Here is a 72,089-nt window from a genome sequence, read left to right on the forward strand (position 1 = left end):
AATTAGTCATATGATAAATTAAACAATTCATTATAAATTAAACTATTGAATTATTTATACAATAAATTAAACTATTGAATTATTTATATAATAAATTAAACAATACATTTTCAAATAATCTCTTGAATTATTTTTATAATAAATTAAACAATTCATTATGAAAGAAACCATTGAATTATTTATAGAATGAATTAAACAATGCAATTATTTTATAATGAATTAAACAGTTCATTATAAATTAAACTATTGATTTATTTATATAATAAATTAATCTTCGACTTATTTTTAAAATAAATTAAAAAATTCATTTTATAATAACTACTTGAATTAGTCATATGATAAATTAAACAATTCATTATAAATTAAACGTTGAATTATTTACACAATAAATTAAACATTTCATTATAAATTAAAGTTTAAATTATTTTTATAATTAATTAAACTTTGAATTATTCATATAATAAATTAAACAATTCATTATAAATGAAACTATTGAATTATTCATATAATAAATTAAACAATTAAAATGTATTTATAATAAATTAAACAATTCATTTTAAAATAATGACTAGAATTATTTATATCATAAATTAAACAATTCATTATCAATTATACTATTTATTTATACAATAAATTAAAATTTGAATTATTTTTATAATCAATTAAACAATTCATTTTAAAATAATCACTTGAATCATTTATATCACAAATTAAACAATTCATTATAAATTAAAATATTGAATTATTTATATAATAAATTAAACAAGTTAATTATATTTATAATAAATTAAACAATTCATTTTTAAATAATCACTTGAATTATTTATATTTTAAATTAAACAATTCATTATAAATTAAACTGAAATATTTAGAAAATAAATTAAACAATTCATTATAATTGAAACTATTGAATTATTTATAGAACAAATTGAGCAATTTAATCATTTTACAATAAATTAAACAATTCATTTAAAAATAATTACTTGAATTAGTCATATGATGAATTAAACAATTCATTATAAATTAAACTATTGAATTATTTATATATTAAATTAAACTTTGAATCATTTTTATGATAAATTAAACAATTCATTTTAAAATAATCACTTGAATTATTTTTGTAATAAATTAAACAATTCATTATAAATTAAACTATTGAATTACTTACATCTCAAGTTAAACTTTGAATTATTTTTATAATCAATTAAACAATTCATTTTAAAATAATCACTTGAATTATTTATAGAATAAATTAAACAATATAATTAATTATAATAAATTAAACAAATCATTTTAAAATAATTACTTGAATTAGTCATATGATAAATTAAACAATTCATAATAAATTAAACTATTGAATTATATATATATATCAAATTAAACTTTGAATTATTTTTATAATCAATTAAACAATTCATTTTAAAATTATCACTTGAATTATTTATATCATAAATTAAACGTTGAATGATTTTTATAAAAAATTAAACATTTCATTTTAAAATAATCACTTCAATTATTTATATAATAAATTAAACAATTCATTATAAATTAAACTATTTAATTATTTACATGATAAATAAAACAATTCATTAAAAATTTAACATTTCATTTTAAAATAATCACTTGAATTATTTATATTATAAATTAAACAATTCATTATAAATAAAATATTGAATTAATTATATAATGAATTAAATTTTGAGTTATTTTTATAATAAATTAAACAATTCATTTTAAAATAATCACTTGAATTATTTGTGTAATAAATAAATATGTTCATTATAAATTAAACTTTGAATTATTTTCATAATAAATTAAACAATTCATTTAAAAATAATTACTTGAATTATTCACATGATAAATTAAACAATTCATTATAAATTAAACTATTGAATTATTTATATCATAAATTAAACTATTGAAATATTTATGGAGTAAATTAAAAAATTTAATTATTTTCATCATAAATTAAACTTTGAATTATTTTTATAATAAATTAGCAATTCATTTTAAAATAATCACTTGAATTATTGTTATAATAAATTAAACAATTCATTATAAATTAAACTATTGAAATATTTATGGAATAAATTTAAAAATTTAATTATTTTATAATAAATTGAACAATTCATTTTAAAATAATCACTTGAATTATTCACATGATAAATTAAACATTTCACTATCAATTAAACTATTGAATTTTTGACACAATAAATTAAACTTTGAATTATTTTTATAATAAAACATTTCATTTTAAAATAATCACTTCAATTATTTATATGATAAATTAAACAATTCATTATAAATTAAACTATTGAATTATTTATATAATAAATTAAAATTTGAATTACTTTTATAATAAATTTAACAATTCATTATAAATGATACTATTGAATTATTATTAGAATAAATTAAACAATTTAATTATTTTATAATAAATTGAACAATTCATTTTAAAATAATCACTTGAATTATTTATATGATAAATTAAACAATTCATTATAAGTTAAACTTTGAATTATTATCATAATAAATTAAAAAATTCATTTTAAAATAATCACTTGAATTATTTATATAATAAATTAAACAATACATTATAAATTAAACTTTGAATTATTTTTATAATAAATTAAATTTTGAATTATTTTTATAATAAATTAAACAGTTCATTTTAAAATAATCACTTGAATTATTGTTATAATAAATTAAACAATTCATTTTAAAATAATCACTTGAATCATTTGTATAATAAATTAAACAGTTCATTATAAATTAAACTATTGAATTTTTTACATAATAAATTAAACTTTGAATTATTTTTATAAGAAATAAAACATTTCATTTTAAAATAATCACTTTAATTATTTATATGATAAATTAAACAATTCATTATAAATTAAACTATTGAATTATTTATATAATACATTAAAATTTGAATTACTTTTATAATAAATTTAACAATTCATTATAAATGATACTATTGAATTATTATTAGAATAAATTAAACAATTTAATTATTTTATAATAAATTGAACAATTCATTTTAAAATAATCACTTGAATTATTTATATGATAAATTAAACAATTCATTATAAGTTAAACTTTGAATTATTATCATAATAAATTAAACAATTCATTTTAAAATAATCACTTGAATTATTTATATAATAAATTAAACAATACATTATAAATTAAACTTTGAATTATTTTATAATAAATTAACCTTTGAATTATTTTTATAATAAATTAAACAGTTCATTTTAAAATAATCACTTGAATTATTGTTATCATAAATTAAACAATTAATTTTAAAATAATCACTTGAATCATTTGTATAATAAATTAAACAGTTCATTATAAATTAAACTATTGATTTTTTTCATAATAAATTAAACAATTCATTATAAATTAAACTTTGAATTATTATTATAATAAATTAAACTTTGAATTATTTTTATAATAAATTAAACAATTCATTTCAAAATAATCGCTTGAATTATTTTCATAATAAATTAAACAATTGTTTTTAAAATAATCTCCTGAATTACTGATATAATAAATTAAACAATTCATTATAAATTAAACTTTGAATTATTTTTATAATAAATTAAACTTTGAATTATTCTTATAATAAATTAAACAGTTCATTATAAATTAAACTATTGAATTTTTTACATAATAAATTAAACTTTGAATTATTTTTATAATAAATTAAACAATTCATTTCAAAATAATCGCTTGAATTATTGTTATAATAAATTAAACAATTCATTTTAAAATAATCACTTCAATTAGATATATAATAAATTAAACAATTCATTATAAATTAAACTTTGAATTATTTTTATCATAAATTAAACAATTCATTTCAAAATAATCAATTGAATTATTAATATCATAAATTAAACAATTCATTATCAATGAAACTATTGAATTATTTATAGAATAAATCAAACATTTCATTATAAATTAAATTTTGAATTATTTTTATGATAAATTAAACTTTGAATTACTTTTATAATAAATTAAACAATTCATTATAAATTAAACTTTGAATTATTTTCATAATAAATTAAACAATTCATTGTAAAATAATTACATGAATTAGTCATATGATAAATTAAACAATTCATTATAAATTAAACTATTGAATTATTTATACAATAAATTAAACTATTGAATTATTTATATAATAAATTAAACAATACATTTTCAAATAATCTCTTGAATTATTTTTATAATAAATTAAACAATTCATTATGAAAGAAACCATTGAATTATTTATAGAATGAATTAAACAATGCAATTATTTTATAATGAATTAAACAGTTCATTATAAATTAAACTATTGATTTATTTATATAATAAATTAATCTTCGACTTATTTTTAAAATAAATTAAAAAATTCATTTTATAATAACTACTTGAATTAGTCATATGATAAATTAAACAATTCATTATAAATTAAACGTTGAATTATTTACACAATAAATTAAACATTTCATTATAAATTAAAGTTTAAATTATTTTTATAATTAATTAAACTTTGAATTATTCATATAATAAATTAAACAATTCATTATAAATGAAACTATTGAATTATTCATATAATAAATTAAACAATTAAAATGTATTTATAAGAAATTAAACAATTCATTTTAAAATAATGACTAGAATTATTTATATCATAAATTAAACAATTCATTATCAATTATACTATTTATTTATACAATAAATTAAAATTTGAATTATTTTTATAATCAATTAAACAATTCATTTTAAAATAATCACTTGAATCATTTATATCACAAATTAAACAATTCATTATAAATTAAAATATTGAATTATTTATATAATAAATTAAACAAGTTAATTATATTTATAATAAATTAAACAATTCATTTTTAAATAATCACTTGAATTATTTATATTTTAAATTAAACAATTCATTATAAATTAAACTGAAATATTTAGAAAATAAATTAAACAATTCATTATAATTGAAACTATTGAATTATTTATAGAACAAATTGAGCAATTTAATCATTTTACAATAAATTAAACAATTCATTTAAAAATAATTACTTGAATTAGTCATATGATGAATTAAACAATTCATTATAAATTAAACTATTGAATTATTTATATATTAAATTAAACTTTGAATCATTTTTATGATAAATTAAACAATTCATTTTAAAATAATCACTTGAATTATTTTTGTAATAAATTAAACAATTCATTATAAATTAAACTATTGAATTACTTACATCTCAAGTTAAACTTTGAATTATTTTTATAATCAATTAAACAATTCATTTTAAAATAATCACTTGAATTATTTATAGAATAAATTAAACAATATAATTAATTATAATAAATTAAACAAATCATTTTAAAATAATTACTTGAATTAGTCATATGATAAATTAAACAATTCATAATAAATTAAACTATTGAATTATATATATATATCAAATTAAACTTTGAATTATTTTTATAATCAATTAAACAATTCATTTTAAAATTATCACTTGAATTATTTATATCATAAATTAAACGTTGAATGATTTTTATAAAAAATTAAACATTTCATTTTAAAATAATCACTTCAATTATTTATATAATAAATTAAACAATTCATTATAAATTAAACTATTTAATTATTTACATGATAAATAAAACAATTCATTAAAAATTTAACATTTCATTTTAAAATAATCACTTGAATTATTTATATTATAAATTAAACAATTCATTATAAATAAAATATTGAATTAATTATATAATGAATTAAATTTTGAGTTATTTTTATAATAAATTAAACAATTCATTTTAAAATAATCACTTGAATTATTTGTGTAATAAATAAATATGTTCATTATAAATTAAACTTTGAATTATTTTCATAATAAATTAAACAATTCATTTAAAAATAATTACTTGAATTATTCACATGATAAATTAAACAATTCATTATAAATTAAACTATTGAATTATTTATATCATAAATTAAACTATTGAAATATTTATGGAGTAAATTAAAAAATTTAATTATTTTCATCATAAATTAAACTTTGAATTATTTTTATAATAAATTAGCAATTCATTTTAAAATAATCACTTGAATTATTGTTATAATAAATTAAACAATTCATTTTAAAATAATCACTTCAATTAGATATATAATAAATTAAACAATTCATAATAAATTAAACTATTGAATTATATATATATATCAAATTAAACTTTGAATTATTTTTATAATCAATTAAACAATTCATTTTAAAATTATCACTTGAATTATTTATATCATAAATTAAACGTTGAATGATTTTTATAAAAAATTAAACATTTCATTTTAAAATAATCACTTCAATTATTTATATAATAAATTAAACAATTCATTATAAATTAAACTATTTAATTATTTACATGATAAATAAAACAATTCATTAAAAATTTAACATTTCATTTTAAAATAATCACTTGAATTATTTATATTATAAATTAAACAATTCATTATAAATAAAATATTGAATTAATTATATAATGAATTAAATTTTGAATTATTTTTATAATAAATTAAACAATTCATTTTAAAATAATCACTTGAATTATTTGTGTAATAAATAAAAATGTTCATTATAAATTAAACTTTGAATTATTTTCATAATAAATTAAACAATTCATTTTAAAATAATTACTTGAATTATTCACATGATAAATTAAACAATTCATTATAAATTAAACTATTGAATTATTTATATCATAAATTAAACTATTGAAATATTTATGGAGTAAATTTAAAAATTTAATTATTTTCATAATAAATTAAACTTTGAATTATTTTTATAATAAATTAGCAATTCATTTTAAAATAATCACTTGAATTATTGTTATAATAAATTAAACAATTCATTTTAAAATAATCACTTCAATTAGATATATAATAAATTAAACAATTCATTATAAATTAAACTTTGAATTATTTTTATCATAAATTAAACAATTCATTTCAAAATAATCAATTGAATTATTAATATCATAAATTAAGCAATTCATTATAAATGAAACTATTGAATTATTTATAGAATAAATCAAACATTTCATTATAAATTAAATTTTGAATTATTTTTATGATAAATTAAACTTTGAATTACTTTTATAATAAATTAAACAATTCATTATAAATTAAACTTTGAATTATTTTCATAATAATTTAAACAATTCATTGTAAAATAATTACATGAATTAGTCATATGATAAATTAAACAATTCATTATAAATTAAACTATTGAATTATTTATACAATAAATTAAACTATTGAATTATTTATATAATAAATTAAACAATTCATTTTCAAATAATCTCTTGAATTATTTTTATAATAAATTAAACAATTCATTATGAAAGAAACCATTGAATTATTTATAGAATGAATTAAACAATGCAATTATTTTATAATGAATTAAACAGTTCATTATAAATTAAACTATTGATTTATTTATATAATAAATTAATCTTCGACTTATTTTTTAAATAAATTTTAAAATTCATTTTATAATAACTACTTGAATTAGTCATATGATAAATTAAACAATTCATTATAAATTAAACGTTGAATTATTTACACAATAAATTAAACATTTCATTATAAATTAAAGTTTAAATTATTTTTATAATTAATTAAACTTTGAATTATTCATATAATAAATTAAACAATTCATTATAAATGAAACTATTGAATTATTTATATAATAAATTAAACAATTAAAATGTATTTATAATAAATTAAACAATTCATTTTAAAATAATGACTTGAATTATTTATATCATAAATTAAACAATTCATTATCAATTATACTATTTATTTATACAATAAATTAAAATTTGAATTATTTTTATAATCAATTAAACAATTCATTTAAAAATAATCACTTGAATCATTTATATCACAAATTAAACAATTCATTATAAATTAAAATATTGAATTATTTATATAATAAATTAAACAAGTTAATTATATTTATAATAAATTAAACAATTCATTTTTAATTAATCACTTGAATTATTAATATTTTAAATTATACAATTCATTATAAATTAAACTGAAATATTTATATAATAAATTGAACAATTCATTATAATTGAAACTATTGAATTATTTATAGAACAAATTGAGCAATTTAATCATTTTATAATAAATTAAACAATTCATTTAAAAATAATTACTTGAATTAGTCATATGATGAATTAAACAATTCATTATAAATTAAACTATTGAATTATTTATATATTAAATTAAACTTTGAATTATTTTTATAATAAATTAAACAATTCATTTTAAAATAATCACTTGAATTGTTTTTGTAATAAATTAAACAATTCATTATAAATTAAACTATTGAATTACTTATATCTCAAGTTAAACTTTGAATTATTTTTATAATCAATTAAACAATTCATTTTAAAATAATCACTTGAATGATTTATATCACAAATTAAACAATTCATTATAAATTAAAATATTGAATTATTTATATAATAAATTAAACAAGTTAATTATATTTATAATAAATTAAACAATTCATTTTTAAATAATCACTTGAATTATTAATATTTTAAATTATACAATTCATTATAAATTAAACTGAAATATTTATATAATAAATTAAACAATTCATTATAATTGAACCTATTGAATTATTTATAGAACAAATTGAGCAATTTAATCATTTTATAATAAATTAAACAATTCATTTAAAAATAATTACTTGAATTAGTCATATGATGAATTAAACAATTCATTATAAATTAAACTATTGAATTATTTATATATTAAATTAAACTTTGAATTATTTTTATAATAAATTAAACAATTCATTTTAAAATAATCACTTGAATTGTTTTTGTAATAAATTAAACAATTCATTATAAATTAAACTATTGAATTACTTATATCTCAAGTTAAACTTTGAATTATTTTTATAATCAATTAAACAATTCATTTTAAAATAATCACTTGAATGATTTATATCACAAATTAAACAATTCATTATAAATTAAAATATTGAATTATTTATATAATAAATTAAACAAGTTAATTATATTTATAATAAATTAAACAATTCATTTTTAAATAATCACTTGAATTATTAATATTTTAAATTATACAATTCATTATAAATTAAACTGAAATATTTATATAATAAATTAAACAATTCATTATAATTGAACCTATTGAATTATTTATAGAACAAATTGAGCAATTTAATCATTTTATAATAAATTAAACAATTCATTTAAAAATAATCACTTGAATTGTTTTTGTAATAAATTAAACAATTCATTATAAATTAAACTATTGAATTATTTATACAATAAATTAAACTATTGAATTATTTATATAATAAATTAAACAATTCATTTTCTAATAATCTCTTGAATTATTTTTATAATCAATTAAACAATTCATTTTAAAATAATCACTTGAATTATTTATAGAATAAATTAAACAATTTAATTAATTACAATAAATTAAACAAATCATTTAAAAATAATTACTTGAATTAGTCATATGATAAATTAAACAATTCATAATAAATTAAACTATTGAATTATATATATATCAAATTAAACTTTGAATTATTTTTATAATCAATTAAACAATTCATTTTAAAATTATGACTTGAAATATTTATATCATAAATTAAACGTTGAATGATTTTTATAAAAAATTAAACATTTCATTTTAAAATAATCACTTCAATTATTTATATAATAAATTAAACAATTCATTATAAATTAAACTATTTAATTATTTACATGATAAATAAAACAATTCATTAAAAATTTAACATTTCATTTTAAAATAATCACTTTAATTATTTATATAATAAATTAAACAATTCATTATAAATTAAACTATTGAATTATTTATATCATAAATTAAACTATTGAAATATTTATGGAGTAAATTAAAAAATTTAATTATTTTCATAATAAATTAAACTTTGAATTATTGTTATAATAAATTAAACAATTCATTTTAAAAGAATCACTTCAATTAGATATATAATAAATTAAACAATTCATTATAAATTAAACTTTGAATTATTTTTATCATAAATTAAACAATTCATTTCAAAATAATCAATTGAATTATTAATATCATAAATTAAACAATTCATTATCAATGAAACTATTGAATTATTTATAGAATAAATCAAACATTTCATTATAAATTAAATTTTGAATTATTTTTATGATAAATTAAACTTTGAATTACTTTTATAATAAATTAAACAATTCATTATAAATTAAACTTTGAATTATTTTCATAATAAATTAAACAATTCATTGTAAAATAATTACATGAATTAGTCATATGATAAATTAAACAATTCATTATAAATTAAACTATTGAATTATTTATACAATAAATTAAACTATTGAATTATTTATATAATAAATTAAACAATACATTTTCAAATAATCTCTTGAATTATTTTTATAATAAATTAAACAATTCATTATGAAAGAAACCATTGAATTATTTATAGAATGAATTAAACAATGCAATTATTTTATAATGAATTAGACAGTTCATTATAAATTAAACTATTGATTTATTTATATATAAATTAATCTTCGACTTATTTTTAAAATAAATTTAAAAATTCATTTTATAATAACTACTTGAATTAGTCATATGATAAATTAAACAATTCATTATAAATTAAACGTTGAATTATTTACACAATAAATTAAACATTTCATTATAAATTAAAGTTTTAATTATTTTTATAATTAATTAAACTTTGAATTATTCATATAATAAATTAAACAATTCATTATAAATGAAACTATTGAATTATTTATATAATAAATTAAACAATTAAAATGTATTTATAATAAATTAAACAATTCATTTTAAAATAATGACTTGAATTATTTATATCATAAATTAAACAATTCATTATCAATTATACTATTTATTTATACAATAAATTAAAATTTGAATTATTTTTATAATCAATTAAACAATTCATTTTAAAATTATCACTTGAATTATTTATATCATAAATTAAACGTTGAATGATTTTTATAAAAAATTAAACATTTCATTTTAAAATAATCACTTTAATTATTTATATAATAAATTAAACAATTCATTATAAATTAAACTATTGAATTATTTATATCATAAATTAAACTATTGAAATATTTATGGAGTAAATTAAAAAATTTAATTATTTTCATAATAAATTAAACTTTGAATTATTGTTATAATAAATTAAACAATTCATTTTAAAAGAATCACTTCAATTAGATATATAATAAATTAAACAATTCATTATAAATTAAACTTTGAATTATTGTTATAATAAATTAAACAATTCATTTTAAAAGAATCACTTCAATTAGATATATAATAAATTAAACAATTCATTATAAATTAAACTTTGAATTATTTATAGAATAAATCAAACATTTCATTATAAATTAAATTTTGAATTATTTTTATGATAAATTAAACTTTGAATTACTTTTATAATAAATTAAACAATTCATTATAAATTAAACTTTGAATTATTTTCATAATAAATTAAACAATTCATTGTAAAATAATTACATGAATTAGTCATATGATAAATTAAACAATTCATTATAAATTAAACTATTGAATTATTTATACAATAAATTAAACTATTGAATTATTTATATAATAAATTAAACAATACATTTTCAAATAATCTCTTGAATTATTTTTATAATAAATTAAACAATTCATTATGAAAGAAACCATTGAATTATTTATAGAATGAATTAAACAATGCAATTATTTTATAATGAATTAGACAGTTCATTATAAATTAAACTATTGATTTATTTATATAATAAATTAATCTTCGACTTATTTTTAAAATAAATTTAAAAATTCATTTTATAATAACTACTTGAATTAGTCATATGATAAATTAAACAATTCATTATAAATTAAACATTGAATTATTTACACAATAAATTAAACATTTCATTATAAATTAAAGTTTAAATTATTTTTATAATTAATTAAACTTTGAATTATTCATATAATAAATTAAACAATTCATTATAAATGAAACTATTGAATTATTTATATAATAAATTAAACAATTAAAATGTATTTATAATAAATTAAACAATTCATTTTAAAATAATGACTAGAATTATTTATATCATAAATTAAACAATTCATTATCAATTATACTATTTATTTATACAATAAATTAAAATTTGAATTATTTTTATAATCAATTAAACAATTCATTTTAAAATAATCTCCTGAATTATTCATAGAATAAATTAAACATTTCATTATAAATTAAAGTTTAAATTATTTTTATAATTAATTAAACTTTGAATTATTCATATAATAAATTAAACAATTCATTATAAATGAAACTATTGAATTATTTATATAATAAATTAAACAATTAAAATGTATTTATAATAAATTAAACAATTCATTTTAAAATAATGACTTGAATTATTTATATCATAAATTAAACAATTCATTATCAATTATACTATTTATTTATACAATAAATTAAAATTTGAATTATTTTTATAATCAATTAAACAATTCATTTTAAAATTATCACTTGAATTATTTATATCATAAATTAAACGTTGAATGATTTTTATAAAAAATTAAACATTTCATTTTAAAATAATCACTTTAATTATTTATATAATAAATTAAACAATTCATTATAAATTAAACTATTGAATTATTTATATCATAAATTAAACTATTGAAATATTTATGGAGTAAATTAAAAAATTTAATTATTTTCATAATAAATTAAACTTTGAATTATTGTTATAATAAATTAAACAATTCATTTTAAAAGAATCACTTCAATTAGATATATAATAAATTAAACAATTCATTATAAATTAAACTTTGAATTATTTTTATCATAAATTAAACAATTCATTTCAAAATAATCAATTGAATTATTAATATCATAAATTAAACAATTCATTATCAATGAAACTATTGAATTATTTATAGAATAAATCAAACATTTCATTATAAATTAAATTTTGAATTATTTTTATGATAAATTAAACTTTGAATTACTTTTATAATAAATTAAACAATTCATTATAAATTAAACTTTGAATTATTTTCATAATAAATTAAACAATTCATTGTAAAATAATTACATGAATTAGTCATATGATAAATTAAACAATTCATTATAAATTAAACTATTGAATTATTTATACAATAAATTAAACTATTGAATTATTTATATAATAAATTAAACAATACATTTTCAAATAATCTCTTGAATTATTTTTATAATAAATTAAACAATTCATTATGAAAGAAACCATTGAATTATTTATAGAATGAATTAAACAATGCAATTATTTTATAATGAATTAGACAGTTCATTATAAATTAAACTATTGATTTATTTATATAATAAATTAATCTTCGACTTATTTTTAAAATAAATTTAAAAATTCATTTTATAATAACTACTTGAATTAGTCATATGATAAATTAAACAATTCATTATAAATTAAACGTTGAATTATTTACACAATAAATTAAACATTTCATTATAAATTAAAGTTTAAATTATTTTTATAATTAATTAAACTTTGAATTATTCATATAATAAATTAAACAATTCATTATAAATGAAACTATTGAATTATTTATATAATAAATTAAACAATTAAAATGTATTTATAATAAATTAAACAATTCATTTTAAAATAATGACTTGAATTATTTATATCATAAATTAAACAATTCATTTTCAATTATACTATTTATTTATACAATAAATTAAAATTTGAATTATTTTTATAATCAATTAAACAATTCATTTTAAAATTATCACTTGAATTATTTATATCATAAATTAAACGTTGAATGATTTTTATAAAAAATTAAACATTTCATTTTAAAATAATCACTTTAATTATTTATATAATAAATTAAACAATTCATTATAAATTAAACTATTGAATTATTTATATCATAAATTAAACTATTGAAATATTTATGGAGTAAATTAAAAAATTTAATTATTTTCATAATAAATTAAACTTTGAATTATTGTTATAATAAATTAAACAATTCATTTTAAAAGAATCACTTCAATTAGATATATAATAAATTAAACAATTCATTATAAATTAAACTTTGAATTATTTTTATCATAAATTAAACAATTCATTATCAATTATACTATTTATTTATACAATAAATTAAAATTTGAATTATTTTTATAATCAATTAAACAATTAATTTAAAATAATCACTTGAATCATTTATATCACAAATTAAACAATTCATTATAAATTAAAATATTGAATTATTTATATAATAAATTAAACAAGTTAATTATATTTATATTAAATTAAACAATTCATTTTTAAATAATCACTTGAATTATTTATATTTTAAATTAAACAATTCATTATAAATTAAACTGAAATATTTATATAATAAATTAAACAATTCATTATAATTGAAACTATTGAATTATTTATAGAACAAATTGAGCAATTTAATCATTTTATAATAAATTAAACAATTCATTTTAAAATAATCACTTGAATTATTTTTGTAATAAATTAAACAATTCATTATAAATTAAACTATTGAATTACTTATATCTCAAATTAAACTTTGAATTATTTTTATAATCAATTAAACAATTCATTTTAAAATAATCACTTGAATTATTTATAGAATAAATTAAACAATTTAATTAATTATAATAAATTAAACAAATCATTTTAAAATAATTACTTGAATTAGTCATATGATAAATTAAACAATTCATAATAAATTAAACTATTGAATTATATATATATCAAATTAAACTTTGAATTATTTTTATAATCAATTAAACAATTCATTTTAAAATTATGACTTGAATTATTTATATCATAAATTAAAAGTTGAATGATTTTTATAAAAAATTAAACATTTCATTTTAAAATAATCACTTCAATTATTTATATAATAAATTAAACAATTCATTATAAATTAAACTATTTAATTATTTACATGATAAATAAAACAATTCATTAAAAATTAAACATTTCATTTTAAAATAATCACTTTAATTATTTATATAATAAATTAAACAATTCATTATAAATTAAACTTTGAATTATTTTCATAATAAATTAAACAATTCATTGTAAAATAATTACATGAATTAGTCATATGATAAATTAAACAATTCATTATAAATTAAACTATTGAATTATTTATACAATAAATTAAACTATTGAATTATTTATATAATAAATTAAACAATACATTTTCAAATAATCTCTTGAATTATTTTTATAATAAATTAAACAATTCATTATGAAAGAAACCATTGAATTATTTATAGAATGAATTAAACAATGCAATTATTTTATAATGAATTAAACAGTTCATTATAAATTAAACTATTGATTTATTTATATAATAAATTAATCTTCGACTTATTTTTAAAATAAATTAAAAAATTCATTTTATAATAACTACTTGAATTAGTCATATGATAAATTAAACAATTCATTATAAATTAAACGTTGAATTATTTACACAATAAATTAAACATTTCATTATAAATTAAAGTTTAAATTATTTTTATAATTAATTAAACTTTGAATTATTCATATAATAAATTAAACAATTCATTATAAATGAAACTATTGAATTATTTATATAATAAATTAAACAATTAAAATGTATTTATAATAAATTAAACAATTCATTTTAAAATAATGACTAGAATTATTTATATCATAAATTAAACAATTCATTATCAATTATACTATTTATTTATACAATAAATTAAAATTTGAATTATTTTTATAATCAATTAAACAATTCATTTTAAAATAATCTCCTGAATTATTTATAGAATAAATTAAACATTTCATTATAAATTAAAGTTTAAATTATTTTTATAATTAATTAAACTTTGAATTATTCATATAATAAATTAAACAATTCATTATAAATGAAACTATTGAATTATTTATATAATAAATTAAACAATTTAATTGTATTTATAATAAATTAAACAATTCATTTTAAAATAATGACTTGAATTATTTATATCATAAATTAAACAATTCATTATCAATTATACTATTTATTTATACAATAAATTAAAATTTGAATTATTTTTATAATCAATTAAACAATTAATTTAAAATAATCACTTGAATCATTTATATCACAAATTAAACAATTCATTATAAATTAAAATATTGAATTATTTATATAATAAATTAAACAAGTTAATTATATTTATATTAAATTAAACAATTCATTTTTAAATAATCACTTGAATTATTTATATTTTAAATTAAACAATTCATTATAAATTAAACTGAAATATTTATATAATAAATTAAACAATTCATTATAATTGAAACTATTGAATTATTTATAGAACAAATTGAGCAATTTAATCATTTTATAATAAATTAAACAATTCATTTTAAAATAATCACTTGAATTATTTTTGTAATAAATTAAACAATTCATTATAAATTAAACTATTGAATTACTTATATCTCAAATTAAACTTTGAATTATTTTTATAATCAATTAAACAATTCATTTTAAAATAATCACTTGAATTATTTATAGAATAAATTAAACAATTTAATTAATTATAATAAATTAAACAAATCATTTTAAAATAATTACTTGAATTAGTCATATGATAAATTAAACAATTCATAATAAATTAAACTATTGAATTATATATATATCAAATTAAACTTTGAATTATTTTTATAATCAATTAAACAATTCATTTTAAAATTATGACTTGAATTATTTATATCATAAATTAAACGTTGAATGATTTTTATAAAAAATTAAACATTTCATTTTAAAATAATCACTTCAATTATTTATATAATAAATTAAACAATTCATTATAAATTAAACTATTTAATTATTTACATGATAAATAAAACAATTCATTAAAAATTAAACATTTCATTTTAAAATAATCACTTTAATTATTTATATAATAAATTAAACAATTCATTATAAATTAAACTTTGAATTATTTTCATAATAAATTAAACAATTCATTGTAAAATAATTACATGAATTAGTCATATGATAAATTAAACAATTCATTATAAATTAAACTATTGAATTATTTATACAATAAATTAAACTATTGAATTATTTATATAATAAATTAAACAATACATTTTCAAATAATCTCTTGAATTATTTTTATAATAAATTAAACAATTCATTATGAAAGAAACCATTGAATTATTTATAGAATGAATTAAACAATGCAATTATTTTATAATGAATTAAACAGTTCATTATAAATTAAACTATTGATTTATTTATATAATAAATTAATCTTCGACTTATTTTTAAAATAAATTAAAAAATTCATTTTATAATAACTACTTGAATTAGTCATATGATAAATTAAACAATTCATTATAAATTAAACGTTGAATTATTTACACAATAAATTAAACATTTCATTATAAATTAAAGTTTAAATTATTTTTATAATTAATTAAACTTTGAATTATTCATATAATAAATTAAACAATTCATTATAAATGAAACTATTGAATTATTTATATAATAAATTAAACAATTAAAATGTATTTATAATAAATTAAACAATTCATTTTAAAATAATGACTAGAATTATTTATATCATAAATTAAACAATTCATTATCAATTATACTATTTATTTATACAATAAATTAAAATTTGAATTATTTTTATAATCAATTAAACAATTCATTTTAAAATAATCTCCTGAATTATTTATAGAATAAATTAAACATTTCATTATAAATTAAAGTTTAAATTATTTTTATAATTAATTAAACTTTGAATTATTCATATAATAAATTAAACAATTCATTATAAATGAAACTATTGAATTATTTATATAATAAATTAAACAATTTAATTGTATTTATAATAAATTAAACAATTCATTTTAAAATAATGACTTGAATTATTTATATCATAAATTAAACAATTCATTATCAATTATACTATTTATTTATACAATAAATTAAAATTTGAATTATTTTTATAATCAATTAAACAATTAATTTAAAATAATCACTTGAATCATTTATATCACAAATTAAACAATTCATTATAAATTAAAATATTGAATTATTTATATAATAAATTAAACAAGTTAATTATATTTATATTAAATTAAACAATTCATTTTTAAATAATCACTTGAATTATTTATATTTTAAATTAAACAATTCATTATAAATTAAACTGAAATATTTATATAATAAATTAAACAATTCATTATAATTGAAACTATTGAATTATTTATAGAACAAATTGAGCAATTTAATCATTTTATAATAAATTAAACAATTCATTTTAAAATAATCACTTGAATTATTTTTGTAATAAATTAAACAATTCATTATAAATTAAACTATTGAATTACTTATATCTCAAATTAAACTTTGAATTATTTTTATAATCAATTAAACAATTCATTTTAAAATAATCACTTGAATTATTTATAGAATAAATTAAACAATTTAATTAATTATAATAAATTAAACAAATCATTTTAAAATAATTACTTGAATTAGTCATATGATAAATTAAACAATTCATAATAAATTAAACTATTGAATTATATATATATCAAATTAAACTTTGAATTATTTTTATAATCAATTAAACAATTCATTTTAAAATTATGACTTGAATTATTTATATCATAAATTAAACGTTGAATGATTTTTATAAAAAATTAAACATTTCATTTTAAAATAATCACTTCAATTATTTATATAATAAATTAAACAATTCATTATAAATTAAACTATTTAATTATTTACATGATAAATAAAACAATTCATTAAAAATTAAACATTTCATTTTAAAATAATCACTTTAATTATTTATATAATAAATTAAACAATTCATTATAAATTAAACTATTGAATAATTTATATAATATTTTAAACTGAATTATTTTTATAATAAATTAAACAATTCATTTTAAAATAATCTCCTGAATTATTTATAGAATAAATTAAACAATTCACTATCAATGAAACTGTTGAATTATTTATAGAATAAAGTAAACAATTTAATTATTTTATATTAAATTAAACATTTCATTTAAAATAATTACTTGAATTATTTATGTGATAAATTAAACAATTCATTATAAATTAAACTATAGAATTATTTATACAATAAATTAAACTAATTGAATTATTTATATAATAAATTAAACAATTCATTTTCAAATAATCTCTTGAATTATTTTTAGAATAAATTAAACAATTCATTATGAATGAAACTACTGAATTATTTATGTAATAAATTAAACAATTCATTATGAATTAAACTGTTGAATTATATACATAATAAATTAAGCTTTGAATTATTTTTATAATAAATTAAACAATTCATTATAAATTAAAATATTGAAATATTTATATAATAAATTAAACAATTAAAATGTATTTATAATAAATTAAACAATTCATTTCAAAATAATGACTTGAATTATTTATATTATAAATTAAACAATTCATTATAAATAAACTATTGAATTATTTATATAATAAATTAAAACATTTAATTATTCATATGCTAAATTAAACAATTCATTATTAATTAAACTATTGAAATATTGATATAATAAATTAAACTTTGAATTATTTTTATAAAAGTTGAAACAATTCCTTTTAAAATAATCACTTGAATTATTTGTAGAATAAATTAAACAAATCATTATAAATGAAACGATTGAATTATTGATAGAATAAATTAAATTATTTAATTATTTATGCAAAAAATAAACCTTGAATTATTTATGTAATAAATTAAACTATTCATTATAAATTAAACTATTGAATTATTTATGTTTTAAATTAAACTTTGAATTATTTTTATAATAAATCAAACAATTCATTTAAAATTAATTTCTTGAAATATTTATATAATAAATTAAACAATTCATTTAAAAATAATCGCTTGAATTATTTATATCATAAATTAAACTATTCATTAACAGTTAAACTATTTAATTATTTATACAATAAATTAAACTTTGAATTATTTTTATAATAAATTAAACAATTCAGTTTAAAATAACCTCCTGAATTATTTATAAAATAAATGAAACAGTTCATCTTAAATGAAACTATTGAATTATTTATAGAATAAATTAAACAATTCATTATAAATTAAACTTTGAATTATTTGTAGAATAAATTAAACAATTCATTATAAATGAAACTATTCAATTATTTACAGAATAAATTAGACAATTTAATTATTTTATATTAAATAAAACATTTCTTTTGAAAATAATTCATTATAAATTAAACTTGAATTATTTATATAATAAATTAAACTTTGAATTATTTTTATAACAATTTAAACAATTCATTTTGAAATAATCACTTGAATTATTTATATAATAAATTAAACAATTCATTTTAAAATAAACACTTGAATTAGTTATATAATAAATTAAAACATTTAATTATTCATATGCTAAATTAAACAATTCATTTTAAATTAATTTCTTGAAATATTTATATAATAAATTAAACAATTCATTTTAAATTAATTTCTGGAATTATTTCTATAATAAATTAAACAATTCATTTTAAAATAATCGCTTGAATTATTTATATCATAAATTAAACTATTCATTAACAGTTAAACTATTTAATTATTTATACAATAAATTAAACTTTGAATTATTTTTATAATAAATTACACAATTCATTTTAAAATAATCACTTGAATTATTTATATAATAAATTAAACAATTCATCATAAAAGAAACCATTGAATTATTTATAGAATAAATTAAACAATTTAATTATTTTTATAATAAATTAAACAATTCATTTTAAAATAATCACTTGAATTATTTGTAGAAGAAATTAAACAATTCATTATAAATGATACTATTGAATTATTTATATAATAAATTAAACAATTCATTATAAATTAAACTTTGAATTATTTTTACCATAAATTAAACTTTGAATTATTTATATAATAAATTAATCAATTCATTTTAAAATAATCACTTCAATTATTTATATTATAAATTAAACAATTCATTATAAATAAACTATTGAATTATTTATATAATAAATTAAAACATTTAATTATTCATACGCTAAATTAAACAATTCATTATTAATTAAACTATTGAAATATTGATATAATAAATTAAACTTTGAATTATTTTTATAAAAATTTAAACAATTCATTTTAAAACAATCACTTGAATTATTTGTAGAATAAATTAAACAAATCATTATAAATGAAACTATTGAATTATTTATAGAATAAATTAAATTATTTAATTATTTATGCAAAAATAAACCTTGAATTATTTATGCAATAAATTAAACTATTCATTATAAATTAAACTATTTAATTATTTATACAATAAATTTAATTTTGAATTATTTTTATAACAATTTAAACAATTCATTTTGAAATAATCACTTGAATTATTTGTGGAATAAATTAAACAATTCATTACAAAATTAAACTATTGAATTATTTATAGAATAAATTAACAATTCATTATAAATTAAATGATTGAATTATTTGTAGAATAAATTAAACAATTCATTATAAATGAAACGATTCAATTATTTACAGAATAAATTAGACAATTTAATTATTTTATATTAAATAAAACATTTCTTTTGAAAATAATTCATTATAAATTAAACTTGAATTATTTATATAATAAATTAAACTTTGAATTATTTTTATAACAATTTAAACAATTCATTTTGAAATAATCACTTGAATTATTTGTGGAATAAATTAAACAATTCATTACAAAATTAAACTATTGAATTATTTATAGAATAAATTAAACAATTCATTATAAATTAAACTTTGAATTATTTGTAGAATAAATTAAACAATTCATTATAAATGAAACGATTCAATTATTTACAGAATAAATTAGACAATTTAATTATTTTATATTAAATAAAACATTTCTTTTGAAAATAATTCATTATAAATTAAACTTGAATTATTTATATAATAAATTAAACTTTGAATTATTTTTATAACAATTTAAACAATTCATTTTGAAATAATCACTTGAATTATTTGTGGAATAAATTAAACAATTCATTACAAAATGAAACTATTGAATTATTTACAGAATAAATTAAACAATTCATTATAAATTAAATGATTGAATTATTTATGTATTCAATTAAACTCTAAATTATTTTTATAATAAATTAAACAATTCATTTTAATATAACCTCTTGAATTATTTATAGAATAAATGAAACAATTCATTATAAATGAAACTGTTGAATTATTTATACAATAATTTAAACAATTAATTATAAATTAAACTTTGAATTATTTTGATAATAAATTAAACTTTGAATTATTTTCATAACAAATTAAACAATTCATTTTAAATTAATTTCTTGAATTATTTATATAATAAATTAAACAATTCATTTTAAAGTAAACACTTGAATTAGTTATATAATAAATTAAAACATTTAATTATTCATATGCTAAATTAAACAATTCATTTTAAATTAATTTCTTGAAATATTTATATAATAAATTAAACAATTCATTTTAAATTAATTTCTGGAATTATTTCTGTAATAAATTAAACAATTCATTTTAAAATAATCGCTTGAATTATTTATATCATAAATTAAACTATTCATTAACAGTTAAACTATTTAATTATTTATACAATAAATTAAACTTTGAATTATTTTTATAAAAATTTAAACAATTCATTTTAAAACAATCACTTGAATTATTTGTAGAATAAATTAAACAAATCATTATAAATGAAACTATTGAATTATTTATAGAATAAATTAAATTATTTAATTATTTATGCAAAAATATACCTTGAATTATTTATGTAATAAATTAAACTATTCATTATAAATTAAACTATTTAATTATTTATACAATAAATTAAAATTTGAATTATTTTTATAATAAATTAAACAATTCATTTAAAATTAATTTCTTGAAATATTTATATAATAAATTAAACAATTCATTTTAAATTAATTTCTGGAATTATTCCTATAATAAATTAAACAATTCATTTTAAAATAATCGCTTGAATTATTTATATCATAAATTAAACTATTCATTAACAGTTAAACTATTTAATTATTTATACAATAAATTAAAGTTTGAATTATTTTTATAATAAATTAAACAATTCAGTTTAAAATAACCTCCTGAATTATTTATAAAATAAATGAAACAGTTCATCTTAAATGAAACTATTGAATTATTTATAGAATAAATTAAACAATTCATTATAAATTAAACTTTGAATTATTTCTGGAATAAATTAAACAATTCATTATAAATGAAACTATTCAATTATTTACAGAATAAATTAGACAATTTAATTATTTTATATTAAATAAAACATTTCTTTTGAAAATAATTCATTATAAATTAAACTTGAATTATTTATATAATAAATTAAACTTTGAATTATTTTTATAACAATTTAAACAATTCATTTTGAAATAATCACTTGAATTATTTGTGGAATAAATTAAACAATTCATTACAAAATTAAACTATTGAATTATTTATAGAATAAATTAAACAATTCATTATAAATTAAATGATTGAATTATTTATGTATTCAATTAAACTCTAAATTATTTTTATAATAAATTAAACAATTCATTTTAATATAACCTCCTGAATTATTTTTATAATAAATTAAACAATTCATTATAAATTAAACTTTGAATTATTTTTACCATAAATTAAACTTTGAATTATTTATATAATAAATTAATCAATTCATTTTAAAATAATCACTTCAATTATTTATATTATAAATTAAACAATTCATTATAAATAAACTATTGAATTATTTATATAATAAATTAAAACATTTAATTATTCATACGCTAAATTAAACAATTCATTATTAATTAAACTATTGAAATATTGATATAATAAATTAAACTTTGAATTATTTTTATAAAAATTTAAACAATTCATTTTAAAACAATCACTTGAATTATTTGTAGAATAAATTAAACAAATCATTATAAATGAAACTATTGAATTATTTATAGAATAAATTAAATTATTTAATTATTTATGCAAAAATATACCTTGAATTATTTATGTAATAAATTAAACTATTCATTATAAATTAAACTATTTAATTATTTATACAATAAATTAAAATTTGAATTATTTTTATAATAAATTAAACAATTCATTTAAAATTAATTTCTTGAAATATTTATATAATAAATTAAACAATTCATTTTAAATTAATTTCTGGAATTATTCCTATAATAAATTAAACAATTCATTTTAAAATAATCGCTTGAATTATTTATATCATAAATTAAACTATTCATTAACAGTTAAACTATTTAATTATTTATACAATAAATTAAACTTTGAATTATTTTTATAATAAATTACACAATTCATTTTAAAATAATCACTTGAATTATTTATATAATAAATTAAACAATTCATCATAAAAGAAACCATTGAATTATTTATAGAATAAATTAAACAATTTAATTATTTTTATAATAAATTAAACAATTCATTTTAAAATAATCACTTGAATTATTTGTAGAAGAAATTAAACAATTCATTATAAATGATACTATTGAATTATTTATATAATAAATTAAACAATTCATTATAAATTAAACTTTGAATTATTTTTACCATAAATTAAACTTTGAATTATTTATATAATAAATTAATCAATTCATTTTAAAATAATCACTTCAATTATTTATATTATAAATTAAACAATTCATTATAAATAAACTATTGAATTATTTATATAATAAATTAAAACATTTAATTATTCATACGCTAAATTAAACAATTCATTATTAATTAAACTATTGAAATATTGATATAATAAATTAAACTTTGAATTATTTTTATAAAAAATTAAACAATTCATTTTAAAATAATCACTTGAATTATTTGTAGAATAAATTAAACAAATCATTATAAATGAAACTATTGAATTATTTATAGAATAAATTAAATTATTTAATTATTTATGCAAAAATAAACCTTGAATTATTTATGTAATAAATTAAACTATTCATTATAAATTAAACTATTTAATTATTTATACAATAAATTAAAATTTGAATTATTTTTATAATAAATTAAACAATTCATTTTAAAATAATTACTTGAATTAGTCACATGATAAATTAAACAATTCATTATAAATTAAACTATTGAATTATCTATGTGTTAAATTAAACTTTGAATTATTTTTATAATAAATTAAACAATTGATTATCAATTAATAAATTTATTTATTTATACAATAAATTAAAATTTGAATTATTTTTATAATAAATTAAACAATTCATTTTAAAATAATCACTCCAATTACTTATATAATAAATTAAACAATTCATTATCAATTAAACTATTGAATAATTTATAGAATAAATTAAATTATTTAATTATTTATGCAAAAAATTAAACCTTGAATCATTTATGTAATAAATTAAACTATTCATTATAAATTAAAATATTGAATAATTAAAAACAAATTAAACTTAGAATTATTTTAATAATAAATTAAACAATCATTTTAAAATATCACTTGAATTACTCATATCGAAATTGAAACAATTCATTATAAATTAAACTTTTAAAATATTTACGGAATAAATTAAAATATTGAATTATTTATATAATAAATTAAATTTTGATTTATTTTTATAACTAATTAAACAATTCATTTTAAAATTATCACTTGAATTTTTTACATAATAAATTAAACAATTCATTATAAATTTAATTATTGAATAATTTATATAATAAATTAAATTATTTAATTATTCATGCAAAAAATTAAACCTTGAATTATTTATGTAATAAATTAAACTATTCATTATAAATTAAAATATTGAATTATTAAAAACAAATTAAACTTTGAATTATTTTAATAATAAATTAAACAATCATTTTAAAATATCACTTGAATTATTTATATCAAAATTTAAACAATTCATTACAAATTAAACTATTGAATTATTTATATAATAAATTAAAATATTTAATTATTCATATGATAAATTAAACAATTCATTATAAATTAAACTATTGAATTATTTTTATAATAAAGGAAACAATTCATTTTAAAATAATGACTTGAATTTTTTATATTATAAATTAAACAATTCATTATAAATTAAACTTTTAAAATATTTACGGAATAAATTAAAATATTTAATTATATTTATAATATTGAATTATTAAAAACAAATTAAACTTTGAATTATTTTAATAATAAATTAAACAATCATTTTAAAATATCACTTGAATTATTTATATTGAAATTTAAACAATTCATTATAAATTAAACTATTGAATTATTTTTTATAATAAATTAAACAATTCTTTATAAATTAAAATAATGAATTATTTATATAATAAATTAAATTTTGATTTATTTTTATAATAAATTCAATTCATTTTAAAATAATCACTTGAATTATTTTTACAATAAATTACACAATTCATTTTAAAATAATCACTTGAATTATTTATATGATAAATTAAACAATTCATTATAAAAGTAACCATTGAATTATTTATGGAATAAATTAAACAATTCATTTTAAAATAATCACTTCAATTCATTTTAAAATAATCACTTCAATTATTTATGTAATAAATTAAATAATTCATTATAAATTACACTGTTGAATTATTTATACAATAAATTACAATGAATTATTTATATAATAAATTAAACAATTCATTATAAATTAAACTAGTAAAATATTTACAGAATAAATTAAAATATTTAATTGTATTGATAATAAATTAAACTTTGAATTATTTTTATAATAAATTAAACAAATCATTTTAAAATAATCACTTGAATTATTTTTATAATAAAATACACAATTCATTTTAAAATAATCATTTGAATTATTTCTGTAATAAATTAAACATTTCATCATAAAAGAAACCATTGAATTATTTATAGAATAATTTAAACAATTTAATTATTTTTATAATAAATTCAACAATTCATTTTAAAATAATCACTTGAATTATTTATATGATAAATTAAACAATTAATTATAAATTAAACTTTGAAATATTTATATAATAAATTAAACTTTGAATTATTTTTATAACAATTTAAACAATTCATTTTAAAATAATCACTTGAATTATTTGTAGAAGAAATTAAACAATTCATTATAAATTAAACTTTGAATTATTTTTATAGTAAATTAAACTTTGAATTATTTTCATAACAAATTAAACAATTCATTTTAAAATAATCACTTGAATTATTTTAATAATAAATTAATCAATTCATTATAAATTAAACTATTGAAATATTTATGGAATAAATTAGAAAATTTAATTATATTTATAATAAATTAAACTTTGAATTATTTTTATAATAAATTCAATTCATTTTAAAATAATCACTTGAATTATATTTTTAATAAATTACACAATTCATTTTAAAACAATCATTTGAATTATTCATATAATAAATTAAACAATTCATTTTAAAATAATCACTTGAATTATTTGTAGAATAAATTAAACAATTCATTATAAATAAAACTATTCAATTATTTACAGAATAAATTAGACAATTTAATTATTTTATAATAAATAAAACAATTCATTTTAAAATAATCACTTGAATTATTTATATGATAAATTAAACAATTTGTTATAAATAAACTTTTGAATTTTGTATAGAATAAATGAAACAATTCATTATAAATTAAACTTTGAAATATTTATGTAACAAATTAAACAATTCATTTTAAAATAATCACTTGAATTATTCATATAATAAATTAAACAATTCATTATAAATTAAACTATTTGATTATTTGTAAAATAAATTAAAATTTGAATTATTTTTATAATAAATTAAACAATTCATTTTCAAATAATCACTTCAATTATTTATATAATAAATTAAACAATTCATTGTAAATTAAACTGTTGAATTATTTATATAATCAATTAAACTGAATTATTTATATAATAAATTAAACATTTCATTTTAAAATATTCACTTGAATTATTTATATAATAAATTGAACAATTCATTTTAAAATAATCACTTGAATTATTTGTAGAATAAATTGAACATTTCATTATAATTGAAACTATTGAATTATTTGTGGAATAAATTAAACAATTTAATTATTTTATAATAAATTAAACAATTCATTATAAATTAAACTATTGAATTATTCATATAATAAATTAAATTATTAAATTATATATGCAAAAAATTAAACTTTGAATTATTTATCTAATCAATTAAAATATTCATTATAAATTAAAATATTGAATTATTTAAAAACAAATTAAACTTTGAATTATTTTTATAATAAATTAAACAATTCATTTTCAAATAATCACTTCAATTATTTATATAATAAATTAAACAATTCATTGTAAATTAAACTGTTGAATTATTTATATAATCAAATAAACTGAATTATTTATATAATAAATTAAACAATTCATTTTAAAATAATCACTTGAATTATTTGTAGAATAAATTGAACATTTCATTATAAATTAAGCTATTCAATTATTTATATAATAAATTAAATTATTTAATTATATATGCAAAAAATTAAGCTTTGAATTATTTATCTAATCAATTAAAATATTCATTATAAATTAAAATATTGAATTATTTAAAAACAAATTCAACTTTGAATTATTTTTATAATAAATTAAACAATTCATTTTCAAATAATCACTTGAATTATTTGTATGATAAATTAAACAGTTCATTATAAATAAACTATTGAATTATTTACATAATAAATTAAACAATTTCATTATTTTTATAATAAATTAAACAATTCATTTGAAAATAATCACTTGAATTATTTATATTATAAATTAAACAATTCATTATAAATTAAACCATTGAATTATTTACTTGATAAATTAAACTTTGAATTATTTTTATAATAAATTAAACAATTAATTATAAATTAAACTATTGAATTATTTATATCATAAATTAAATTATTTTATTATATATGCAAAAAATTAAACTTTGAATTATTTATATAAATTAAACAATTCATTATAAATGAAACTGTTGAATAATTTATAGAATAAATTAAACAATTTAATTATTTTAGTAATAAATTAAACATTTCATTTTAAAATAATCAGTTGAATTATTTATATCATAAATTAAATCATTCATTATCAATTAAACTATTTATATAATAAATTAAGCTTTGAATTATTTTTACAATAAAATTAAACAATTCATTTTTTCGAAATCACTTGAATTATTCATACAATAAATTAAACAATTCATTTTTCAAATATTCCCTTCAATTATTTATATAATAAATTAAGCAATTCATTATAAATTAAACTGTTGAATTATTTATACAATAAATTATAATTTGAATTATTTTTATAATAAATTGAACAATTCATTTTTAAAATAATCACTTCAATTATTTATTTAACAAATTGAACAATTCAATTATTTTTATAATAAATTAAGCAATTCATTTAAAAATAATTACTTGCATTATTTATATAATAAATTAAACAATTCATTATCAATTAAACTACTTAATTATTTATACAATAAATTAAAATGTGAATTATTTGTATAAAAAATTAAACAAGTCATTTTTAAAATAATCACTTGAATTTTATATATAATAAATTAAACAATTCATTAAAAATTAAATTATAGAATTATTTATAAAATAAATTAAAATATTTAATTATTCATATGATAAATTAAACAATTCTTTATCAATTAAACTATTGAATTATTTATGTATTAAATTAAATTATTTAATTATTTATGCAAAAAATTAAACTTTGAATTATTTATGTCATAAGTTAAACTATTCATTATAAATTAAAATGTTGAATTATTTAAAAACAAAATAAAGTTTGAATTATTTTTTTAATAAATTAAACAATTCATTATAAAAGAAACCATTGAATTATTTGCAAAATAAATTAAACAATTTAATTATTTTAATAATAAATTAAACAATTTATTTTAAAATAATCACTTGAATTATTTATATCGTAATTTAAACATTTCATTATAAATTAAACTATTGAATTATTAATATAATAAATTAAACAATTTAATTATTTTAATAATAAATTAAACAATTTATTTTAAAATAATCACTTGAATTATTTATATCGTAATTTAAACATTTCATTATAAATTAAACTATTGAATTATTAATATAATAAATTAAACAATTTAATTATTTTTATAATAAATTAAACAATTCATTTTAAAATAATCACTTGAATTATTTGTATAATAAATTAAACAGTTCATTATCAATAAACCATTGAATTATTTACATAATAAATTAAACAATTTCATTATTTTTATTATAAATTAAACAATTCATTTTAAAATAATCACTTGAATTATTTATATAATAAATTAAAATATTTAATTATTCATATGATACATTAAACAATTCATTATAAATTAAACTATTGAATTATTTTTATGATAAATTAAACAATTCATTTTAAAATAATCAGTTGAATTATTTATATTATAAATTAAACAATTCATTATAAATTAAACCATTGAATTATTTACAGGATAAATTAAACTTTGAATTATTTTTATAATAAATTAAACAATTAATTATAAATTAAACTATTGAATTATTTATATAATAAATTAAACAATTTCATTATTTTTATAATAAATTAAACAATTCATTTTAAAATAATCACTAGAATTATTTATATCATAAATTAAACAATTCATTATCAATTAAACTATTTAATTATTTATACAATAAATTATAATTTGAATTATTTTTATAATAAATTAAACAATTCATTTTTAAAATAATCACTTCAATTATTTACATGATAAATTAAACAATTAATTTTAAATTTAACTATTGAATTATTTATATAATAAATTATACAATTCATTTTAAAATAATCACTTGAACTATTTATATAATAAATTACACAATTCATTTTAAAATAATCACTTGAATTACTTTTATAATAAATTACACAATTCATTTAAAAATAATCACTTGAATTATTTATATGATAAATTAAACAATTAATTATAAATTAAACTTTGAATTATTTTCTTAATAAATTAATCAATTCATTTCAATATAATTATTTCAATTATTCATATGATAACTTAATCAATTCATTATAAATTAAACTATTGAATTATTTATTTAATAAATTAAACTTTGGATTATTTTTACAATAAATAAAACATGTCATTTTAAAATAATCACTTGAATTATTTATATAAATTAAACAATTCATTTTAAATGAAACAGTTGAATAATTTATAGAATAAATTAAACAATTTAATTATTTTAGTAATAAATTAAACATTTCATTATAAATTAAACTGTTGAATTATTTATATAATAAATTAAACTTTGAATTATTTTAATAAAAAAATTAAACAATTCATTTTAAAATAATCAGTTGAATTATTTATATCATAAATTAAACCATTCATTATCAATTAAACTATTTATATCATAAATTAAGCTTTGAATTATTTTTACAAAAAAATTAAACAATTCATTTTTAGAAATCACTTGAATTATTCATACAATAAATTAAGCAATTCATTATAAATTAAACTGTTGAATTATTTATACAATAAATTAAAAATTGAATTATTTTTATAATAAATTGAACAATTCATTTTTAAAATAATCACTTCAATTATTTATATAACAAATTAAACAATTCAATTATTTTTATAATAAATTAAGCAATTCATTTAAAAATAATCACTTGCATTATTTATATAATAATTTAAACAATTCATTATAAATTAAACCATTGAATTATTTATATCATAAATTAAATTATTTAATTATTTGTGCAAAAAATTAAACTTTGAATTATTTATATAATAAATTAAACTATCATTATAAATTAAAATATTGAATTATTTAAAAACAAAATAAATTTTGAATTATTTTTACAATAAATTAAACAATCATTTTAAGATATCACTTGAATTATTTATATCATAAATTAAACAATTCATTATCAATTAAACTATTTAATTATTTATACAATAAATTAAAATTTGAATTATTTGTATAAAAAATTAAACAAGTCATTTTTAATATAATCACTTGAATTTGATATATAATAAATGAAACAATTCATTAAAAATTAAACTATTGAATTATTTATATAATGAATTAAAATATTTAATTATTCATATGATAAATTAAACAATTCTTTATAAATTAAACTCTTGAATTATTTATGTATTAAATCAAATTATTTAATTATTTATGCAAAAAATTAAACTTTGAATTATTTATGTCATAAGTTAAACTATTCATTATAAATTAAAATGTTGAATTATTTAAAAACAAAATAAAGTTTGAATTATTTTTATAATAAATTAAAAAATTCATTTTAAAATAATCATCTAAATTATTTATATTATAAATTAAACAATTCATTGTAAATTAAAATATTGAGTTATTTATGTAATAAATTAAATTTTGAATTATTTTAATAATAAATTAAACAATTCATTTTAAAATAATCACGAATTATTTATATAATAACTTAAACAATTCATTATAAATTAAACTGTTGAACTTTTTATATAATAAATTAAACAATTCACTATAAATTAAACTATTGAGTTATTTATATAATAAATTAAATTATTTAATTATTTATGCAAAAAATTAAACTTTGAATTATTTATATTATAAATTAAACTATTCATTATAACTTAAAATATTGAATTATTTAAAAGAAATTAAACTTTGAATCATTTTTATAATAAATTAAAAAATCATTTTAAAATATCACTTGAATTATTAATATAGTAATGTAAACAATTCATTACAAATTAAACCATTGAATTATTTATATAATTAATTAAACAATCAATATCAATTAAACTATTTAATTATTTATATAATAAATTAAAAAAATCATTATAAATTAAACTTTGAATTACTTTTATAATAAATTAAACAATTCATTTTAAAATAAACGCATGAATTATTTATATAATAAATTCAACAATTCATTATAAATTAAACTATTGAATTATTAATATAATAAATTAAACAATTTAATTATTTTTATAATAAATTAAACAATTCATTTTAAAATAATCACTTGAATTATTTGTATAATAAATTAAACAGTTCATTATCAATAAACCATTGAATTATTTACATAATAAATTAAACAATTTCATTATTTTTATTATAAATTAAACAATTCATTTTAAAATAATCACTTGAATTATTTATATAATAAATTAAAATATTTAATTATTCATATGATACATTAAACAATTCATTATAAATTAAACTATTGAATTATTTTTATGATAAATTAAACAATTCATTTTAAAATAATCAGTTGAATTATTTATATTATAAATTAAACAATTCATTATAAATTAAACCATTGAATTATTTACAGGATAAATTAAACTTTGAATTATTTTTATAATAAATTAAACAATTAATTATAAATTAAACTATTGAATTATTTATATAATAAATTAAACAATTTCATTATTTTTATAATAAATTAAACAATTCATTTTAAAATAATCACTAGAATTATTTATATCATAAATTAAACAATTCATTATCAATTAAACTATTTAATTATTTATACAATAAATTATAATTTGAATTATTTTTATAATAAATTAAACAATTCATTTTTAAAATAATCACTTCAATTATTTACATGATAAATTAAACAATTCATTTTAAATTTAACTATTGAATTATTTATATAATAAATTATACAATTCATTTTAAAATAATCACTTGAACTATTTATATAATAAATTACACAATTCATTTTAAAATAATCACTTGAATTATTTATATCGTAATTTAAACATTTCATTATAAATTAAACTATTGAATTATTAATATAATAAATTAAACAATTTAATTATTTTAATAATAAATTAAACAATTTATTTTAAAATAATCACTTGAATTATTTATATCGTAATTTAAACATTTCATTATAAATTAAACTATTGAATTATTAATATAATAAATTAAACAATTTAATTATTTTTATAATAAATTAAACAATTCATTTTAAAATAATCACTTGAATTATTTGTATAATAAATTAAACAGTTCATTATCAATAAACCATTGAATTATTTACATAATAAATTAAACAATTTCATTATTTTTATTATAAATTAAACAATTCATTTTAAAATAATCACTTGAATTATTTATATAATAAATTAAAATATTTAATTATTCATATGATACATTAAACAATTCATTATAAATTAAACTATTGAATTATTTTTATGATAAATTAAACAATTCATTTTAAAATAATCAGTTGAATTATTTATATTATAAATTAAACAATTCATTATAAATTAAACCATTGAATTATTTACAGGATAAATTAAACTTTGAATTATTTTTATAATAAATTAAACAATTAATTATAAATTAAACTATTGAATTATTTATATAATAAATTAAACAATTTCATTATTTTTATAATAAATTAAACAATTCATTTTAAAATAATCACTAGAATTATTTATGTCATAAATTAAACAATTCATTATCAATTAAACTATTTAATTATTTATACAATAAATTATAATTTGAATTATTTTTATAATAAATTAAACAATTCATTTTTAAAATAATCACTTCAATTATTTACATGATAAATTAAACAATTCATTTTAAATTTAACTATTGAATTATTTATATAATAAATTATACAATTCATTTTAAAATAATCACTTGAACTATTTATATAATAAATTACACAATTCATTTTAAAATAATCACTTGAATTACTTTTATAATAAATTACACAATTCATTTAAAAATAATCACTTGAATTATTTATATGATAAATTAAACAATTAATTATAAATTAAACTTTGAATTATTTTCTTAATAAATTAATCAATTCATTTCAATATAATTATTTCAATTATTCATATGATAACTTAATCAATTCATTATAAATTAAACTATTGAATTATTTATTTAATAAATTAAACTTTGGATTATTTTTACAATAAATAAAACATGTCATTTTAAAATAATCACTTGAATTATTTATATAAATTAAACAATTCATTTTAAATGAAACAGTTGAATAATTTATAGAATAAATTAAACAATTTAATTATTTTAGTAATAAATTAAACATTTCATTATAAATTAAACTGTTGAATTATTTATATAATAAATTAAACTTTGAATTATTTTAATAAAAAAATTAAACAATTCATTTTAAAATAATCAGTTGAATTATTTATATCATAAATTAAACCATTCATTATCAATTAAACTATTTATATCATAAATTAAGCTTTGAATTATTTTTACAAAAAAATTAAACAATTCATTTTTAGAAATCACTTGAATTATTCATACAATAAATTAAGCAATTCATTATAAATTAAACTGTTGAATTATTTATACAATAAATTAAAAATTGAATTATTTTTATAATAAATTGAACAATTCATTTTTAAAATAATCACTTCAATTATTTATATAACAAATTAAACAATTCAATTATTTTTATAATAAATTAAGCAATTCATTTAAAAATAATCACTTGCATTATTTATATAATAATTTAAACAATTCATTATAAATTAAACCATTGAATTATTTATATCATAAATTAAATTATTTAATTATTTGTGCAAAAAATTAAACTTTGAATTATTTATATAATAAATTAAACTATCATTATAAATTAAAATATTGAATTATTTAAAAACAAAATAAATTTTGAATTATTTTTACAATAAATTAAACAATCATTTTAAGATATCACTTGAATTATTTATATCATAAATTAAACAATTCATTATCAATTAAACTATTTAATTATTTATACAATAAATTAAAATTTGAATTATTTGTATAAAAAATTAAACAAGTCATTTTTAATATAATCACTTGAATTTGATATATAATAAATGAAACAATTCATTAAAAATTAAACTATTGAATTATTTATATAATGAATTAAAATATTTAATTATTCATATGATAAATTAAACAATTCTTTATAAATTAAACTCTTGAATTATTTATGTATTAAATCAAATTATTTAATTATTTATGCAAAAAATTAAACTTTGAATTATTTATGTCATAAGTTAAACTATTCATTATAAATTAAAATGTTGAATTATTTAAAAACAAAATAAAGTTTGAATTATTTTTATAATAAATTAAAAAATTCATTTTAAAATAATCATCTAAATTATTTATATTATAAATTAAACAATTCATTGTAAATTAAAATATTGAGTTATTTATGTAATAAATTAAATTTTGAATTATTTTAATAATAAATTAAACAATTCATTTTAAAATAATCACGAATTATTTATATAATAACTTAAACAATTCATTATAAATTAAACTGTTGAACTTTTTATATAATAAATTAAACAATTCACTATAAATTAAACTATTGAGTTATTTATATAATAAATTAAATTATTTAATTATTTATGCAAAAAATTAAACTTTGAATTATTTATATTATAAATTAAACTATTCATTATAACTTAAAATATTGAATTATTTAAAAGAAATTAAACTTTGAATCATTTTTATAATAAATTAAAAAATCATTTTAAAATATCACTTGAATTATTAATATAGTAATGTAAACAATTCATTACAAATTAAACCATTGAATTATTTATATAATTAATTAAACAATCAATATCAATTAAACTATTTAATTATTTATATAATAAATTAAAAAAATCATTATAAATTAAACTTTGAATTACTTTTATAATAAATTAAACAATTCATTTTAAAATAAACGCATGAATTATTTATATAATAAATTCAACAATTCATTATAAATTAAACTATTGAATTATTAATATAATAAATTAAACAATTTAATTATTTTTATAATAAATTAAACAATTCATTTTAAAATAATCACTTGAATTATTTGTATAATAAATTAAACAGTTCATTATCAATAAACCATTGAATTATTTACATAATAAATTAAACAATTTCATTATTTTTATTATAAATTAAACAATTCATTTTAAAATAATCACTTGAATTATTTATATAATAAATTAAAATATTTAATTATTCATATGATACATTAAACAATTCATTATAAATTAAACTATTGAATTATTTTTATGATAAATTAAACAATTCATTTTAAAATAATCAGTTGAATTATTTATATTATAAATTAAACAATTCATTATAAATTAAACCATTGAATTATTTACAGGATAAATTAAACTTTGAATTATTTTTATAATAAATTAAACAATTAATTATAAATTAAACTATTGAATTATTTATATAATAAATTAAACAATTTCATTATTTTTATAATAAATTAAACAATTCATTTTAAAATAATCACTAGAATTATTTATATCATAAATTAAACAATTCATTATCAATTAAACTATTTAATTATTTATACAATAAATTATAATTTGAATTATTTTTATAATAAATTAAACAATTCATTTTTAAAATAATCACTTCAATTATTTACATGATAAATTAAACAATTCATTTTAAATTTAACTATTGAATTATTTATATAATAAATTATACAATTCATTTTAAAATAATCACTTGAACTATTTATATAATAAATTACACAATTCATTTTAAAATAATCACTTGAATTACTTTTATAATAAATTACACAATTCATTTAAAAATAATCACTTGAATTATTTATATGATAAATTAAACAATTAATTATAAATTAAACTTTGAATTATTTTCTTAATAAATTAATCAATTCATTTCAATATAATTATTTCAATTATTCATATGATAACTTAATCAATTCATTATAAATTAAACTATTGAATTATTTATTTAATAAATTAAACTTTGGATTATTTTTACAATAAATAAAACATGTCATTTTAAAATAATCACTTGAATTATTTATATAAATTAAACAATTCATTTTAAATGAAACAGTTGAATAATTTATAGAATAAATTAAACAATTTAATTATTTTAGTAATAAATTAAACATTTCATTATAAATTAAACTGTTGAATTATTTATATAATAAATTAAACTTTGAATTATTTTAATAAAAAAATTAAACAATTCATTTTAAAATAATCAGTTGAATTATTTATATCATAAATTAAACCATTCATTATCAATTAAACTATTTATATCATAAATTAAGCTTTGAATTATTTTTACAAAAAAATTAAACAATTCATTTTTAGAAATCACTTGAATTATTCATACAATAAATTAAGCAATTCATTATAAATTAAACTGTTGAATTATTTATACAATAAATTAAAAATTGAATTATTTTTATAATAAATTGAACAATTCATTTTTAAAATAATCACTTCAATTATTTATATAACAAATTAAACAATTCAATTATTTTTATAATAAATTAAGCAATTCATTTAAAAATAATCACTTGCATTATTTATATAATAATTTAAACAATTCATTATAAATTAAACCATTGAATTATTTATATCATAAATTAAATTATTTAATTATTTGTGCAAAAAATTAAACTTTGAATTATTTATATAATAAATTAAACTATCATTATAAATTAAAATATTGAATTATTTAAAAACAAAATAAATTTTGAATTATTTTTACAATAAATTAAACAATCATTTTAAGATATCACTTGAATTATTTATATCATAAATTAAACAATTCATTATCAATTAAACTATTTAATTATTTATACAATAAATTAAAATTTGAATTATTTGTATAAAAAATTAAACAAGTCATTTTTAATATAATCACTTGAATTTGATATATAATAAATGAAACAATTCATTAAAAATTAAACTATTGAATTATTTATATAATGAATTAAAATATTTAATTATTCATATGATAAATTAAACAATTCTTTATAAATTAAACTCTTGAATTATTTATGTATTAAATCAAATTATTTAATTATTTATGCAAAAAATTAAACTTTGAATTATTTATGTCATAAGTTAAACTATTCATTATAAATTAAAATGTTGAATTATTTAAAAACAAAATAAAGTTTGAATTATTTTTATAATAAATTAAAAAATTCATTTTAAAATAATCATCTAAATTATTTATATTATAAATTAAACAATTCATTGTAAATTAAAATATTGAGTTATTTATGTAATAAATTAAATTTTGAATTATTTTAATAATAAATTAAACAATTCATTTTAAAATAATCACGAATTATTTATATAATAACTTAAACAATTCATTATAAATTAAACTGTTGAACTTTTTATATAATAAATTAAACAATTCACTATAAATTAAACTATTGAGTTATTTATATAATAAATTAAATTATTTAATTATTTATGCAAAAAATTAAACTTTGAATTATTTATATTATAAATTAAACTATTCATTATAACTTAAAATATTGAATTATTTAAAAGAAATTAAACTTTGAATCATTTTTATAATAAATTAAAAAATCATTTTAAAATATCACTTGAATTATTAATATAGTAATGTAAACAATTCATTACAAATTAAACCATTGAATTATTTATATAATTAATTAAACAATCAATATCAATTAAACTATTTAATTATTTATATAATAAATTAAAAAAATCATTATAAATTAAACTTTGAATTACTTTTATAATAAATTAAACAATTCATTTTAAAATAAACGCATGAATTATTTATATAATAAATTCAACAATTCATTATAAATTAAAGTTTGAATTATTTTAATAATAAATTAAACAATTCATTTTAAAATAATTACTTGAATTATTCATATGATAAATTAAACTATTGAATTATTTATATAATAAATTAAACAATTCATTATAAATTAAACTGTTGAAATATTTATGGAATAAATTTAAAAATTTTATTACTTTTATAATAAATTAAACTTTGAATTATTTTTATAATAAATTAAACAATTCATTAAAAAATAATCACTTGAATTTTTTATGTGAGAAATTAAACAATTCATTTTCAATTAAACTTTGATTTATTTTTGTAATAAATTAAACAATTCATTTTAAAATATTTACTTGAATTATTTATACAATAAATTAAATAATTTAATTATATATGCAAAAAATTACACTTTGAATTATTTATATCATAAATTAAACAATTCATTATCAATTAAACTATTTAATTATTTATACAATAAATTAAAATTTGTATTATTTTTATAATAAATTAAACAATTCATTTTAAAATAATCACTTGAATTATTTGTATAATAAATTAAACAGTTCATTATAAATAAACCATTGAATTATTTACATAATAAATTGAACAATTTAATTATTTTTATAATAAATTGTACAATTCATTTAAAAATAATCACTTGAATTATTTATATCATAAATTAAACAATTCATTAAAAATTAAACTTTTAATTATTTATATAATAAATTAAACTATTAAATTATTTATATAATAAAGTAACAATTCATTTTAAATTAAACTATTAAAATATTTATGGAATAAATTTAAAAAATTAATTGTTTTTATAATTAATTAAACAATTATTTTTAAAATAATCACTTGAATTATTTTTATAATGAATTAAACAATTTAATTATTATATAATAAATTAAACAATTCATTTTAAAATAATTACTTGAATTAGTCATATGATAAATTAAACAATTCATTATCAATTAAACTATTTAATTATTTATATATTAAACTTTGAATCATTTTTATAATAAATTAAACAATTCATTATAAATAAAACTATTGAATTATTTATAGAATAAATTAAACAATTTAATTATTTTATAATAAATTAAACAATTCATTTTAAAATAATCACGACCTATTTATATGATAAATTAAACAATTGATTATCAATTAAACTTTGAATTAATTTCAGATTAAATTAAACAATTCATTTTAAAATAATCTATTGAATTATTTATATGATAAATTAAACTTTTACTTATTTTTAAAATAAATTAAACAATTCATTTTAAAATAATCAGTTGAATTATTTATATCATAAATTAAACAATTTATTATCAATTAAACTACTTAATTATTTACACAATAAATTAAACTTTGAATTATTTTTATAATATATCAAACAATCCTTTTTAAAATAATCACTTGAATTATTTTTATAATAAATAAAACAATTCATTTTAAAATAATCACTTGAATCTTTTATATGAGAAATTAAACAATTCATTATCAATTAAACTTTGATTTATTTTTGTAATAAATTAAACAATTCATTATCAATTAATCTGTTGAATTATTTATATGATAAATTAAACTTTGACTTATTTTTAAAATAAATTAAACAATTCATTTTAAAATAATTACTTAAATTAGTCATATGATAAATTAAACAATTCATTATAAATTAAACTATTTAATTATTTATATATTAAGCTTTGAATTATTTTTACAATAAATTAAACAATTCATTTTAAAATAATCACTTGAATTATTTATATCATAAATTAAACAGTTCATTATAAAATAAACTATTGAATTATTTATAGAATAAATTAAACTTTGAATTACTTTTATAAAAATTTAAACAATTCATTATAAATGAAACTATTGAATTATTTATAGAATAAATTAAACAATTTAATCATTTTATAATAAATTAAACAATTAATTGTAAAATAATCACTTGACTTATTTATATGATCAATTAAACAATTCATTATAAATTAAACTTTGATTTATTTTTATAATAAATTAAACAATTCATTTTAAAATAATTACTTGAATTATTCGTATGATAAATTAAACAATTCATTATAAATTAATCCATTGAATTATTTATATAACAAATTAAACTTATACTTATTTATATAATAAATTAAACAATTCATTCTAAATTAAACTATTTAATTATTTATGGAATAAATTAAACAATTTAATTATTTTTATAATAAATTAAACTTTGAATTTTTAAAATAAATTATCAATTCATTTCAAAATAATCACTTGAATTATTTTTATAATAAATTAAACAATTCATTTTACAATAATCACTTGAATCTTTTATATGATAAATTAAAGAATTCATTCCAAATTAAACTTTGATTTATTTTTATAATAAATTAAACAATTCATTTTAAAATAATTACTTGAATTAGTCATATGATAAATTAAACAATTCATTATAAATTAAACTACTTAATTATTTATATATTAAACTTTGAATTATTTTTATAATAAATTAAACAATTCATTTTAAAATAATCACTTGAATTATTTATATCATAAATTAAACAATTCATTATATATTAAACTATTGAATTATTTATAGAATAAATTAAACTTTGAATTACTTTCATAATAAATTCAACAATTCATTTTAAAATAATCACTTGAATTATTTGTAGAATAAATTAAAGAATTCATTTTAAAATTATCACTTGAATTATTTATATGATAAATTAAACAATTCATTCTAAATTAAACTTTGATTTATTTTTATAATAAATTAAACAATTCATGCCTCCCTGGTGCAAGGGTCAAGTATGTCTCGGAGCGGCTGCAGGACATTCTGGAGGGGGATGGTGAACAGCCAGTTGTCGTGGTGCATGGAGGCACCAACGATATAGGTAAAAAACGGGATGAGGTCCTCCAAGCTGAATTTAGGGAGTTAGGAGTTAAACTAAAGAGTAGGACCTCAAAGGTAGTAATCTCAGGATTGTTACCAGTGCCACGGGCTCGTCAGAGTAGGAATGACAGGATGAATACGTGGCTTGAGAGATGGTGCAAGAGGGAGGGATTCAAATTCCTGGGCCATTGGAACCGGTTCTGGGGGAGGTGGGACCAGTACAAATTGGACGGTCTGCATCTGGGCAAGACTGGAACCAGTGCTTTTGGGGAGGGTTTAAACTAATGTGGCAGGGGGATGGGAACCGATGCAGGAAGTCAGTGGGAAATAAAGTGGTGACAGAAACAAAAGGCAGTAAGGGAGAGTGTACAAAACATGACCGGACAGATGGTCTGAGAAAGCAGGGCAAAGACCAAGGGAAGTCTAGATTAAACTTCATTTATTTCAATGCAAGAAGTCTGATGGGCAAGGCAGATGAACTCAGGGCATGGATGGGTACATGGGACTGGGATGTTATAGCTATTACTGAAACATGGCTAAGGGAGGGGCAGGACTGGCAGCTCAATGTTCCAGGGTACAGATGCTATAAGAAAGATAGAGCAGGAGGTAAGAGAGGAGGGGGAGTTGCGTTCTTGATTAGGGAGAACATCACGGCAGTAGTGAGAGGGGATATATCCGAGGGTTCGCCCACTGAGTCTGTATGGGTAGAACTGAAAAATAAGAAGGGAGAGATCACTTTGATAGGATTGTACTACAGACCCCCAAATAGTCAACGAGAAATTGAGGAGCAAATATGTAAGAAGATTACAGACAGCTGCAAGAAAAATAGGGTGGTAATAGTAGGGGACTTTAACTTTCCCAACATTGACTGGGACAGCCATAGCATTAGGGGCTTGGATGGAGAGAAATTTGTTGAGTGTATTCAGGAGGAATTTCTCATTCAGTATGTGGATGGCCCGACTAGAGAGGGGGCAAAACTTGACCTCCTCTTGGGAAATAAGGAAGGGCAGGTGACAGAAGTGTTAGTGAGGGATCACTTTGGGACCAGTGATCATATTTCCATTAGTTTTAAGATAGCTATGGAGAAGGATAGGTCTGGCCCAAAAGTTAAAATTCTAAATTGGGGAAAGGCCAATTTTGATGGTATTAGATAGGAACTTTCAGAAGTTGATTGGGAGAGTCTGTTGGCAGGCAAAGGGACGTCTGGTAAGTGGGAGGCTTTCAAAAGTGTGTTAACCAGGGTTCAGGGTAAGCACATTCCTTATAAAGTGAAGGGCAAGGCTGGTAGAAGCAGGGAACCTTGGATGACTCGGGAGATTGAGGCCCAAGTCAAAAAGAAGAAGGAGGCATATGATATGCATAGGCAGCTGGGATCAAGTGGATCCCTTGAAGAGTATAGAGATTGCCGGAGTAGAGTTACGAGAGAAATCAGGAGGGCAAAAAGGGGACATGAGACTGCTTTGGCAGATAAGGCAAAGGAGAATCCAAAGAGCTTCTACAAATACAGAGTCGGTGAGCGGCGGTAAAGAGCGAGACCAGAGCGGGGATAAAAACAGCGCGGAGAGAGCGAGAGTCCAGTCGGTGAGCGGCGATAAAGAGCGAGACCAGAGCGGGGATAAAAACAGCGCGGAGAGAGCGAGAGTTCAGTCGGTGAGCGGCGGGAGAGAGCGAGACCAGAGCGGGGATATAAACAGCGCGGAGAGAGCGAGAGTTCAGTCGGTGAGCGGCGGGAGAGAGCGAGACCAGAGCGGGGATATAAACAGCGCGGAGAGAGCGAGAGTTCAGTCGGTGAGCGGCGGGAGAGAGCGAGACCAGAGCGAACTCTGAGAGCGAGACTCTGAGACCAGCGGCAGTTCGGGGTGACGTCACCAGTCAGAAAGTGACGCGGCACAGGGGAGGCAGCTGATTGGTGAGTAGGTTCAGGTGAGTATTTCTACCATTTTACTGTCAGTAAAGTAATAAGAAAGGGAAGATCTGCAGGTTTTATAGCAGGTCGTGTTTTTTTTTAGTGAACCTAGGTCCCCAGTATAGTTAACATTTTCTAATTTCAACGTAATTTAAAAGGGGTAACTAAGCTAAGGCAAGTCATGGCAGCAGACCTCGCACCCGTGATATGCTCCTCCTGCAAGATGTGGGAAGTCATGGACACTACCAGTGTCCCTGCCGACCATGTGTGCGGGAAGTGTGTCCACCTGCAGCTACTGACCGATCGTATCTCGGAGCTGGAGCTGCGGGTGGACTCACTGTGGAGCATCCGCGATGCAGAGAAACTCGTGGATAGCACGTTTAGCGAGTTGGTCACACCGCAGGTAAAGGGTATACAGGCAGGAAGTGAATGGGTGACCACCAGGAAGAGTAAGAGATGCAGGCAGGTAGTGCAGGGGTCCCCTGTGTCCATCCCCCTCTCAAACAGATATGCCACTTTGGATGCTGTTGGGGGGGATGACTTATCAGGGGAAGGCAGCAGCAGCCAACTTCCTGGCACCACGGGTAGCTCTGCTGCACAGGCTGGGAGGAAAAAGAGTGGCAGAGCTATAGTGATAGGGGACTCAATTGTAAGGGGAATAGACAGGCGTTTCTGTGGCCGCAACCGAGACTCCAGGATGGTGTGTTGCCTCCCTGGTGCAAGGATCAAGGATGTCTCGGAGCGGCTACAGAACATTTTGGAGGGGGAGGGCGAACAGCCAGCTGTCGTGGTGCACATAGGCACCAACGATATAGGTAAAAAAGGGGATGAGGTCCTAAAAGCAGAATATAGGGAGTTAGGAGGTAAATTAAAAAATAGGACCTCAAAGGTAGTAATCTCAGGATTGCTGCCAGTGCCACGTGCTAGTCAGAGTAGAAATAGGAGGATATTTCAAATGAATACGTGGCTAGAGGAATGGTGCAAGGGGGAGGGATTCAAATTCCTGGGACACTGGAAACGGTTCTGGGGGAGGTGGGACCAGTACAAACCGGACGGTCTGCACCTGGGCAGGGCCGGGACCGCTGTCCTAGGAGGAGTGTTTGCTAGTGCTGTTGGGGAGGGTTTAAACTAAAGTGGCAGGGGGTTGGGAACCTGAGCAGGGAGAGAGAGGAAAGCGTAACAGGAAGGGACAGAAGGTATGGAGTAATAGGTAAAGTGTTAAAAAAGGAAAAAGCAGGAACTAAGCGTCACAAAACAGATTTGAAAGTTCTTTATCTGAATGCACGTAGCATTCGTAATAAAATGGACGAGTTAACGGCACAAATAACTACGTATGGGTATGATCTTGTGGCCATTACAGAAACATGGCTGCAGGGTGACAACGACTGGGAATTAAATATGCCAGGGTATTTAACAATCAGGAAGGACAGGCAGGAAGGAAGGGGAGGTGGGGTGGCTATGTTAATAAAGGAAGAATCACTGTAATACAGAGAAATGATATTGGGACAAAGCATCAAGATAATGAAACAGTTTGGGTGGAGATAAGGAATAATAAGGGAAAAAAAACATTAGTGGGCGTAGTATATAGGCCTCCTAATAGTTGCAACTCTGCTGGAAGAAGTATTAATCAGGAGATAGTCGGGGCATGTAATAAGGGAACAGCCATAATTATGGGGGATTTTAATTATCATATTAACTGGACAAATCAAATTGGGCAGAGCAGCCTTGAGGACGAGTTCATTGAGTGCATCAGGGATGGATTTCTTGAGCAGTATGTAACTGATCCTACAAGGGGGCAGGCAACCTTGGACCTGGTCCTGTGTAATGAGTCAGGATTAATTAATAATGTCCTAGTTAAGGATCCCCTTGGAACGAGCGACCACAACATGGTTGAATTCCATATCCAATTAGAGGGTGAGAAGGTTGATTCTCAAACAAGCGTACTGAGCTTGAATAAAGGAGACTATGATGGTATGAGAGCGGAATTGATTAAAGTGGACTGGGAAAATAGATTAAAGGGTAAGACGGTACATGAGCAGTGGTGTTCATTTAGGGAGTTATTTTACAACTTTCAAAATAAATATATTCCACTGAGGAAAAAAGGGTGTAAAAGAAATGACAGCCACCCGTGGCTAAGTAAAGAAATCAAGGATAGTATCCGACTAAAAACAAGGACATATAAGGTAGCCAAACTTAGTGGGAGGATAGAAGATTGGGAATTCTTCAAAAGACAGCAAAAAGTGACGAAAGGATTGATTAAGAAAGGGAAGTTAGATTATGAAAAGAAATTAGCAAAAAATATAAAAACAGATAGCAAGAGTTTCTATAGTTATATAAAAAGAAAAAGGGTGGCTAAGGCAAACGTAGAGGATGAGACCGGGAAATTAATGGTGGGAAACATGGAGATGGCAAAAATGCTGAACAAATATTTTGTTTCAGTCTTTACAGTAGAGGACACTAAGAATATCCCAACACTGGACAAACAGGGGACTCTACGGGGGGAGGAGCTAAATACGATTAAAATCACTCAGGAGATGGTACTCAGTAAAATAATGGGACTCAAGGCTTCCATCCTAGGGTCTTGAGGGAAGTGGCAGTAGGGATTGTGGATGCTTTGGTGATAGTTTTCCAAAATTCCCTGGACTCAGGAGAGGTCCCGGCAGATTGGAAAACTGCTAATGTAACACCGTTATTTAAAAAGGGTAGTAGGCAGAAGGCTGGAAATTATAGGCCAGTTAGCTTAACATCTGTGGTGGGTAAAATTTTGGAGTCTATTATTAAGGAGACAGTAACGGAACATTTAGATAAGCATAATTTAATAGGACAAAGTCAGCATGGCTTTATGAAGGGGAAGTCATGTCTGACAAATTTGCTTGAGTTCATTGAGGATATAACGTACAGGGTGGATAAAGGGGAACCAGTGGACATAGTGTATTTAGACTTCCAGAAGGCATTCGACAAGGTGCCACATAAAAGATTATTACTTAAGATAAAAAATCACGGGATTGGGGGTAATATTCTGGCATGGGTGGAGGATTGGTTATCGAACAGGAAGCAGAGAGTTGGGATAAATGGTTCATTTTCGGACTGGCAACCAGTAACCAGTGGTTTTCCACAGGGGTCGGTGCTGGGTCCCCAACTCTTTACAATCTATATTAACGATTTGGAGGAGGGGACCGAGTGCAACATATCAACATTTGCAGATGATACAAAGATGGGAGGGAAAGTAGAGAGTGAGGAGGACATAAAAAACCTGCAAGGGGATATAGACAGGCTGGGTGAGTGGGCGGAGATTTGGCAGATGCAATATAATATTGGAAAATGTGAGGTTATGCACTTTGGCAGGAAAAATCAGACAGCAAGTAATTTTCTTAATGGCGAGAGACTGGAAAGTACTGCAGTACAAAGGGATCTGGGGGTCCTAGTGCAAGAAAATCAAAAAGTTGGTATGCAGGTGCAGCAGGTGATCAAGAAAGCCAACGGAATGTTGGCTTTTATTGCTAGAGGGATAGAATATAAAAACAGGGAGGTATTGCTGCAGTTATATAAGGTATTGGTGAGACCGCACCTGGAATACTGCATACAGTTTTGGTGTCCATACTTAAGAAAAGACATATTTGCTCTCGAGGCAGTACAAAGAAGGTTCACTCGGTTAATCCCGGGGATGAGGGGGCGGACATATGAGGAGAGGTTGAGTAGATTGGGACTCTACTCATTGGAGTTCAGAAGAATGAGAGTCGATCTTATTGAAACATATAAGATTGTGAAGGGGCTTGATCGGGTGGATGCAGTAAGGATGTTCCCAAAGATGGGTGAAACTAGAACTAGGGGGCATAATCTTAGAATAAGGGGCTGCTCTTTCAAAACTGAGATGAGGAGAAACTTCTTCACTCAGAGGGTGGTAGGTCTGTGGAATTTGCTGCCCCAGGAAGCTGTGGAAGCTACATCATTAGATAAATTTAAAACAGAAATAGACAGATTCCTGGAAGTAAAGGGAATTAGGGGTTATGGGGAGCGGGCAGGAAATTGGACATGAAGCTGAGTTCGGATCGGTCAATGCCCTGTGGGTGGCGCAGAGGGCCCAGGGGCTGTGTGGCCGGGTCCTGCTCCTACTTCTTGCGTTCTTTAGATTTGTGGTTGGGATCAGATCAGCCATGATCTTATTGAATGGCGGAGCAAAAGAGTAACTAGGGAGAGAGTAGGGCCTCTTGAGGATCAACAAGGTCATCTATGTGCGCAACCACAAGATCCTGAATGAATATTTCACATCGGTATTTACGGTTAGGGAACTTGGGGAAATAAATAGTGATGTCTTGAGGAGTGTACATATTACAGAGAGGGAGGTGCTCGAAGTCTTAACGCGCATCAAGGTGGATAAATCTCCGGGACCTGATGAAATGTATCCCAGGACGTTATGGGAGGTTAGGGAGGAAATTGCGGGTCCCCTAGCAGAGATATTTGAATCATCCACCGCTACAGGTGAGGTGCCTGAAGATTGGAGGGTAGCAAATGTTGTGCCTTTGTTTCAGAAGGGCGGCAGGGAAAAGCCTGGGAACTACAGACCGGTGAGCCTGACATCTGTAGTGGGTAAGTTGTTCGAGGGTATTCTGAGGGACAGGATCTACAGACATTTGGAGAGGTAGGGACTAATTAGGAACAGTCAGCATGGTTTTGTGAGAGGAAAATCAAGTCTCACGAATTTGATTGCGTTTTTTGAAGGGGTAACCAAGAAGATAGATGAGGGCTGTGCAGTAGACGTGGTCTACATGGACTTCAGCAAAGCCTTTGACAAGGTACCGCATGGTAGGTTGTTACATAAGGTTAAATCTCATGGGATCCAAGGTGAGGTAGCCAATTGGATACAAAATTGGCTTGACGACAGAAGACAGAGGGTAGTTGTAGAGGGTTGTTTTTCAAACTGGATGCCTGTGTCCAGCGGTGTGCCTCAGGGATCGGTGCTGGGTCCGCTGTTATTTGTTATTTATATTAATGATTTGGATGAGAATTTAGGAGGCATGGTTAGTAAGTTTGCAGATGACACCAAGATTGGTGGCATTGTGGACAGTGAAGAAGGTTATCTAGGATTGCAACGGGATCTTGAAAAATTGGGCCAGTGGGCCGATGAATGGCAGATGGAGTTTAATTTCGATAAATGTGAGGTGATGCATTTTGGTAGATCGAATCGGGCCAGGACCTACTCCGTTAATGGTAGGGCGTTGGGGATAGTTATAATGAGAATCCCTACGTGGTCAGTTTTCGGTAAAATATTAAAATGCCTACGTGGCAAAGAAGCAGAATGCAAAATGGTTAGAAAGGGTTAATTAGTTAGTAACTGAGATTGGTACAGGTGGCCTGGCCTCCTGCTGGGCCATATGTTTGCGTAGTCAGCAGGTTTGCATGGTCTTAGCAATGTAGAGTCTTTGATGTGATTCAAGGACTGGTCTGAATGTCTCCATGTTTATGGCAGATCAATATAGGTAACGAGCTTAGCCAAAGTTGAAAGACATTCCAGGTTGGGAGATAAGGAACAGAAGGGACAGGGAAGAACATTCCAAGTTGGAAGGTGAGGAAGTATCCCCTTTGATGTCTAACAGCAACATGATCAGCACATGGACGATTTATGATTGGCCGGAAATAATCTAACCTCGCATGGCAACCTATGCCCGGCTTATGATTGGTGTTGACCCTCGTTAAGTATGTTCCAACCCTATTGATTTGTATAAAAACGTGTGGATTTCTGTATGTTTTTGTTCTTGCTCTGCCAGCATAGAGGGACTCTATCAGGAGTCCAAATCAATGCTGCAGACTAAGAACCCTGCTATTAAAGTTGTGCTGAACTTTAAAATGTATTCGACTTCAGTTTTTACTGAACCAGACTGAGGGGAAAGAATCCGGATCGTCATTTGGTGGCAGCGGTGGGATCTTAACGGTCGTTCACCGAGAGTTCGCGGAGTAAGAGGCGGATTGTCTCAGACACGGAGGAAGGAAATGGCGCCCCGATGTAAGTAGTCTTAATTTACTACGTCGGTTTTCCTCCAACCCGTCAGTCTGACGACGAATCGTTCAATCGCTAACACACGTGTGGCGTCCTTACAAGATTCAGGTCAGTCTGGCGAATACACTGAAATAGCAGGAAGAGGTCAGTGGTCGAATATCACTGAGGGAATAACTTGTAAGCGGTAGGTCAGTGGTTAATATCACTGAGGGTAGTCAGGGTTTAAGTTCCTGGTGATTGGATATAAACAGGAACTATTGATAAAACTTCGATGCCGCCAAAAAGGCTCAGGAATTAATTTGGAAAAATAACAGAGGTACCACAGCCAAAGAACTAATTGCTTTATGGAGACAGTACTGTAAAAAAATATGGATAGAATTAAGTGACTAGACAAATGTTTAAAAGACAGAGACCCGAAAAAGAAAGGTTTTGTTGTTTAAGTGTACTGTCCCTTTAAAAAGCCTGTCTTGATCAGTGTTTTTTTGTCGGTGTTGTGGGCCACGCCCCCTTCTTACTGTGTCTTACGTGTTTTCTTCCTTTGTGTAATGTATCTGTCTTGTCGTGTGTTTAATTCTGATACTGCTGAATTAAAATTGGAGTTATTGAGGTTAAGTGACCTATTAAATTCTGGTTCTTATAAAGTGTGGGCATGTTAAATTCCAGACATGGGATCTTCAAAAAAATTGGCATTTTGAATGTTTATTTTGTGATTGGCTGTGGTTTAAAAAGAGGTTAAAAATTAACGGGATACATTAAAAAACTATCAGGATCATTGTGATAGGAAAAGTCGGAAAGCTGGAACAGCTCGGAGCGTTGATTATAATCACATCCACTAAAAGTATGTGAAAAAATAGTGTGCAAAAATATAGTATAAAGCAATCCACAAATGTGAGAAGTAAAAAAATCAGTCAAACCTGTGTGAAGAGAAATTTTGAAGGTGGAAACTTAATCTCAAAGGGAGAAGGATCAAGTTACTCCTACCACAAGAGCAAGTTAATATTAACCCCTTCCATCCCAAGAAGCCAGACTGTCATGCCAAGACCAGTTCAAACAGATAGAAATGACCCAGTCGGTTGAGAACTGTCTGAGGCTTGCCCAGAACACAGGTGAACATGAGGTAATAATTGGTATAGGTTATATTAGTAAAATTGTCCCAATCACTCGGAAATGCCAAAGGCTACAATTGACTGAGATATAAGTTTTCACGCTACAGTGGAAAATTGATAAGAAAGGAATGTAAAACAAATCATATGAAAAGGAAGCATAGGTTAGACAATTGGAAGTCCATTACTTGAGCTATGTACTGACACAGGGTACTAAACGCCTATCAGTTTTACCCTGCCACAGTATGATAAGGAAGTTTTGACAAGTTCTGGGGCTATTCAATTTTATTTGAAATTAATAGTAGAATACAAGATCTCACCAAAGAGGGGAGACCTTCCCTGACAAATTATATAACTCGCATTGAGACTGCTAAGAAAACTCAACAATTAGATCAACACCTCCTAACTCAAGTGTTAAAACAAAGAGCCACATGGAATGAAGGTGGACATCGTAAAAAGAGATAGGCAAATATGGAGACGTAAAGATCTGTGATAAGTGATATAGCAACTGCCTTTGCCTCAGTTGTTAACACCATTGATTTGACAACATTAGATCAAAAGGTCAGAGATTTAGGGTCTCGCATTAAAGATATATTATAAGATAAATGAAAATACAGATAAGGAATTGTCTGAGGATCAAATGCTGACCATATATTTGCAAAGGATAGCTACAGTGCTAGAAACACATGCCCAAACCATTAATAAATTAATAAAAGAGGAATATAACGTATCTTAGCAGGCGGCTGCTAATGATATCTGCTTAATGTGGTTACATCTTGAAAACACAGAGATTAGGACTTGGAGTTAGAAATTCCAGTCTGCAGCCCTGCGTACATCTGTATGTGGGAGAGACCGTGTTTATTTCAGACAGGCTGCGTGCTTCAGAGAAAGAGCAAGAGTGGAACTAGGCACTTTCTCTCTCCTGTTTTGTTTTCTGAATTTGTTTTGGGTATAGGGATTATTCCTTTGGATAAATAAATAATAAACGAAGATTTGACAAATTAATCACTTGGGCTCTCAAGAAGAGCCGCAATGGATTTTCTGTGTTTCTTTTAAAACAGGTGACCCTGGTTTTTTTTTGGGACCACGTGAGTGTTGATGGTGCAGGATTACCAAGAGTAGTTACAAAGTTACGGTGCAACCTTTGCTGGAGAAATTTGGTGCAGGAAACGATCCAGTGGTGTTAAAGATTTAAGACTTTAGCTGCAGACATCAGCGGATACCAAATGTCACAGCGTGGTGATATCAACCTGATTCTCTTTTGAAAACATTTTGATTTGTTTTGTTTTAACCTATTTGTTGTCTTCCGAGACAGAATGCTCGAGGTGGGGAGATATGGGAATTTCTCTAAAGTCATTGAATTGGGCATGATAAAAAAATCAATCTGGCATAAATATACAATCTAGTGGAAGTCAGGAAAGTGTAGTTGAGAATAGTAAATTGATAGCTTTCTCGTGGAAATATTTGTGTCCTTGCCTATAATGAATAATGAGAAAACTACACTCAATAGCCTGGCCACTACCCTGACATCGGGACCATTCAGGGGGAGATAAGCACTCTAGACACCCCTGATCTTTTTGATAAGATAACCTGAAAACCTAAGAATGGCTACAGTGGACATAAAAGATACAAATGTATGTTGCCATCATCTGAAACGGAGATCAGGATGAAGAACACGATTACAAAGGCCTGTGGCCTGGTGAGCTATTGCAACCACTCTTTAAACAAACCAGTTGCTTTTACAGGACTGAATCCTACAGGACATATGATGTGTGCCATGGAAAATGTTCGGAAATACCATGAGGAAGAAGAGACTGGCCAGCAGAAAGTTAATATCCAAGAACACTAAGCTCATTCCTATGAGATGCTGCTAGTATGCGGAGATACAGGAAGAAGATACAGTGAAGAATGAGTCTCAGACAGGCTCAGTTACTTGACAACAGCACAACAGGAAAATGGTTAATGTGGTTCAGGCGAGTGAGAAATCCTTTTAAATAAGGCACTGACACATGGTCCATAGAGAAACCAACTAATTAATGAAACAGTCAGGAAACACTGGTATCAATCAAAAGGACTGAAATTAAAGTAAAGAGGGACACAGTAATTTGGATTTCCAAAATTCAGGGTTAGGTTCCCATCAGTTAACAATAAAATTGGGAGAAACAATATTTAGAAGATATCCGCACGATGGATACAAAATTACAAGATTATGAGGGGCCCAGATAAAGTAGACAGGAAGTACCTGTTTCCCCTAGCAGAGGGTTCAAGAACTAGAGGACGTAGATTTAAGCTGATTGGCTAGAACAAAATTAAAGGGATGTGTTACTAGACATGCTGTCACTGTATGTCCACATTGTGTTGGACACAGCCTAGAAGCACAGTGTGGGTTTAATAATACCGGTACCAATCGGGATATTAACTGTACCATGGAGGCCCTAGAGGCGGATCTAAAACCCACTTAAGTGGTATATGCCGGAGAGGGCAAATATTGTGTTACAACTAATTTGAAAATGTTTAAATATGCCAATCTAACTTGTGATATTTTAAGTCCAGAATTCTACTCCATTTCTGAAGTCCTGGTTCGGATTGGACCCGAGGAACTGGTAGAGATACACCGGCATAACCTCACCACCTTACAAGTTTCTGAGAATGTCAGAAAGGACTTAAAAGCATATCAGGACACGTTTGGGTATCTGACACCCCTGTTGCCTAAATACTTGGAAGCATTGCGAATGGAGATACGCCTCTCCCAGAAGGTTTATTATAACCTACAACAGGACAATGACAACATTAAGCATGACATTGACCAAATTAAAGTCACCACCTGGTGAAATGACCTCTGGAATTTGGGACTGAATATACAGATCCATCCTTGGATTAGATTAATTTCATATGTTTAGTCGTAGTGCAGTTTGTTGTAATGTGCTTCTTGATTTTCATTGCATGTAATAAATGTAAGCAGAGGATGAAGGGTTTGGCAAAGATAGTAAAACAGAGCCTGGGTGAGAATGTCCCCATTGTCTCTGTGGTTTCAACTAAGAACACATCTTAATGGTACCGGGAGTAGCACCCGCTGGGGTAAGGTGCATGTAAAAGGGAAGACAATCATAGTTTGATAGGATTATCAGATGCTCTGCCTCTCTTCCACCCGGACTGGTGGCCAACACGAAGGGAACCTGGTTAAGATGAGGTACAGCATCTAACGGGATATTGTAGGGAGAATTTGGATTAAGGGATATAATGGGGAGGGCACCAATTCACAGGTGTAAAATGGTCTGAAAGGTACCATTCAGTCTAGTTAGGCTGGAAACAAAATATAAAGCACCATAGGATATTTGACTATGTTAGCCTTTTCAAACTGACATGAACAGGTTTAGCTGACCAAGGACATTCGCAGCTTACTTGAGAGATGTTTGGAAGGAGTCTGTTCCTGAGAACAGATAAGAGTACAAAGGCGTATTGATGAAACATGTCTGTGTTCTATTGGGACTTCTCTAGTTCAAGGGCTAGTCATATTCATTGTTATAACTCTTATAGTTTATTGCTTACTTAAATGATGCTGCGCTGCAGAACCTGCAGAACCAGTGAGCACCGTTATAATTGGTTAGCATAAAGTGATAAACGGGGGGAATGAGAATCCCTACGTGGTCAGTTTTCGGTAAAATATTAAAATGCCTACGTGGCAAAGAAGCAGAATGCAAAATGGTTAGAAAGGGTTAATTAGTTAGTAACTGAGATTGGTACAGGTGGCCTGGCCTCCTACTGGGCCATATGTTTGCGTAGTCAGCAGGTTTGCATGGTCTTATCAATGTAGAGTCTTTGATGTGATTCAAGGACTGGTCTGAATGTCTCCATGTTTATGGCAGATCAATATTGGTGACGAGCTTAGCCAAAGTTGAAAGACATTCCAGGTTGGGAGATAAGGAACAGAAGGGACAGGGAAGAACATTCCAAGTTGGAAGGTGAGGAAGTATCCCCTTTGATGTCTAACAGCAACATGATCAGCACATGGACGATTTATGATTGGTCGGAAATAATGTAACCTCGCATAGCAACCTATGCCCGGCTTATGATTGGTGTTGACCCTCGTTAAGTATGTTCCAACCCTATTGATTTGTATAAAAACGTGTGGATTTCTGTATGTTTTTGTTCTTGCTCTGCCAGCATAGAGGGACTCTATCAGGAGTCCAAATCAATGCTGCAGACTAAGAACCCTGCTATTAAAGTTGTGCTGAACTTTAAAATGTATTCGACTTCAGTTTTTACTGAACCAGACTGAGGGGAAAGAATCCGGATCGTCAATAGAACAAAGAGATCTAGGAGTACAGGTTCATAGCTCCTTGAAAGTGAAGTCACATGTGGATAGGGTGGTGAAGAAGGCATTCGGCATGCTTGGTTTCATTGGTCAGAACATTGAATGCAGGAGTTGGGATGTCTTGTTGAAGTTGTACAGGGCATTGGTGAGGCCACACTTGGAGTACTGTGTACAGTTCTGGTCACCCTATTATAGAAAGGATATTATTAAACTAGAAAGAGTGCAAAAAAGATTTACTGGGATGCTACCGGGACTTGATGGTTTGACTTATAGGGAGAGGTTAGACAGACTAGGAGTTTTTTCCCTGGAGAGTAGGAGGTTTAGGGGTGATCTTATAGAAATCTATAAAATAATGAGGGGCATAGATAAGGTAGATAGTCAAATTATTTTCCCAAAGGTAGGGGAGTCTATAACGAGGAGGCATAGATTTAAGGTGAGAGGGGAGAGATACAAAAGGGTCCAGCGGGGCAATTTTTTCACTCAAAGGTTGGTGAGTGTCTGGAACGAGCTGCCAGAGGCAGTAGTAGAGGCGGGTACAATTTTGTCTTTTAAAAAGCATTTGGACAGTTACATGGGTAAGATGGGTATGGAGGGACATGGGCCAAGTGCAGGAAATTGGGACTAGGTTAGTGGTATCAACTGGGCGACATGGACATGTTGGGCCGAAGGGCCTGTTTCCATGTTGTAACTTCTATGATTCTATGATTCTATAATACGTTAAACACTTGAATTATTTTTATAATAAATTGAATAATTCATTAGAAATTAAACAATTGAATCATTTATGTAATATATTAAAACTTTGAACTATTTATAGAATGAATTAAAATGTTGATTCGTTTAAATAATAAATGAAACAAATTAATTATTTACATAATAAATTAAACAATACATTATAAATTAAGCTATTGAATTATTAATATAAGTTAAACACAACTTATTTATAGAATAAATTTTAATAATCATTAATAAGTAAACTATTCACTTATTTATTTAATACACAGCACATTTAAATTATTATAAGAAATTAAAATATTGAATTATTTATATAATAAATTAAACAATCATTATTTATATAATAAATTAAATACTTGAATTATTTTTATAATAAATTACATATTGAATTATTTATAAAATTAAATTCAACACGTGAATGATTTATATAATAAAATAAACATTTCAATTATTTATATCATCAATTAAACAATTCATAATTAATTAAACTATTATATTATTTGTATAAAAAATTCCCTATAAGTTAAAAACTTAATTTATTTATGTAACAATTTAAACTATTGACTGATTTATATAATAAATTAATGTATTGAATCAATTATATAATCAATTAAAGAATTTAATTATTTCGATAATAAATTAAGCTATTGAATTATTTATGTAAGAAATTAAATACTTGAATCATTTATATAATAAAATAAATAATTCAAACATTTATATAATTAATAATTACACTTCATTTTTTTAATAATAAATGAAAATGTTGATTTGTTTAGATAATAAATGCAACAATTGAATTCTTTACATAATGAAGTAAACACATTACTTAATTCATAAATTAAACAATTCATTATCAACTTAAAGTGTTGAATTACCAATACAATAAATTAAACACATCACTTCTTTATATAATAAATTAATCTATTGAATCATTTATATAATAAATCATACAATTTATTTTGTACAATAAATTTAACAATTCTTTATAAAATAAACACTTGAATTATGTATTTAATAAATTAAACAATTCATAATAAATTAAATACTTGAATTATTTATGTAATCAATTAAACAGTTGAAAAATTATTACATAAATTAAAAACTTGAATTATTTATATAATAAATTAAACTTTGAATTATTTTTATAATAAATTAAACAATTCATTATCAATTCAACTGTTGAATTATTTTGCAATAAATTAAACAATTGATTCGTTTATATAATAAATTAAGTGATTGAATTATTTATGTAATAAATTAAACAATTCATTATGAATTAAACTATTGAATTATTTATATAATAAATTAAACAATTCAATTAATTCTATCATAAATTAAACCTTTGAATTATTTATATAATAAATTAAACAATTCACCATAAATTAATATATTACCCAATTCATTATAAGTGAAACAGTTGAATTATTTATATAATAAATTAAACACATGAATTAATTAAATAATAAAATAAACAGTTGAATTAATTATATAATAAATTGAACAATTCTTTATAAATTAAAAACTTGAATTATTTATATAATAAATTAAACTTTGAATTATTTTTATAATAAATTAAACAATTCATTATCAATTAAACTGTTGAATTATTTTGCAATAAATTAAACAATTGATTCGTTTATATAATAAATTAAGTGATTGAATTATTTATGTAATAAATTAAACAATTCATTATGAATTAAACTATTGAATTATTTATATAATAAATTAAACAATTCAATTAATTCTATCATAAATTAAACCTTTGAATTATTTATATAATAAATTAAACAATTCACCATAAATTAATATATTACCCAATTCATTATAAGTGAAACAGTTGAATTATTTATATAATAAATTAAACACATGAATTAATTAAATAATAAAATAAACAGTTGAATTAATTATATAATAAATTGAACAATTCTTTATAAATTAAATACTTGAATTATATATGTAATAAATTAAATTATTGAATTATTTACATTATAAATTAAACACTTGATTATGTATATAATAAATTAAACAGTTGAATTATTTAGATAATAATTTTAACAATTGGATTATTGGTATAATAAATGAAACAATTCATTTTAAGTTAAACACATGAATTATTTATATAATAAATTAAACAATAGAATAATTTATATAATAAATTAAACAATTCATTATAAAATAAACACTTGAAATATTTATATAATAAACTAAACAAGTCTCAAAAATTAAGCTGTTGAATTATTTGTATAATAAATTAAAAAGTTGAATTATTTATATAATAAATTAAACACTTCAATTATTTATACAATAAATTAAACTTTGATTTATATTTATAATAAATTAAACCATTCATTATAAAATAAGCAATTGAATAATTTATGTAATAAATTAAACACTTGAATTATTTATGTAATCAGCTGAGCTATTGAATTATTTATATAATAAGTTCAAACATTGAATTATTTATGTAATAAATTAAACACTTGCATTATTTTTATACTAAATTGAATAATTCATTATAAATTAAATACTTGAATTATTAATGTAATAAATTAAATTATTGAATTATTTACATTATAAATTAAGCACTTGATTATTTATATAATTAAACAGTTGAATTAATTATATAATAATTTGAACAATTGGATTATTGACATAAAAAATAAACAATTGAATTATTTATATAATAAGTTAAATAATTCATTATAAATTAAATTATTGAATTATTTGTATAATATATTATTTGTAAAATTCAAACAATTTGAATTATTTATATAATGAAAGAAACTTGACTTATTTCTATAATTAATTAATAAATTGAATTTTGTACATAATAAATTAAGCAATTGGATTATTGATATAATAAATGAAACAATTCATTATAAAATCAACACTTGAATTATTCATATAATAAATCAAACAATTCTTATAAATTAAACGATTGAATTATATGTATAATAAAGTAATCATTGGAATTATTTATATAATAAATTAATCACTGGAATTATTTACATCAAAAATTAAACTTTGATTCATTTTTATAATAAATTAAACAATTCATTATAAAATAAGCAATTGAATAATTTATATAATAAATTAAACACTTGAATTATTTATGTAATCAGCGAAACTATTGAATTATTTATATAATAGGTTCAAAAGTTTAAATATTCATTATAAATTAAACTATTGAAGTATTTGTATAATAAATTACACAGTTGAAGTATTTATATAATAAATTAAACAATTGAATTATTTATGTAATAAATAAGGTTATTGAATTGTTTAGCGAACAAATTAAATAATTGATGTATTCCTTTAATAAATTAAACAAGTCGATTATTTATATAAGAAATTAAACAATTCATTATAAGAACATAAGAACATAAGAAATTGGAGCAGGAGTAGGCCAATCGGCCCCTCGAGCCTGCTCCGCCATTCAATAAGATCATGGCTGATCTGATCCTAACCTCAAATCTAAATTCATGTCCAATTTCCTGCCCGCTCCCTGTAACCCCTACTTCCCTTTACTTCCAGGAATCTGTCTATTTCTGTTTTAAATTTATTTAATGATGTAGCTTTCACAGCTTCCTGGGGCAGCAAATTCCACAGACCTACCACCCTCTGAGTGAAGAAGTTTCTCCTCATCTCAGTTTTGAAAGAGCAGCCCCTTATTCTAAGATTATGCCCCCTAGTTCTAGTTTCACCCATCCTTGGGAACAACCTTAAGGCATCCACCCGATCAAGCCCCTTCACAATCTTATATGTTTCAATAAGATCCCCTCTCATTCTCTGAACTCCAATGAGTAGAGTCCCAATTATGTCCACCCCCTCATCCCCGGGATTAACCGAGTGAACCTTCTTTGTACTGCCTCGAGAGCAAGTATGTCTTTTCTTAAGCATGGACACCAAAACTGTATGCAGTATTCCAGGTGTGGTCTCACCAATAACTTATATAACTGCAGTAATACCTCCCTGTTTTTATATTCTATCCCCCTAGCAATAGAAGCCAACATTCCGTTGGCCTTCTTGATCACCTGCTGCACCTGCATACTAACTTTTTGATTTTCTTGCACTAGGACCCCCAGATCCCTTTGTACTGCAGTACTTTCCAGTTTCTCGCCATTAACCTTGCTCTCTGAGTTTTCATGCCAAAGTGCATAGCCTCACATTTTCCAATATTGTATTGTATCTGCCAAATCTCCGTCCACTCACCCAGCCTGTCTATATCCCCTTGTAGGTTTTTTATGTCCTCCTCACTCTCTACTTTCCTTCCCATCTTTGTATCATCTGCAAACTTTCATATGTTACACTCGGTAACCTCCTCCAAATCGTTAATATAGATTATAAAGAGTTGGGCACCCAGCACTGACCCCTACGGAACACCACAGGTTGCCAGGCCTAGAATGAACCATTTATCCCAACTCTCTGTTTCCTGTTTGATAACCAATCCTCCACCCATGCCAGAATATTACCCCCAATCCAGTGATTCTTTATCTTGAGCAATAATCTTTTATGTGGCACCTTGTCGAATGCCTTCTGGAAGTCTAAATACACTACGTCCACTGGTTCCCCTTTATCCACCCTGTGCGTTATGTCCTCAAAGAACTCAAGCACATTTGTCAGACATGACTTCCCCTTCATAAAGCCATGCTGACTTTTTCCTATTAAATTATGTTTATCCAAATGTTCCGTTACTGTCTCCTTAATAATAGACTCCAAAATTTTACCCACGCACAGCTGACTGGTCTATAATTTACAGCCTTCTGCCCACTACCCTTTTTAAATAAGGGTGTTACACTAACTGTTTTCCAATCTGCCAGGACCTTTGCCGAGTCCAGAGAATTTTGGAAAATTATTACCAAAGCATCCACAATCCCTATTGCCACTTCCCTCAAGACCCGAGGATGTAAGCCATCAGGTCCAGGGGATTTATCCACCATGACTCCCATTAATATACTGACTAGCAATTCCTTCGTGATTTTAATCGTATTTAGCTCCTCCCCCCCGAGAGCCCCCTGTTTGTCCAGTGTTGGGATATTCTTAGTGTCCTCTACCATAAAGACTGAAACAAAATATTTGTTCAGCATTTTTTCCATCTCCATGTTCCCACCATTAATTTCCCGGTCTCATCCTCTAAGGGACCTACGTTTGCCTTAGCCACCCTTTTTCTTTTTATTTAACTATAGAAACTCTTGCTATCTGTTTTTATATTTTTTGCTAATTTATTTTCATAATCTAACTTCCCTTTCTTAATCAATCCTTTAGTTACTTTTTGCTGTCTTTTGAAGAATTCCCAATCTTCTATCCTCCCACGAACTTTGGCGACATTATATATCCTTGTTTTTAGTCGGATACTATCGTTAATATCTTTACTTAGCCACGGATGGCTGTCATTTCTTTTACACCCTTTTTTCCTCAGTAGAATATATATTTTTTGAAAGTTGTAAAATAAGTCCTTAAATGAGCACCACTGCTCATGTACCGTCTTACCCTTTAATCTATTTTCCCAGTCCACTTTAATCAATTCCGCTCTCATACCATCATAGCCTCCTTTATTCAAGCTCAGTACGCTTGTTTGAGAACCAACCTTCTCACCCTCCAATTGGAGGGTGAATCATTTATATTGAAGAATTGAATTGAAGCATTGAATCATTTATATATTAAATTATTCACTTGATTATTTACATAATTTATAAAACCTTTGAATTATTAATATTATAAATTGATCAATTCATTATAATTTAAACTATTGAATTATTTGTATTATAAATTAAACTATTGAATTATTAATATAACGAATTAAACACTTGAGTTATTTATATAATAAATTAAACTTTCAATTATTTTTATGATAAATTAAACAATTCATTACAAAATAAACATTTGAATTATTTGTATAATAAAATTAAACAATTCATTATAAATTAAACACGAATTATTTATGTAATAAATTAAACAGATGAATTATTTATATAAAAAATGAAACAATTGAATTATTTATATAATAAATGAAACACTTGACGTATTCCTATAATAAATTATACAATTGAATTGTTTATATTATAAATTAAACACTTGACTTATTTGTATAATAAATTAAACAATTGAATTGTGTACATAATAAATTAAACACAATTGACTTAATTCTATAATAAATTAAACAATTGAATTATTTATATCAAATTAAACAATTCATTATAAGTTATAAACACGTTATTTATAAAATAAATTGAACACTTAGAGTCATAGAGTCATAGAAGTTTCCAACATGGAAACAGGCCCTTCGGCCCAACATGTCCATGTCGCCCAGTTTATACCACTAAGCTAGTCCCAATTTTCTGCACTTGGCCCATATCCCTCCATACCCATCTTACCCATGTAACTGTCCAAATGCTTTTTAAAAAACAAAATTGTACCCGCCTCTACTACTGCCTCTGGTCGCTCGTTCCAGACACTCACCACCCTTTGAGTGAAAAAATTGCCCCTCTGGACCCTTTTGTATCACTCCCCTCTCACCTTAAATCTATGTCCCCTCGTTATAGACTCCCCTACCTTTGGGAAAAGATTTTGACTATCGACCTTATTTATGCCCCTCATTATTTTATAGACTTCTATAAGATCACCCCTTAACCTCCTACTCTCCATGGAAAAAAGTCCCAGCCTATCTAACCTCTCCTCCCAGTCTATCTAACTTGAATTATTTATATAAGAAATTAAACTTTCAACTATTTTTATAATAAATTAAACAATTCTTAATGAAATAAAAACATGAATTATTTATGTATAAATTAAATTATTGAATCATTCATTATATAAATTAAAAATTAATTATAAATTAAACGATTGAATTATTTATATAATAATTTAAACTTGGAATTATTTTTGTGATAAATTAAACAATTCATTATAAAATAAACACTTGAATTATTTGCATAATAAAATTGAACACTTGAATTATTTATGTAAGAAATTTAATTATTTAATTATTTATATAATAAATTAAACACTTGAATTATATATACAATGTATTAAACACTTGAACTATTTATGTAATAAATTGAACACTTTATGTATTCCTATAATAAATTATACAATTGAATTATCTGTATCATAAATTAAACACGTGACTTATTTCTATAATAAATTAAAGAATTGAATTATTTATATCAAATTAAACAATTCATTATAAGTTATAAGCATTTAAATATTTATATAATAAATTAAAGACTTGAATTATTTATATAAGAATTTAAACTTTCAATTATTTTTATAATAAATTAAACAATTCATTATAAAATAAAAACATGAATTATTTATGTATAAATTAAATGATTGAATCATTCATATTATAAATTAAAAATTAATTATAAACTAAACAATTGAATTATTTATATAATAAATTAAACAACTGATTTATTTTATAATAAATTAAACAATTCTTTATAAATTAAACTATTGAATTATTTGTATAATAAATTAAACAATTCATTATAAATTAAACTATTGAATTATTTGTATAATAAATTAAACAGATGAATTATTTATATAATAATTAAACAATGTATTTGTTTATATAATAAATTAAACAATTGAATAATTTATTCACAAATGAAACCATTCATAATAAGTTAAGCACTTGACGTATTCCTTTAAGAAATTAAATAATTGGATTATTTATATAAGAAATTAAACAATTCATTATAAATTGAAGAATTGAATCATTGATATATTAAATTATACACTTGATTATTTACATAATATATTAAACCTTTGAATTATTTAAAGAATAAAATACTTGACTTATTTCTATATTCCAAATTGAAGACTTGAATGAATTATGTAATAAATTAAACTATTGAATTATTTGTATAATAAATTAAACAGTTGAAGTATTTACATTATATATTAAATCTTTGAATTATTTATATAATAATTATTTATATAATAAATTGAACACTCAACTTCTTTATATAATAAATTATACCTTTGCATTATTTATATTATAAATTAAACAATTCATTATAAAATAAACACTTGAATTATTTGTATAATCAAATAAATAAGTCATTTCAAATTAAACACTCCAATTATTTGTGTAATAAATTAAATTATTGAATTATTTATATTATAAATATAATAAATTAAGCACATGAATTAATTATATAAGAAATTCAACTTTGAATCATTTGTATAATAAATTAAACAATTCATTTTAGAATAAACACTTGAATGACTCTATTGCTGGAATATGGGATTAGAGTGGACAGGGCTGATGGCCGTTGCGGACACGATGGGCCGAAGGGCCTCTATCCGTGCTGTATAACTCTATGACTCTATGACTCTAGTTATTTACTAAATTAAACAATTGATTATTTATATAATAAATTAAACAGTTGAATAACTTAATAAGAAATTAAACAATTCATGAAGAATTGAAGAATTGACTCTTTTACATATTAAATTATTCACTTGATTATTTACATAATATAATAAACCTTTGAATTAGTTATATAATAAATTAAGCACTTGAATGCTTTATATAATAAATTAAACACTTGAATTAATTATGTAATAAACTAAATTATTGAATTATTCATATAATAAATTAAACTGTTGAATTAATTATATAATAAATTAAACAACTGATTCATTTATATAATAAATTAAACAATTGGCTTAATTCTATCATTAATTAAACAATTCCTTATAAGTTTAAACACTTGAATTATTTATATAAGTTAATCTCTTGAATTTTTATATAATAAATTCAAAACAAATGAATTGTTTAATTCATGTGTTTAATTTTATTATGCAAGCAATTCAATAGTTGAAGTTCTTATATAAATAATTCAATAATTTAATGTATATATAATGTATAAATTAAACAATTAATTAATATCAATTAAACTTTCAATTATTTTTATAAAAAATTAAACAATTCATTGTAAATTAAACTATTGAATTATTGACATAATAAATTAAACAATTCATTTGTTTTTTTAATAAGCAATTCAATTATTGATATATTTAATTACACAATTGATTATATAATGAATTAAACTATTGAATTATTTATATCATAATTTAAACTATTGAATTATTTAAATAATAAATTAAACAATTGAATTATTTATGTAATAAATTAAACAATTCTTTATACATTAAATTATTGAATTATTTATATAAGAACTTCAACTATTGAATTGCTTGCATAATAAAATTAAATACTTGAATTATTTAAATAATAAATAATTCTATTATTTTTTCATAAATTAAATAATTCAGTATAAATTATACAATTGAAATATTTATATAATAAATTAAACAATTCAAAATAAATTAAACTATTCAATTATTTATATATTCAATTAAACACTTAATTTTTATAATAAAATAAACAATACAATTATTTGTGTAATTAGAGAATTGAAAATAGATATCATAGATTAAAAAATTGAATTATTTATTTAATAAATGAAACAATTCTTTATAAACTAAATTATTGAGTTATTTATTTAAGAACTTAAACTATTGAATTGCTTGCATAATAAATTAAACACTTGAATTTTTAAAATAATAAATCAAATAATTCTATGATGTTTTCACAAAGAAAATTCATTATCAATTAAACTATTGAATTATTTATAGGTTCATTTAAACAATTCGATTATTTATATAACAAATGAAACTATACATTATGAATTAAGCAAATGAAATAATATAATAAATTATACACATGATTATTTACATAATGAATTAAACAATTGAATCATTTATATAATATATCAAACCTTTGAATTATTTATATGATAATTAAACATTTAATAATTTGTATCAAAAAATAAACAATTCAATTATTTATATAATGAATTACATATCTGATTGTTTATACAATAAATTAAACACACAAATTATTATGTAATAAATTAAACAATTCAATTATTTATACAATAAATCAAAAAGTGCATTAATTAAACTATTGAATTATTTATATAATAAATTAAACACTTGAATTACTTAGATAATAAATTAAACAATTCGTTATAAATCAAACTATAGAATTATTTACAAAATAAATGAATCAAATGAATCATTTATATAATAAATTAAACAGTTGAATTATGTATACAATAAATTAATCAATTCTTCTTAAATTAATCTATTGAATTATTTAAATAATAAATTAAACTCTTATTAAACAATAAATTAATCAATTGAATCATTTATATAATAAAGAATAAACTTGACTTAATTCTATAATAAATTAAACAATTCACTATCGACTAAACTGTTGAATTATTTATATCATACATTAAACAGTTGAACTGCTCACATAAAAAAAATTACAATTCTTTATAAATTAAACGATGGAATAATTTACACAATTAAACTATTGAATTATTTGTATAATAAATTAAACACTTCAATTAGTTAAATAACAAATTAAATAATTGAATTATTCATACAATAAATTAAACAATTCATCATAAATTAAACTATTGATTTTTTTCATACAAATTAAACCATTTAATTCTTCAGGAAATACATTAAAAACGTGAATTATTCACCTCCTCCGCTCCTCGCTCTTTATTTACCTGCTTCGCTCCGTGCTCTTTATGTACCTGCACCGCCCCCTGTATTCTTTATTTATTTGCACCGATCATCGCTCCTTATTTACCTGCTCCTCTCCTCGCTCTTTATTTCCCTGCTCCGCTCCTCAGTCTTTATTTACCAGCTCCACTCCTCACTCTTTATTTCCCTGCTCGACTCTTCGCTCTTTATTTACATGCTGATCTCCTCGCTCTTTATTTACCTGCTCCATTCCTCGCTCTTTATTTACCTGCTCCGCTCCTCACTCTTTATTGACCTGCTCCGCTCCTGGCTCTTTAATTACCTGCTCCGCTCCGCACTTTTTATTTAACTGCTCCACTCCTCGCTCTTTGTTGACCTGCTCCACTCCTCGCTCTTTATTTACCAGATCCACTCCTCACTCTTTATTTACCTGCTCCTCTCCTCACTCTTTGTTCACCTGCTCCACTCCTCGCTCTGTATTGAACTGCTCCTCACCTCGCTCTTTATTTACCTGCTCCATTCCTCAATCTTTGTTTACCTGCTCCGCTCCTCACTCTTTATTTACTGCTCCACTCCTCACTCTTTATTTACCTGCTAATCTCCTCACTCTTTGCTCACCTGCTCCACTACTCGCTCTTCATTTACCAGCTCCACTCCTCACTCTTTGTTTGCCTGCTACTCTCCTCGCTCTTTATTTACCTGCTCCGCTCCTCACTCTTTATTTACCTGCTACACTCCTCGCTCTTCATTTACCAGCTTCACTCCTCACTCTTTATTTACCTGCTCCTCTCCTCACTCTTTGTTTATCTGCTCCAGTCCTCTCTCTGTATTTACCTGCTCCTCTCCTCGCTCTTCATTTACCTGATCCTCTCGTCGCACTTTATTGACCTGCTCCACTCCTCACTCTTTATTTACCTGCTCCTCTCCTCGCCCTTTATTTACCAGGTCCACGATGTGCTCTTAAATTTTCTGCTCCTCTCCTCACTCTTTATTTAACTGCTCGGATCCTCACTCTTTATTTACCAGCTCCGCTCCTCACTCTTTATTTACCTGCTCCGCTCCTCACTGTTTATTTACCTGCTCCGCTCCTCACTCATTATTTACCTGCTCCGCTCCTCACTCTTTATTTACCTGCTCCGCCCCTCACTCTTTATTTACCTGCTCCGCTCCTCACTCTTTATTTACCTGCTCCGCTCCTCACTCTTTATTTACCTGCTCCGCCCCTCACTCTTTATTTACCTGCTCCGCTCCTCACTCTTTATTTACCTGCTCCGCTCCTCACTCTTTATTTACCTGCTCCGCTCCTCGCTCTTTATTTACCTTCTCTGCTCCTCTCTCTTTATTTACCTGCTCCGCTCCTCACTTATTATTTACCTGCTGCTCTCCTCGCTCTTTATTTAACTTCTCTGCTCCTCTCTCTTTATTTACCTGCTCCCCTCCCCTCTCATTATTTCCCTGCTCCGCTCCTCGCTCTTTTTTTCCTGCTCCTCACCTCGCTCTTTATTTACCTGCTCCGCTCCTCGCTCTTTTATTCGCTGCTCCTCTCCTCGATCTTTATTTACCAGCCGCTCCTCACTCTTTATTAACCTGCCCCGCTCCTCTCTCTTTAATTTCCTGCTCCTCTCCTCAATCTTTATTTACCTGCTCCGTTCCTCGCTCTTTATTTACCTGCTCCGCTCCTCTCTCTTTATTTACCTGCTCCTCTCCTCACTCTTAATTTACCTGCTCCGCTCCTCACTCTTTATTTACCTGCTACACTCCTCACTCTATATTTGCAGGCTGCACTCCTCGCTCTTTATTTTCCAGCTCCACTCCTCGCTCATTATTTACCTGCTCCAATCCTCTCTCTTTGTTAACGTGCTCCGCTCCTCGCTCTTTATTTCCCTGCTCTACTCCTCGCTCTTTATTTACCTGCTCCAAACCTCTCTCTTTATTTACCTGCTCCACCCCTCACACTTTATTTACCTGCTCCGCCCCTCACTCTTTATTTATCTGCTCCACTCCTCACTCTTTATTGACCTGCTCCGCTCCTGGCTCTTTAATTACCTGCTCCACTCCGCACTTTTTATTTAACTGCTCCACTCCTCGCTCTTTGTTGACCTGCTCCACTCCTCGCTCTTTATTTACCAGATCCACTCCTCACTCTTTATTTACCTGCTCCTCTCCTCACTCTTTGTTCACCTGCTCCACTCCTCGCTCTGTATTGAACTGCTCCTCTCCTCGCTCTTTATTTACCTGCTCCACTCCTCACTCTTTATTTACCTGCTCCGCTCATCACTCTTTATTTCCCTTCTCTGCTCCTCGCTCTTTATTTACCTTCTCTGCTCCTCACTCTTTATTTAACTGCTCCGCTCTAATCTCTTTATTTACCTGCTCCGCTCCTCGCTATTTATTTACGTACTTCTCTCCTCGCTCTTTATTTACCTGCTCCTCTCCTCGCTCTTTATTTACCTGCTCCTCTCCTCGCTCTTTATTTACCTGCTCATCTCCTCATTCTTTATTTACCTGCTCAACTCCTCGATCTTTATTTAACTGCTCCTCTCCTCGCTCTTCATTTACCTGCTCCTCTCCTCGCTCTTTACTTACCTGCTCCTCTGCTCACTCTTTATTAACCTGCTCCTCTCCTCGCTCTTTATTTACCTGCTCCGCTCTAAGCTCTTTATTTACTGCTCCGCTCCTCGCTATTTATTTACCTGCTCCACTCCTCACTCTTTATTTACCTGCTAATCTCCTCACTCTTTGCTCACCTGCTCCACTACTCGCTCTTCATTTACCAGCTCCACTCCTCACTCTTTGTTTGCCTGCTACTCTCCTCGCTCTTTATTTACCTGCTCCGCTCCTCACTCTTTATTTACCTGCTCCTAACCTCGCTCTTTATTTACCTGCTCCTCTCCTCACTCTTTATTTACCTGCTCCTCTCCTCACTCTTTATTTACCTGCTAATCTCCTCACTCTTTGCTCACCTGCTCCACTACTCGCTCTTCATTTACCAGCTTCACTCCTCACTCTTTATTTACCTGCTCCTCTCCTCACTCTTTGTTTATCTGCTCCAGTCCTCTCTCTGTATTTACCTGCTCCTCTCCTCGCTCTTCATTTACCTGATCCTCTCCTCGCACTTTATTGACCTGCTCCACTCCTCACTCTTTATTTGCCTGCTCCTCTCCTCGCCCTTTATTTACCAGGTCCACGATGTGCTCTTAAATTTTCTGCTCCTCTCCTCACTCTTTATTTAACTGCTCGGATCCTCACTCTTTATTTACCAGCTCCGCTCCTCACTCTTTATTTAACTGCTCCGCTCCTCACTGTTTATTTACCTGCTCCGCTCCTCACTCTTTATTTACCTGCTCCGCTCCTCACTCTTTATTTACCTGCTCCGCTCCTCACTCTTTATTTACCTGCTCCGCTCCTCACTGTTTATTTACCTGCTCCGCTCCTCACTCATTATTTACCTGCTCCGCCCCTCACTCTTTATTTACCTGCTCCGCTCCTCACTCTTTATTTACCTTCTCCGCTCCTCACTCTTTATTTACCTTCTCTGCTCCTCTCTCTTTATTTACCTGCTCCGGTCCTCACTTTTTATTTACCTGCTGCTCTCCTCGCTCTTTATTTAACTTCTCTGCTCCTCTCTCTTTATTTACCTGCTCCTCTCCTCCCTCTTTATTTATCTGCTCATCTCCTCGCTCTTTTTTCACCTGCTCCCCTCCCCTCTCATTATTTCCCTGCTCCGCTCCTCGCTCTTTTTTTCCTGCTCCTCACCTCGCTCTTTATTTACCTGCTCCGCTCCTCGCTCTTTTATTCGCTGCTCCTCTCCTCGATCTTTATTTACCAGCCGCTCCTCACTCTTTATTACCTGCCCCGCTCCTCTCTCTTTAATTTCCTGCTCCGCTCCTCAATCTTTATTTACCTGCTCCATTCCTCGCTCTTTATTTACCTGCTCCGCTCCTCTCTCTTTATTTACCTGCTCCTCTCCTCACTCTTAATTTACCTGCTCCGCTCCTCACTCTTTATTTACCTGCTACACTCCTCACTCTATATTTGCAGGCTGCACACCTCGCTCTTTATTTTCCAGCTCCACTCCTCGCTCATTATTTACCTGCTCCAATCCTCTCTCTATGTTAACGTGCTCCGCTCCTCGCTCTTTAGTTCCCTGCTCCAAACCTCTCTCTTTATTTACCTGCTCCACCCCTCACACTTTATTTACCTGCTCCGCCCCTCACTCTTTATTTACCTTCTCTGCTCCTCTCTCTTTATTTACCTGCTCCGCTCCTCACTCTTTATTGACCTTCTCTGCTCCTCTCTCTTTATTTACCTGCTCCGCTCCTCACTTTTTATTTACCTGCTGCTCTCCTCGCTCTTTATTTACCTGCTCCGCTCCTCACTCTTTATTGACCTTCTCTGCTCCTCTCTCTTTATTTACCTGCTCCGCTCCTCACTTTTTATTTACCTGCTGCTCTCCTCGCTCTTTATTTAACTTCTCTGCTCCACTCTCTTTATTTACCTGCTCCGCTGTTCATTCTTTATTGACCTGCTCCTGTCCGCGCTCGTTGTTCAGCTGCTCCGCTCCTCACTCTTTATTTACCTGTTCCGCTCCTCACTCTTTATTTACCTGCTCCGCTCCTCACTCTTTATTTACCAGCGCCACTCCACGTTCTATATT

The sequence above is a fragment of the Heptranchias perlo genome, unplaced genomic scaffold, assembly GCF_035084215.1.
Source record: "Heptranchias perlo isolate sHepPer1 unplaced genomic scaffold, sHepPer1.hap1 HAP1_SCAFFOLD_125, whole genome shotgun sequence".
Classification (NCBI taxonomy): Eukaryota; Metazoa; Chordata; class Chondrichthyes; order Hexanchiformes; family Hexanchidae; genus Heptranchias; species Heptranchias perlo.